Source organism: Paramisgurnus dabryanus, chromosome 20, assembly GCF_030506205.2.
Source record: "Paramisgurnus dabryanus chromosome 20, PD_genome_1.1, whole genome shotgun sequence".
Lineage (NCBI taxonomy): Eukaryota > Metazoa > Chordata > Actinopteri > Cypriniformes > Cobitidae > Paramisgurnus > Paramisgurnus dabryanus.
This window is the reverse complement of record NC_133356.1, coordinates 26,066,569-26,138,657: the sequence shown is the minus strand read 5'-3', so window position 1 is coordinate 26,138,657 and position 72,089 is coordinate 26,066,569. Positions and strand designations below refer to the sequence as shown.

Genomic DNA, 72,089 nt, shown 5'->3' with positions numbered 1-72,089 from the left:
ACACGCCATCTGTTTTTGTTAATGACATAATTAAAGTTTTGTCCATTGTATAATACTTTCGTTTTTATATTTACGTCCGTTACTATGATTACAGGCACCGCGTGCGAATAGCATACTGGTTTGAGGTCGGTTACTCGTTCATACAGGCAGGGTTCTATTTGTGTCGTAATGTGCTGTCTGAACAGCACACTTCCAGACTCACACCTGTAAGCAAATACGGTTGTCACTCCCGAAATTCTGTCGTGTGATCACAGCCATTGAGAACACAAGCACCAGGGAAGCAGTGAGTGTGTGTCTTACCTACACCTGATGTAGCGTGTACATGCCGGGTGATGGAGACCAACATAGCATCTAGGGCTGTCAACGAATATTCTAAATTCGAATATATATTCGAATAGTAAAAAAAAAAGAATTTCAAATATGAAAATTAATAATTCTAATAATTTTTTTTTTTTTTTTAAAGCCCGCGGTAGTAGAGGCGTGGCTGTCTGCTTTGTAAGTGGGCGCACTAATGCGCCTGGTTCAGGGACAGGTCACAGTAGTCACACTGTCTGTCACTGTTAAAAGTTGACGCGTCTTGCATGGAAGATGGCAGAAATTGAAAGTAATTTACGGGACTGACAATCGCATTCTACAACCGCATTTACTCCCGCAAACTGCAGTGACAACCGCGTTTACAGAAACTTTGCATAGTGTGTAGCCTACATAACCGAAATGAACAACTAGTTTATAAAGTGTTTAAACGTGCATCATGGACATGACAGGTCTCTCTTCTGAAGAAATAAATTATTACAAGGGGGAAAAGTCTTCTGTTTGCGCGGTACAGAAAATGACAGAGGCACAAGCGTTTGCTGACTAGTGTTGCCAGATCTTGCACTAAAAAAACAGCGAACAAGAAAAATCCAATAATAAACCAAAATGAATCCAAACGCTTTACCTCAAAGATCAAAATATTGGGACAGGCACCTTCACATTTTAACAACACCAAAAACTTGATCGATTCATGAGCCAAAGCGCTAAAATGGTATGCGAGTACAAAAAAGACGAGGACCTGGCAACACTGCAAGAGCGCGCGCAGCCTCACAAATGCGTACAATACACAATGACATGACGGAGGTTTATTGCAAAACATAATGCTGTTAAATTATTTTCATCAAAGCTGTGAGTGATAAGCATGTGAGACGGCAGACCGTTGCTATGGTTATCTCCGTGTCAATCATCACATTTTCACATTTAAATGCGGTTGTCACTCCTGAAAGTTTGCAGTGTGTACGAGACCACAATTGTGGAACTCCAGCTAAACAGTCACGTCGTCTTAACACTTACTTTGCATTGCCCGCCACAAGCTATTTGTCTGCAACACAACAAGAGGTCATAACGGAGAAATTAATTTCGTTCATTTGTAGGGCTGGGCCGATCCACTTTTTCTATTACCGATACGATTTCGATACCTGTATTCTGAGTATCGACCGATACCGATCCCGATCCAATACTAGTATTTTTCTTGATCCATTTAAAATGGTGTGTGTATAAACACAAAAATTTATATACGCACACATATACCCACAAAACATGTTGCACAAAATCAGGAGAATATCATGTCAAGTGAATTTTTTTTAAAATGAGATACAAGTTAAAAGAATGTAAGTGTTCTTAAATATTTAATAATTGTTTTTGAGTGGACATACGACTGAGCAAATAAATAGTTTAAGTACATTTTTACTTAATTGCATGATTGAATATAGTGTATAATAACATTTATGGTGCTTTTATAATAGTTTGACTTTTCTGTAGCATGACAGTAACAACCACAAGTAACGCACAGTATCGTATTTGGATCGGCTCTGTTTTTCCGATACCCGATCCAGCAAAAAAGGCCCGGATCGACCCGATATCCGATCCAAAGTATTGGATCGGCCCACCCCTATTCATTTGTAAGGACATGAGCCAGATCAGTGTCGTGGATGGAGCAGGCATCAGGGAGTTTTGTCAAGCAATGTAACCGAGGTACCATATCACTTTGATGTCTCTTAATTTACTTGTTTTGTGTATGTAATATTCGTTGTCAAATATGTTTAAACTTAAATAGACTACCTATAGAAGTAGTTATGTCTCTTTATATTAATTTGTCCTGTTATTGAAGTAATGCGTCGTTAAACGTCGTTAACGTCGTTGAAAAAAATGGGCAACCAGATATTCAAATAGTTCGAATATTCGTGGGTTTTTTAGGGAGAATATTCGAACGTCATTTTTGAGCAATTTTGACAGGCCTAATAGCATCCGGTCTCATGAAGGTGGGAGAAGCAGTTATAAGTGGGGATCTCAAAAGCCAGAGGCAATGTGGGGGGAGAAGTGCTGGCTCGTGTCTTCCACTGTCGGTTTGCTGGCATTGGAGAGAAGCTCATCTGGATAGACTGCATCCTAGATGTACATGCCCTGCACAGAGAAACAGATGGCTTAGAGGTGGCAGGGGCACGCAGCACTCTATGTCCTTTCTCAGATAAAACTAATTTGACAGTATGGTTAAGATCAAAAACACTTAGGGTTAAAGTCAAATACTAAAAATGTCTGTAACAGCTAGTTAAAAACAACTTACAGCAAATGATGGTGTGATCTGTTTTGCAAAGACATAAAACATAACAATTGAATATTACAGATTAACATAAATGATGTCCAGTTACACCCACTAAAATGTCTTGAGGTGTCTGTCAGTGAAATACTTACACAGCAGTGCCAATGACCTGTTTACACATAAGAAGAGAGGAAACATATATGAGGGAAATATTAGCTAAGGAAAAAGGCAAGAAATGCATTCAGTCATTTCCAGCCCTTGATGTGGTTAAGCCCCAGGGGTCCAAAAACGCGGGGACGCGTTTTGACGTGTTTTCTCCTTATCATAGCAGAATCAACTTAAAATACTCCATCATTAATAATCAAACACTTACGTGTTTGACATCATTTGAAACTCTGAAGGGTCCTCTTTAATTAGTGTACATTCACAATAACAAGAGATCTTTGTGTTTTTGTCAAATAAAGAAAATAAACAGGGTGCGCATTTAGACATTTACCACTAATGCAAGTGTTGCCAACTATTTTCAATGGAAAGTAGCTAAAGCTTGCTTGGAAAGTCGCTAAATGTCGCTTGATTACGTCATTAGCATAACAGTGACGGCATCACGTCGCATTTGCATTCTTACTACATTGGCTGTTTTTACGTTTCTCTTTCTCTCTGAACTGTCAAAAATATTATTTAATACACATGAATGCCTAAAAATGTTTTCTCGTTTGTTTTATGCTTATGTTCTCATAAAACGAAATGTATGTTGTTTATATGGCCAAACAGTCCAGTTTCAAAACATAAGCTGAAAAATGATGGGAAACGTTGTTTTGGTCTAATAGGGTCAAGCATAATGTATTTCCGTGTATTTTGAGTATTTGTTTTAATAGTGTGTTAATTTTATATTTTTCTATAACTGAATCAATAAAAATAGAACGTCTTGAGAATTTCTGAGATCATTTGAATGCTTCTAGTAATGTGTCGTGTTGGTCTTAAATTTTACTCATAATGGTCTCAAAAGGTCTTAAAAATTTCTTAAATTTACTTGCTGAAACCTGCAAGAACCCTGATTAATTATTAAATAAAAATGTGCCCAAAAGTTAAATAAATACTGTAATGTAGTTAAATGTTAAAAAGCTGTACTTAAATATATTTTCAGATTAATCACATCCTACTTGTTAATTTGCAAAATTAAAAATAGAAGTAAAAATAAGTCACTAAATTTATGTGGAATTTTATGTTCTTGTAACATAAACTAGCGGAAGTAGTCCAGCATATTGAGATTTCACCGGAAATACGTCAAGTGCTGCTGTGCATAGAGTCCATTTATACCTTTAAATAATAATATAAATTAAATGACAAACTGTAGACACACATTTTTCAGTTCAGTTTAAAGTTATAACTCTGTAACGTTGTTTATTGGAAATTGTTCTACCCAGTGCTGGTTTGACATCAGACATCGTCCAGTCATCCGTGGCCGGACCTTTGTTAGATGTCATTCGCGCTGGGAGATCAATTGAGGAAAAGAGGAGTTGTACCCATGCTTTGCCGAAAGGCTTAGATGGTGAGATGAAAAAAGCTGAATTTGTGACTTTCATATTGATATGTTTAAACGCAGTTCTTGTTTATTTCATGCACGATTGCAAATAGACACCAGGGGCCAGCTTCAGAAAGGTGGTTAAGTGAAAACTCTGAGTATGTTAACCCTGAAATGAGGAAAACTTTGGGTTTTCCGTTTTAAAATGGGAGGTAGGCTATTTTAAATCCGAGACAGCGGGGTAGTCAAGCCTGTTTCAGAGGGAGAGGTACCTTATACTTTCCGGGGTAACTTACTCCTAACAGGAGCAGGTTTTATTCTGTTAACTCCGAGTTTCTTGTGGTCTCCTCTTCTTTTTAAATGAGTAGTGATGTTTAACTATCTTGTTAGTTCATTAAGTACATTCATTCATTGCGTACATTTTTATTATGTATACACTGTAAAACATTTTTAGCTATCTTTAAGTTATAATCAATTTGCCAGTGCAAGTAGTTTTATTTATTTTATATATTACACTAAACTTTCAACTAAAAATTTTAAACAGTAAATTAAAATGACTTGTAAAGCAAAAATGATACACTTAGGTGCAGAAGGCCGTCTAAGTCAATGGTTCTCAAACTGGGTCCGGGGGCCCCAGGGGGGCCGCGAGATGGGCCAGGGGGGCCCCAGTTTTATAAAATACATTAATTTATTATATAATTCTGTGAAATTAAACCTAAAAAAATAAGGCAGCACTACTTTGTAAAATGTAATGTTTTGTTTAATTAAAATGTGAAGTTTTAGAACTGTTTTTTTGTCATAAATTTTCTTTGGGGGGGGGCGCGAAGGAATGCACTGTACACAAAGGGGGCCGTACGCTGAAAAAGTTTGAGAACCACTGGTCTAAGTGACTAAAATCTCATGTGCTTTTATAGAGGATCCTGTAGATCAGGGGTGCCCAGCCCTGTTCCTGGAGGGCTACCGTCCTGCAGATTTTGGCTCCAGCCCCAATCAAACACAGCTGAAGCAGCTAATCACAGCTAAACAGACAGGTGTGTTGGAGCTGGGTTAGAACTAAAGTCTGCAGGATGGTAGCCCTCCAGGAGCAGGGTTGGGCACCCCTGCTGTAGATGATGATGTAGCCTTCATTTGTAGGAAGTTACATTTATGTTGCGAGAGGATTTGGAGACCCTGAGTTGATTTTTGTTTTCTTTGCAGTCGTTATAGATATATAAATATCCCTACGTGACTAATATCAGCCTATGTGGCCGTGTTTTACATCTGAACATTTAAATTTTTGCCTTTGCATTTCTTATAAATCCACTCATCATGCTGCTCTAGTGGGTAGTGCTGTGTGCAGTGGTCAGGGCAGACGTACTATCGGCGACCTGAGTTTGCCTAATTTCGTTTTTAGCTGAGCTGCTGTCATCTTCTTTTTGTCCATTCATGAAAATGAATATAAGGTGTAATAACGTGCAGTCCTAAATGTTAGTCATGTTCACAAAAGGCACTTAAAAAAGTAATTGATTTACATTTTATGAGACTTTTTACAGTTTGCATCAATTTTGTATTGTGTAGGGATTCATTTTATAGCATAATATGTAGGGCTGTGCCGGTTTCAGAATTGGTGATGACGGTTATGACGTGAGTCAAATGTGACGGTTCGTAACATAACCGTCGATTATTTGGGGGGGGGGGGGGGGGGGCGTTTTGCTCGTTTAAATGCTCGTGGATTGACGCGAAAGTGTCATTTTACCATAAAATCATGAATGTGATGCCAAGTGTGTTTTAAACAGTGATAACTTTGAGCAATTTAACAGAAAGCAATGAAATATTTAAACAGCACACTGTTGCCAGAAGACTGCGCTGTCACTCTCTGCCCAGCATAAATTAATCCTCTATCTATCATCTATCTTAATAATCTTTAGAGAAACAGATAGAAGTGTAGGTTTGTTTGTAATGTAAATGTATGTTATTGTGTGTATCTTGTAATATGAGTGAAATGTGTTATTTTGTTGTAGGACCCCCTTGAAAAAGAGATGATGCATCTCAAGGGGCTATCCTTAAATAAATAAATAGAAATTAAATTTGTGCCAATCGCTTTTTATGTCTGTAATTGTGTCTATATCTGTCATTACACGGACCAGAACAGCACGAAAACAATGTGGATTAAAAAGCGTATTGAAGAGGTTTTGCTCATAAATGCATGTAAAAGAAAGTAATGTGGACTTGAGATTGTTATACTGTTATTAAACTGCACAGTATGCGCTGCAAACCCAGCCAGTGTGCCACGCGTGGCAAACGCTCTCCGAAGAGCGCTGCTCAGTGCTCAAGCTTGCTATGTGAAACCGGCATTTGAATAAACTAGACACTGATTAGCTACTTGCTCTACGTTTATTTAAAATTAACAGCAAGACAACTAGCAGTAAATGTGCTTTCAGGAGAGTTCGTAGATTAGCATGGGAAGATTTGAACTTGAAAAGCGGAGTGTACTGACGCCTTTCCACGGTTAAAACAACATTCCTTCTTATGGTCATTCATGTTTATTTGATGCTATAAATTAACTAGAAGGAAGAGATGATTTTAAAGGTGAGACTTTGTTTAATATGTTTAATCTCAAAAGTAACCAAAAGTAAACCTGGTCTGTCCTGTATGTCAGCGCGTTCTCAGTGTCTGCTCCGCTCTGTATTTTTCACTGCATGAGAACATGAGAGGGCGTGTAACACAGACTGTTAACAATTGTTTTAAATAGTATTTAAAAATTCTTTATGATAAAAAAATATTTTAATAACACGGTTTTGCCGGTTATAGAGTTCTAATGACGGTGTTCAACTGTAACCGTCGCTCTCACGGTTATATAATGACCGTCACACCCCTAATAATATGGTTATATTAGCACACAAAGACTAAGAGCTGTTATCCAACCTATCAGCATGCATGCAAATGCTTATATTAAATTGATGCACATTAACAGACATTTGTTTAAAATGAAGTGGCAAATTTTAGACACAGAAATGTATGTTCAATTTCTCTCTCTCTCTCTCTCTCTCTCTCTCTCTCTCTCTCTCTCTCTCTCTCTCTCTCTCTCTCTCTCTCTCTCTCTCTCCAGAAAGGTGGTTAAGTGAAATCTCTGAGTATGTTAACCCTGAAATGAGGAAGAAAAACTGGGTTTTCCGTTTCAAAATGGGAGGTATTTTAAAGGAACACACCCACATTTTGGGAATTTAGCTTATTCACCGTATCCCCCAGAGTTGGATAAGTTCCTTTCTCATCTCCATGCGTGCTGGAACTCTGTCTGACGCAGCCCCCGCTAGCTTAGCTTAGCACAAAGACTGGAAGTAAGTGGCTCCAGCTAGCATACAGCTCCCAATAAGTGACAAAATAACGCGAACATTTTCCTATTTATGTGTTGTGATTTGTATAGTCACACTGTGTACAAAATAGAGACACAGTCGATTGAACTGACTCATTTCAGCTTTTCTGTAACTGAAAACTCAGAGTTCAAGTGTTAACTCCGAATCGGTTGAACCTCCTTCATGATACGGGCCCCAGGTTGTGCTCAAGTATCTGTAATGTTTATAATCATATTTCATGTGTCTAAATACATTTTCTCTTACAGTGGTTCTGGATCTGGCCAGTCCTGCAACAAAAGCCAGCATCAGTCTGGACCACACCAAACCAAAAGGGCTAAAGCGCCCCTTTGACTGCATCCGCAGGGACAAAGTGGAGACAGTGCCGGATCCACAGCCTCCAGTCAGTTCGAGCAATCCTTCTTCAAAGAATTCCTCAGATCTGGCCAGTCAGTCGAAGGTGGTTAAAGGTGGTCCAGAAGAACCAACATCACTTGAAGATTACCTCCAGAAAAAAAAAGATGTGGAGCACCATGTGATGCTTCCACACAGGGCAGATCAGGCACATCCTGATGCCAGTCCTGATGCCAGTCTGCCTATTTCCAAGACTCGTGTGAGTCTTGAAGGAACCGACGTGCATGTCGGGCAATCTTATCCGATGCCGGATGTGGCCAAAAATCCAGTGGCTAAAGTGTCCAAAATTCCTGGGCCTGAAAGTGCTGGTCAGCAGAAAACGGGTAAGAAAACAAAATTGACTGTACTCTCTAAAGCAGGGGTGTCAAACATGCGGCACATGATGATTTATACAGTTTTATTAAATATTAAATGCATATTTTAAAAACTGTATTTCTTCTGGTAATGATTTGCTGTCGGTGTTCTAAAAGTGCTAACAACTTAGCAAGCAAACGACAAAATATCCACATTCTTAGTATTTAAGTTACAATGCTTGTCTAATGGATTTAATGTTCCCGATCAGATCTAAGTTAATATAAAAACTACATTTGCTGTTGTTGGCACACTTTGTAGACAAAAAATTAAAAAAAACACCAATGCCTTCTCAAAATAACGACAGAGAACGGAAAGGGAGGCTGCTTAAGGCAGTTCAACATTGCAAACATGGATTCAAAGCTCCATCAAGCCAGCAGGAAAATCATATTGAATATTTAGCAGATTGTCACACTTTAATTCTTGTTATTATATTTCCCATTATTATCACTTGTCTAAGTTGATGCTAGTAATATAACACATAATATTTATAATACTTTGTTAAAACCATAATAATAGTACCACCCCAATAGTGCCATTTTTGGATTGGGCCACTGCCCCATCTAGCATTTTCATTTTCTAAATAACTGTTCTCATTACAAATATATTCCAAAGAACAGTGAATGGTTTATAAATAATTTTGGCATTAAGGCAAAAGAAGTTAAATTAAAGCTTTTCAACCTATAAGGCCAGTGGATTTTAAATTTGTGTGTATAATATGTACAGTATGAGTGTGACCTTATGAAATGTAGTTTTCACAGAGCTGTGTGTTTCTAGTTTTCTTGCTAAACAAATTAATTAATTGGTTTGTTTAGTTAATTTTAACACAATTATCAGCACACTAAGCTTTAAAAAAATTATCCGGCCCGCACTTCGTGGCATTATTTACCATCCGGCCCTCAGCCTAAAATGAGTTTGACACCCCTGCTCTAAAGCAATGTTTTTGTTTTCCATTCCATTGTTTATTATTTCTCTTGTTGACGGACTCTCTGTAAGTTCTCTGTAATTGTTTTGTTTTATTTGTACCTCTGCTTGTAGTTATCGTATTAAGTCTGTCAGGGTGTGTTTGATCCCTTTTCTACTCTGTGAATATGTTACCTCATACATTTTATTATTGTGTGTGTGTTTCAGAATCTTTTAATGCTGATTATAAGCTTCATGATCAGAACGGCATCAATAGCAATGTTGTCACAGGAATCCGCACAGCTGATGGCAAAGAGGTACAGTAGGGCACGCGTACTTATTTCAGCAAACATTGGGCGACCTTAAAAGTTTTGTGCGGTATCAGGGGTTTTACAATGCTGTCTTTCTCTTTGCAGGTCACCATCAAGCGTGTGGAGTTGGATGACAAAGACGTTATTTATTATGTAAGTCACCAAAGCTAAACAAGTCCAGTTAAAACTAGCCATAACATAACTAAGATTAACTAAAATAGATATTAAAGGCTACAAGCACCAAAGAAAGTTGATCTGAAAAGGCCTTGTTGACCTTATTCACAATTATTAAAGCCATGTAAATGCAATACCAATACATTTGTGACCCTGCCTGTGAACACCTAGCTAAAGTCATTTTCAGTGATGTACTGTTTTCTACATATGGCTAAAATCAAACTTTTAAGATCCTATAACAGGGTATATACAGCAATCCTTAAGATAAATTTACTACTTTTTAATACCTTTTTTACTACCTTCAGAATATTTTTTAAAACCAAAACCATCACGACACTGAATTGCAAGTGTTGATCAGCGACCTTTCTATTAATTACACAGATTTTGACATATATAACATACAAAAAAGAATAGACATGGATTAAAGTGAAAAAAATTCTTCTGACTGAAATGTTTTTCAGGCCAAGTCATATTCCATTAACTAACACTTTATGTACGCGAGACCAATGGCATTTTAAGGGGATTTTTTTTGCCATAAATTCCATATTAAAGTCTCCTGTGGCATATATAGGTCGCTGTAGTTTGCAGGGCATTTTAGATTAAGGCGAAACAGCTAAATAACTCACAATATAAAAAGAAAACATGAATATCACCACCTTTAATTAATCTTTTATTAATTATTTATTAATTGTAAATGTATTTATTTTAGCATTTACTAATAATTTACTAAAAACATTACATTTACTAAAAACAGCGCTGATGTGCTATTTTATGTGCAATGTTTCTGGTGTTTACTTTCTCCTAAGACCTAAATGGTCGTGTTTATATGGGGATTTTGCAAAGACGGGATTTTTGAGGCATATGTGTTAGACCAATGAAGAGGCAAAAATATTCACAACACAAGCTCAATGAGAAACGCATGCGCGGCTTGAGTGCTCCTCTGACACAGAAACAGCGGACGCATTTAGCACTGTTGTTTGTGTTTGAATGGCTTAAAATCACTTGTTTTTAAACTGCGGTGCTTAAATGTATGTACAAATGTTAAGCTTTTGTGACCACACGCAAATGCAACTGCAAGAACCGACAGGTGGATGACATCAAAGTCCCGCAAGAGCATTTCGGAAGCAGTCTCCTCTTATGATTCCTCGTCAATTGCTCTCACGGGATTTGGTTCTTGTTCTCTTGGTTCTTGTGGCGCCACATGAAGTTTACCCATGAGGTTTAACAAACCCCTTGTATCAGCCACTGGCTAGATCAGCATAGCATTAAAAAACGTGACGCGGATGATCACGTACATGAGAAATCTATTACCCCCAAAATACAGGTCCCCTAAAGTTATACTGTACAAAGACACGCAAGTTACATGGCTGTTTGATTTTCTTAGCCCACGAACTGAAAGGCTTGCCAATCTTCATCATTTCGCTAAGCCAAGTCAATCTCCATTGGTCTTTTACTCCTTTATCGATCTTCAAAACAACGGAGCCTTCCTGCATTATAAGTTTGACCATGCTAGCTGAAATAAAGTTTTACCTCAGCTTAACGTGATACAGTCAAAAAACCCGGAGTGGATCCGATGCGTAGTGATACAGAACGCTTACAGTGGAGAGTGGAACGTGATTTGGCTCCACTCCAGGCTTTGATCACATCCCAGAGACGAAAGATCTTTGATTATGTGCCAAGATATGCTAAAGCCCATATTTAAACAAACTAACGTGAACGCAGATAGAATTTCAATCAGAATATGACACCTGATAGTCTGAAATATATGAAATATATAAAAATAATACCTAATTTGGAAAAAATAATACCTCTGAGACCAAATTTAACACTTTTAATGGCCTTAAATTTGACAATTTTGATTTATCACTTTTTAATACTTTTTAAAACCCCGCGGACACCCTGTATAATCTCATAACCGGGTTTTACAGACAGGGTCACATTTATCAGAAAGAGGATCTAATACTTTCTTGACCACTTGTTTTCCAGCCTGGATATTGCAAACTGCTCCCTAGAGAGGTGGCGCTGATGCTAAAATTAAGAGAAGCCCCTGAATGCCCACCAGTCATAAAAATGTATGACTGGTATGAGGAACGCACCTGGGTCATGCTTGTCCTCGAGTACCAAAGGGACTGGAAGGACTTGTATTCCTATATCGATAAAAAGGGAATGAAGGAAGACAAAGCTCACCACCTTATGCTTCAATTAGTAAGAGCAGATCAACACTGCTTGAAGCATGAGGTGCTTCACAATGATATCCATTCTGGAAACATCATGGTGGATGAAAGTGGTTTGCACCTGAAGTTAACTTTAGGATGGGTCGTCTAGTCAAAAGCACTGGCTACACATCCAAACCACGTGAAGGTGAGCTGGAGTTTTTTAATAACATAGTGGAGCATGGAAACTTGCTTTTAGTGACATCATGATCATGTGACCTTGTTACAAAATTACTCAACACAATGTTTTGCTTACAGGAGCTAAATGTTGCATTACACCGGAGGCCTTAACGAGGTTGCAATACTTGGCCATGCCAGCAACCGTCTGGGCCTTAGGGGTGGTGCTCTATGAGATGGTGCACGGATTTCCACCCTTGCAACGATTAGGCGTAGTAAGGATTACGGGACGCAATTTAACCATGAGTAAGTAAAAGTCAAAAAGACTGCATTTTGTACATTTGACTCATTTGGCAGACAATTTTATCTAAAGCAACTTACAGTTCATTCAAGGTTTATATTTTTCATCAGTATGTCTGCTCCTCTCCCACAACCTTTTGTGCTGTAGAGTAAACCAATAGAAAAAAGTTTGCCGCATCGTCTGCCTTTTTGTTATATTATTTGTGGTCTGACGAACAACTTACTCTTAATAGGGTTAAGTTTGCTGTATCGTCTTCCTTTCATTATTTTGGTCTGACGAACCACTTACTCTTTATCAATAGAGTTAAGTGTGCCGCATCATCTGCCTTTTCGTTACATTATTTTGGTCTGACGAACCACTTTATTTTAACTACAGGGTTAAGCATCGACCCATCCACTGCCTTTAATTATTTGGTCTGACGAACTAGTTAACTCTACTTACCAGAGTTAAACATTGCTGTATTGACAGCCATTAATTATAAGGTCTGACGAACTTCTTAACTCTTGACTAGTTGTATGGTCGATCGAAAACAAAAGAGCTCCATGGCCAAAAAAACAACTTGGTTTAAACAAATTTGTTAGGAAATATCTTGTTTTGACTATTGCTAGGAAATAACTAGTTTTGACTCCCATAGAAACTCTAGAAACCATCAGGCGACTAAGCTGGTTCCGGTGAAGCTAAACATTTTCCCCCCACCCCATATCTTCATCATGAGGTGACCCCCCCGTCACTAAAAGACGAAGTTCTTCTCATGACTCCATCCCACAGCATTTCGCCTGTCTAAGATTTGGGGAGTATAAGCTAATTTGTATCTAGGTTTACCTAGCAACTTCACTGCTGAGTTTTATTGTTGAATTTTATTGCTGAAGGTGTACCTAGTAGGACAGCATAAGGATCGTCCCATCTTGGTTTTAGGCCTGAATGTTTTAATTTTTATAAATCATTTGCCCTGGCACAATATTATGTTTTCCGTAATTTTTCCAGCATCCTGAACCTGATTTTGCTTTTTTGTACTGCTTCAGTCAAAGCCATACAATATGTAAAAAGAGAATCTGACATTAGATTTAAATTGACTTCTGCAAGGTCTGAAGTTCCTGGCAGCTATGCCATTGAATCCCCAAAAGCCTACAGACTTCCTGACATACCTGGGCTGCGTTCTCCGATAACGTTGTCTCTTAGCGCGCTACGAAGACTCAAAAGGTACACCTTAACTACAGGTATACCTTTCCTACGTGTGTTCTCCGAACTATACCTTAGGATGTTGCTTAAGGTAAACCTTCTTAAGTTCAACCTTAGCGGGTGCTGTCCATGGTGGAGGTGCTGAATAGGTTGATATCGATTGCTCAACAATCAATAATTCACTTCATGTAATAGGTTTCGCTGCGTTCTGAGATAGCGGTGTTCTTTATTAAAGAAACATTTTAGAAATAGTTCAAGTTAAATTAATTAGGAATATCTGGTAAAAATATTTCAAACAACTAAATTCAACCTTCTGGGCTCTATCTTGCACCCAGCGCAATTGACTTTGTCAGTGACGCATGTATCATTCGTATTTTGCGGCGGCGCACAGCGGGGTTTTTCCCTCCACAGATGCACGTCAGCAAACTAGGGAATGAACTTGCGCTCCCTGGGCGGTTCAGCGCAAAAAGGAGGCGTGTTGCGGCGCAAACCATCTCTCATGCTATTTTGCAGTTTCAAAAAACAATTGCGCTACTAACCAAAAAAAACTAGTCTAAAGTCAGTGGCGCGTTGCGCGTGGTTCATTATGCTATTTTAAGGGCGCATGCTTGACCATAATGTATAGCGTGCACAACGCGCATACACTTTGCTTATCTAATCTACACAGATGCAACAGTTATTTTTGCAAATCATAAATTGTTACACTTAAAAATATTAATACACGAGATAAGGGGAATCATAGTGGTGAGCATTGTGGTGATATTTTTTATTTATTCTCATGCAAATAACGATTAAAATATTTTCATAACTTTGTTGTGTGGCTGTATTACGTTTATTTTATGTAAATAATAATTAAAATGTTTTCATAAGAAACCTTAATGTATATGAACTTGATTTGTAAGAGTACTTTGGGGTTGGACCTTGCTTGCGTTTCTTGGGTCCGATTTCAAAGCCCCCAAACCCTTTCAGCGGTGAGGGTGGACGCAGCGATGTCCTCTGCTGGCGTCAAGTCCTGAGGCAGATCCACCTCCCGTTACACGGCGTGCCCGATTTATTCTGGCAAGCGTGGGATTCCCTCGTACAAGGACGTCGGTCTCCTCGGCTGTGAACCGCTCCTGGCGTGCGCCTGGTAAATCGGTCATAATAATAGCAACCCGCCATGGAACTTGCGCCCTTGCGTTTAAAGGGAATGTTGGCTAGCGTTCTGATTGGTTTATTTGACGTTACGCCCAAACCACACCTATGCATAATGAACCTACTTCAGACCAACCCCTTATTGATTTGCGCCCGGCGCAAGAGTTATTTCTCACGCCGGGAAAATAGCAACAGCGCCCAAGATCCGCCCACAAACTCACTTGCGCGTTGCGCTTCGCACTTGCGTTTCAGATCGTTAAAATAGAGCCCTCTATATTTTATATCAAACCCGTGCAAAACCCGCAACTTTATTTCCAAACGTATCATGTTTTTAAACTGCTCCAAATTCATCCGCTATGCCTTCACTTGAAAGGATCATTTATATTAGGGGTTCCCAATAAGTGCGTTGCACAGGGGAATAAGGTGGGTCGTGGAGGTACTTGTCTGTGCATTACACTTAAAATATAAAGTACAAACTGCTGTTGTTCATTAGTTCACGCGTTTATTGTGCTTGGACAGTGGATGTGCAAGCAGCGTCGTTACAATGCGGATAAAGCTTAATGGACGCATTTCTGGAGCCTGTCTGTCTACCTCAAATTTAACATATAATATATATATATATATAAATACTTTTGATTTTAGCTTTGATTAGTTTTAATGTGGAAATTGTGTTGAGCTGAGGAGACTATACAAGCAGTAATGAAGTGTGCAGTTTATTTTGAATGTTTATAAAGAATATGGCATGCAGTTGCCTCAAAGTTATAAAACATTAAAAAAACTTCGATGCAAAGTCGAATTAGCATTAATAATCCTAATTAGTTTTTTTTTTTGTAATTTTACCCGATTTATTTATGCAGCTAAAATACTTGCCGGAAGACTAAGATTTAACGGATATGAAATGCACAAATGAAATAGTAGGATTCGCTGTATAGCTGCCAGTTTCACCAACTCCATCACCAAAAATATATTTTTTAAATAGTTTCTTAAGCCTGTAGCATTTAATAGTTCGCAGCTGATGTCCCTTTGGAAAACATCATTACAAATCTACAACCATCAGTGTAATGATGTCTAATTATGTGAATGTTTTATTCTTTAAATATAAAAAATATTTGCCTACTTAAACACGTAGTGTATTGCAACTTTTTATTTTTATTTTATTTTTAGTTATATAGTTATATATAATGTTTCATTTCATCTGGAATGATGTCTCGAACCAGCATATTAGCCATAAAGGCAGCAAAGCCTATCTTTGTGGGGAAAACCTTTACACCAAACGAGAAAATGATCAGTTATAATTGTAATATCTTGATACCCTCGCACTTAGGTAAGGTTATAAAGTCACACTGCAATTCACAAAATGCTGCCAACCTGCACAGCTCCCCACGCAAAACAAAAAATAAAAAATAAAATATAAATGTTAGGTTTTGTTACTAGCCAATTCATATGCTTTTTGTGATCTTGCCTTTCATTTCCCTTTTGTCCACAAACATCATTGTAACAATCAAATTGGAATTTTTAAGTGGCAAATTATCCAAGAACACTTAGGGCCCTATTTTAACGATCTGAAACACAAGTGCGAAGCGCAACGCGCAAGTGAGTTTGTGGGCGGATCTTGGGCGCTATTGCTATTTTCCCGGCGTGAGAAATAACTCTTGCGCCGGGCGCAAATCAATAAGGGGTTGGTCTGAAGTAGGTTCATTATTCATAGGTGTGGTTTGGGCGTAACGTCAAATAAACCAATCAGAACGCTATCCAACATTCCCTTTAAACGCAAGGGCGCAAATTCCATGGCGGGTTGCTATTATTATGACGGATTTACCAGGCGCACGCCAGGAGCGGTTCACAGCCAAGGAGACCGACGTTCTTGTAAGAGCAGTCAAAGACAGAGAAGTTGTTTTGTATGGGGATACGAGAAACCCGCCCAAATCAGCGTAGGCTAAACAGGCGTGAGAGGAAATAGCCACAGTCTCATCAGCTGACATATCGTTGCGCCAAGCGCTACAATGATGTCAGGAGACGGGGGAATCCCAAGCTTGCCAGCATAAATTTGGAGCACGCCGTGTAACGGGAGGTGGATCTGCCTCAGGACCTGACGCCAGCAGAGGACATCGCTGCGTCCACCCTCACCGCTGAAAGGGTTTGGGGGCTTTGAAATCGGACCCAAGAAATGCAAGCAAGGTCCAACCCCAAATTACTCTTACAAATCAAGTTCATATACATTAAGGTTTCTTATGAAAACATTTTAATTATTATTTACATAAAATAAACGTAATACAGCCACACAATAAACTTATGAAAATATTTTAATCGTTATTTGCATGAGAATTTTTTAATGCAGCCACACAATAAATAAAAACTATCACCACAATGCTCACCACTATGATTCCCCTTATCTTGTGTATTAATATTTTTTAGTTTAACAATTTATGATTTGCAAAAATAACTGTTGCATCTGTGTAGATTAAGCAAAGTGTGTGCACGTTGTGCACGCTATACATTATGGTCAAGCATGCGCCCTTAAAATAGCATAATGAACAACGCGCAACGCGCCACTGACTTTAAACTTTTTTTTTCTGGTCAGTGGCGCAATTGTTTTTTGAAATTGCAAAATAGCATCAGGGATGGTTTGCGCTGGAACACGCCTCTTTTTTTGCGCTGAACCGCCCAGGGAGCACAAGTTCATTCCCTAGTTTGCCGACGTGCGTCTGTGGAGGGAAAAACCCGCTGTGCGCCGGAGCAAAATACGAATGATACATGCGTCACTGACAAAGTCAATTGCGCTGGGTGCAAGATAGGGCCCTTAATGTTTGTATAATATCTACACAATCACAGTCATGGCTGTTTGGAATTGCTTCATTTCACTATTTCACATTTTTACTTTCTTTACCACACATATACTTCTCATCTCCTTCTAAATCCTCCTTAGCACAACCACTACTACAATTTCCCATCTTTAGAAACAAAAATTCAACAATTTCTTTCTTTTTTTTAGGGATGCACCGAAATGAAAATTCTTGGCCGAAACCGAAAATGAGGAAACCAAGGCCGAAAAACCGAAACACCGAAATAAATTATTATGCCAATTATTAGTACAAATGCATTTATGGCTATCACTGTGTACTAACTTTACTAGGGGTGTGTGACAGATCACAAAACTCACGGTTCAGATTAACATTACAGTTTTTGAGGCACGGATCGGATTATTTTTCAGATCAGCAAAAAGGGGGTGGGGAAAATCTAATAACAAATAAAGAAATTACAAACATTTATAAAAAAGAACAAAGCTGCACATTAATAAGGGCTAACATTAGCATTAGGTACAGAAATCGAATAAAATGAGTCATAACACTGTCTTTATTGTATAAATTAAATATATTATTATTTTTAGAGCTATTTGTCTCTTTGTTAGACTTAAGTAGGTTAATTGAGGTTACTGTCTCTTTAAATAAGCAGAGACTGGTTTATGACTTTAATCTATACATACACTTAAGACATAAACAAATGTTTTTATTAGAAAAAGAATACTTTGGAGATAATTTTGTTTATATGTGCCCTGTCAATAACAGAAAGATTTTACGTTCGCTTGTTTGAGTCTCACTCGTCTGTGCAATATTGAGGGCACTTAAACGCGCGCGCACACATAGAACGAAGGCGAATCCCAAACAGCGCAGCATAAAAATGTTACGTTGTTTTTCATTGCTTTATTCGGCACATGTATGGTAATGAACTATACAGTATAAGACACATTTGCGCGACTCTCTCAAAAGTTTACACATCAAGAGTTCAGATCTTTGAAGGGCGTACTCATTGTGATGATCAGATGCAGGTCGCGTTTTCTGTTTGCGTCATCACAACATTTCAGCCGTATTGTTTCGGTGATAAAAGTCTTTCGGCCGAAAGCCGAAAATGCTCTTTTGGGCCATTTTCGGCCGAAAATTTTCAGTGGCCGAATATTCGGTGTATCCCTACTTTTTTTCTATTTCTTCAACTTTTCTTTCCCCGAGGAATTCTAAACCCCACCTCCTGTTTGTTTACACAGTGTGCTTACTTCAGCGTTCAACTGATTGGTTGTTTTGAACCTTCAGGGTTTCTATCCCTGTCGCTGTTTCAGTACACCAGGTAAATTCACAGTATATATATATATATATATATATATATATATATATATATATATATATATATATATATATATATATATATATATATATATATATATAGAGGTTTAGGTTCAGATTTTTTTTACGTCTTTTATTATATGAATACAGGGTTTATACAGAAATCCTTAAGTTAAATTTACTACTTTTTACTACCTTTTTTACTACCTTCAGAATATTTTTTAAAACCATCACGACACTGAATTGCAAGAGTTAATCAGCGACCTTTCTATTATTTACACAGATTTTGACATATATAACATACAAAAAAGAATTAAAGTGAAAAAAATTCTTCTGACTGAAATATTTTTCAGGCCAAGTCATATTCCTTTACCTAACACTTTATGTAGGCGAGACCAATAGCATTTTAAGGGGAGATTTTTTTTGCCATAAATTCCATATTGAAGTCTCATGTGGCATATAGGTAGCTGTAGTTTGCAGGGCATTTCAGATTAAGGCGAAACAGCTAAATAACTCACTATACTGTATAAAAAGAAAACATGAATATCACCACCTTTAATGAATCTTTGATTAATTATTTATTAATTGAAAATGTATTTATTTTAGCATTTACTAATCATTTTTTAATCAAAGTTGAAACTGATAACATTAGTGAATGCACCATGAACCACCATCAATTACTGTAATGACATAAACAAGAATTAATTAATGATTATATACTCTATATTTTTCATTGTTTGTTTATGTTATATAATGCACTTACTAATGTGAACAAATACAACTTTTTCATATCATATTATTCAGTAAACATAAACAAATAATCCAGGGTCTCTTCTGTTCACACAACAGCTTACAGTTACAGCTCTAATACAGTAACGTTATGTATGAATATAAACCCTGAACGAGTAACTCGAGTCAAACTCGTGTAGAATTCGCACAGGATGTCTGTAACCATAGTGACAGTTGATAATTGAATGACTGTACCTTTATAAACAAATTATTATGTTACAATAGAGGCAGCGCTGATGTGCTAGTTTATGCGCAATGTTTCTGCTGTTTACTTTCTTCTAAGACCTAAATGGTCGTGTTTATATGAGGATATTTGCAAAGACGGGATTTTTGAGGCATATGTGTTATTTAAGGCCAATAAAGCGGCAAAAATACGTTCAACACAAGCTCAATGAGAAACGAATGCGCGGCTAGCGTGCTCTTCTGACACAGAAACAGCGGACGCACTGTTGTTTGTGTTTGAATGGCTTAAAATCACTTGTTTTTAAACGGCTGTGCTTAAATATATGTTACGTTTTTGTGACCACACGCAAATGCAACTGCAAGAACCGACAGGTGGATGACATCAAAGTCCCACGAGAGCATTTCGGAAGCAGTCTCCTCTTATGATTCCTCGTCATTCGCTCTCAAGGGATTTGGATGTCATCTGCCTTTTGGTTGTTGTGGCGCCACATGAAGTTTACCCACGAGTTAAACAAACCCGTTGTACCAGCCACTGGCTATATCAGCATAGCATTAAAAAGCGTGCCGCGGATGATCAGTAACGTGAGAAATCATTTACCCCCAAAATACAGGACCCCTTACGTTAGTCATACTGTGCAAAGACACGCAATTACCTGGTTGGTTTTCTTAGCCCACGAACTGAAAGGCTTGCCAATCTTCATCATTTCGCTAAGCCAAGTCAATCGTCTTTTACACCTTTATCGATCTTCAAAACATCGGAGCCTTCCTGCATTATAAGTTTGACCATGCTAGCTGAAATAAAGTTTTACCTCAGCTTAACGTGATACAGTCAGATGGATCCGGTCCGTAGTGATTACAGAACGCTTACAGCGGAGAGAGGAACGTGATTCGGCTCCACTCCAGGCTTTGATCACATCCCAGAGACGAAAGATCTTTGATTATTTGCCCAGATATGCAGGTGATTTGAACTAATTTCCAGGCATCATAACGTTACAAAAAGCAATCGAAAATTTACTACCTCGACAGATGACGCTTACTACTTTTTACTGGCCTTAATTTGGCATAATTTAATTTACTACCTTTTACTACCTTTTACAACCCCGCGGAAACCCTGTTTACATTGTGCAAGCATCAATTACACCTTAGCTCTGAAATGATTGACAGATTACATGGCCATTGCTGAAGGGTTTAAGCACGTGTGAGATTAAACGTTTAGTGTGCCACTAGAGCCTCTTGAGGACATAAAACCTCACAATCTCTCAATAAAGTTTTTTTTTTACTTCCTATAAACAAGCTTTAATGAAACTATATTTCTTATTAGTATAACAGCGCTATTCATTCCTACCAGTAAAATAAAGTCAACATAAAAATCACACCATAATAAAGGTGGAAATGGGATGTCGAAGAACTTTAAGTATTAAACTTGAGTTCTTAACTCATCCTATTAGTTATACAGATAAAAAGATACCATACTTTTTGGGGCTTGTTGAGGAGAGATTACACTTTTAAAGTGTTCTGCCTTACATCATAACTCATGAATGACAAACGGTTAAAAAACCTAGACATACACTGAATTAGAGATAGGGACCAGGACATCAGAGACCAGAGTTGGACCACTGTGACATAGGACAGTAAGCAACCAGTAAGCTCTCAGCGCGTAGCTTACTATAAACTCATCAAATACTTTTGCTGATAATCTGCATATATACATACATATACATACAGAATACACACACACACACACACTTATTGTGATTTAAACAACATACCAGGATGTTATTTTAATGCTTAAACACTTTACTTTCATCTCAGTGACTGTAAAAAAAGACGCTTAAATAAAATCGGTTTTGTCTCTTTAAGTGTATTGTTTTTATTTAAAGTCAAATGCAAACATTCTGTGACATCATCACCTTACAGGACAGCTGCTGTTTTTCAGTAAAAACTTGCAGATAGTTTGGTGCTCTGTAATTTCAGTTCAACTTTTCAGAAATCGGACAAATAATGGAAGGACAACGTGTTGATAGTGATGTGTTTGAGGTAGCGATCAATTCTATTGAAACGCTATTGAAAACCATGAAGAAATCCACATCTGAACACGCTGTTCAGGTAGGACAGGTGGAGAAACAGGAGATCGGTGTGCTCACCAGACCTCTAGTCACAAAGTTGTGGTCGGTCCCAGGGCATTACGCTGGTGATAAACCAACACGAGCCAGAGATCAAGCTATGATCCAAGACCTGAAGATACGTGAAATGCCACTGGTTACAAAACTCCAACCAACAAAAGACAAAAAGGTAAACTGAATCTCTGACCAGATTCTTGATTAAATAATAAACTATAAATTAAATTAATGTTTTGTTACTTTGTAGTTCTTCTTATATTTGTTTTTGCTTTTAATGTGAGTATATCTGTATATTTTTGACAGAAACGCTTTCAAGCTTTTATGCGTGAGCTGAGACAAAGGACGCAGGTGCAACCAAGACAAAGTACCCCATGGGCCTTTGAAATGGATGAAGAGCGATCAATTCTATTGAAACGCTATTGAAAACCATGAAGAAATCCACATCTGAACACGCTGTTCAGGTAGGACAGGTGGAGAAACAGGAGATCGGTGTGCTCACCAGACCTCTAGTCACAAAGTTGTGGTCGGTCCCAGGGCATTACGCTGGTGATAAACCAACACGAGCCAGAGATCAAGCTATGATCCAAGACCTGAAGATACGTGAAATGCCACTGGTTACAAAACTCCAACCAACAAAAGACAAAAAGGTAAACTGAATCTCTGACCAGATTCTTGATTAAATAATAAACTATAAATTAAATTAATGTTTTGTTACTTTGTAGTTCTTCTTATATTTGTTTTTGCTTTTAATGTGAGTATATCTGTATATTTTTGACAGAAACGCTTTCAAGCTTTTATGCGTGAGCTGAGACAAAGGACGCAGGTGCAACCAAGACAAAGTACCCCATGGGCCTTTGAAATGGATGAAGAGCGATCAATTCTATTGAAACGCTATTGAAAACCATGAAGAAATCCACATCTGAACACGCTGTTCAGGTAGGACAGGTGGAGAAACAGGAGATCGGTGTGCTCACCAGACCTCTAGTCACAAAGTTGTGGTCGGTCCCAGGGCATTACGCTGGTGATAAACCAACACGAGCCAGAGATCAAGCTATGATCCAAGACCTGAAGATACGTGAAATGCCACTGGTTACAAAACTCCAACCAACAAAAGACAAAAAGGTAAACTGAATCTCTGACCAGATTCTTGATTAAATAATAAACTATAAATTAAATTAATGTTTTGTTACTTTGTAGTTCTTCTTATATTTGTTTTTGCTTTTAATGTGAGTATATCTGTATATTTTTGACAGAAACGCTTTCAAGCTTTTATGCGTGAGCTGAGACAAAGGACGCAGGTGCAACCAAGACAAAGTACCCCATGGGCCTTTGAAATGGATGAAGAGCGATCAATTCTATTGAAACGCTATTGAAAACCATGAAGAAATCCACATCTGAACACGCTGTTCAGGTAGGACAGGTGGAGAAACAGGAGATCGGTGTGCTCACCAGACCTCTAGTCACAAAGTTGTGGTCGGTCCCAGGGCATTACGCTGGTGATAAACCAACACGAGCCAGAGATCAAGCTATGATCCAAGACCTGAAGATACGTGAAATGCCACTGGTTACAAAACTCCGACCAACAAAAGACAAAAAGGTAAACTGAATCTCTGACCAGATTCTTGATTAAATAATAAACTATAAATTAAATTAATGTTTTGTTACTTTGTAGTTCTTCTTGTATTTGTTTTTGCTTTTAATGTGAGTATATCTGTATATTTTTGACAGAAACGCTTTCAAGCTTTTATGCGTGAGCTGAGACAAAGGACGCAGGTGCAACCAAGACAAAGTACCCCATGGGCCTTTGAAATGGATGAAGAGCTCCTGAAAGAGCAGTCAGATCAGAAGAGATCCAGACACTAAAAGTGTTATTTCTTTGCATTGTAAATAGTTCCAAAGTGTGTATTTTATATAAGTTTTATTTTTTTGTGCATTTTAAATATATTCGTATGTGCTTTGTTAAAAATAAACTTTTCCTAGTTTTACAAACTTTTGCCGATCAGAATTCATTGACATTATTTTTGGGCTGCAGTTAGACCTAACTGAATTAAAAATATTTTTTTTATACATTATACATTATGGTCCTTTTAGGCAGCATTATGTCTTTTAATTGTACACTTTTTAATGTAATCAATAAATACAAGGTAATATGCTCCATTCTCCTGGGGCCGGTTGCACAAGTCCTTCGTCAGCCTTGGCTACATCCGACATTTAAAAATGTAAAATATTTACGTCTGTTGCACCATCTGAAACTACGACCAGACGCAGCTACGCTCGGCGTACCGCTGTGATAAATTTGACATCATTTGGGTTTACTATGGTAAAAAACATACACTTACTGCCACCAGCTAATAGATGACATATAGCTTCATGGCTTTCCTCATGTTTACCAGTGCGCTCTCCCTCAAGATGCGCGAGTCACGTGCAGACCCATCAAACACATTAATGAAAGCCTTTACTGTTTGCACAAAAGGTATAATACCCAGTCAACACGTGAGATCACACGAGATCACAGTGAATTCACACCATTCTCATTCTGTGATAATTCACAGTGTGGGCTATATTTGAGCTTATTGTGAATTCAGAAAGTTGAGTTTAGGGGTGCACGATTCAGAAAATTTCACGATTCGATCCGATTCCGATTATTAGGCTCAAGATTCGATTCAAAATCGATTTTCGATTCAAAAACGATTCTTGATTTTAAAAAACTATTCACAGTATGTAAATGTAGTTTACTTCTTCCTATGTGACAATGTAGGAGATATACAATTTTAAAGAAAAAAAACACAACAAATTAAATGTAGTTTGATATTACTTTATGTCTTTATGCAAAAATAAAAACTGATAAGAAGCAATTAGATGAACCCTTTTATCAAACTCTATTAAATATAAATAATATAATATGAATGATAGACAGTGCAGGTCTATAGATTATAAATGTGACTGGTGTTATAATGGTTATTATGTCTATTAGATAGAGCAGAAGCAAGGAAAGTCCCTCTCTATTTCTGTCTTGCCAATTAAAAAAAAGCTAAATCCACTCATTATTTCAGATTCAAAAGTCTACTTGCTGTCCCAGTGACAGGGGACTTTACATTACAGCTTTGCGTTTTGTAAATCTTGAGTCAGCTTGAGCTTTGCTCGTTCAGTGCAATAGATTTTGGAAAAGATATGGTTTATTAATAATGTTAGAAAAGAGCCAGTTATCGCCATAGAAACCACAGGCACGCTGAAACTGCACGCGAGCTTTAGCACGGTAGCGCTCACGGTCATTCTCCGATCGACTCGGGTTTTACTCACTAATCAGACTCGGGACCCGAAGTAATTTAACTTTGACTGACCCGGACCTGGCTGACCATTTCAAATACAAACCCGGAACCATACGGTCCGCGGGTGCTCCGTGAAGTCCTCTAATGGTAAAACTCTGCTCAAGTTCAGAAACATGAAGGATAATGTGACACGAGCTTGTTCGCGTCGCATCCCAATTCATTGCGAAACAGAGAGCACGTGAACGGACACCGAGCTCATCATGTCGCACACAAAATGTCATTATTAAAGAGTGTCATCATCACAGAAAAACAAAAAAGACTAAATTTGACGCCAGAAATACTTGGGCACTTGTTAATATAACTAAGCACAGCACCCAAGTAAAGTCAATGTGTGGGAAACACTGTGACAAGAGTGTGCAGGCGTCAGAGTGAATACGACGCGGCGTCATCTATGGGAATACTGAGATAAACTCATTTCAGGACAATAGTAAAACGGCATTACAAAAAAAAATTTGAATCGATTTTTGGAATTCTATGAATCGATTCAGAATCGGCAAAGCTTGAATCGCGATTCAAATGTGAATCGATTTTTTTGCACACCCCTAGTTGAGTTCATGGTATGAGCACACTTTGAGTGTACCATAACCTCACATCGTGACCATAGTATGAGTGATTGTTGGGGTGTTGCAGTGATAATTGCCATGTGCGTTTTTGTGTGTGTTCATGACTTGCAGTGGATGGTTTCACTACTCAGTGGAGGGGTTAAATGCAGAGACAATCATGTCTCCTTCACTTTTTTATTGTTTGTATCTTATTTGCAATTAAACACTGACGTCTCTGCGACATGTTTCCAATTAGCAACCGCTAGAATATTAGTTCTCTGAGCGACAACCGGTACTTTTCTTACCATGTGCTTTATGGGTAGTATGAGCTCCCAGTGAGTGTGCAGTGACCTCATATGGTGACCTTAATATATGAGCAAACCGTGAGTGCGCTTTGTGGTTACAATTTTAGCTCACTATAGCACACACATTGTGACAACATTTTGAGGATCTTGTAAGCTCATGGTGACTTCACTGAGAGATCAATGTGTTGACTGGGTAGTTTGCAGACTCATTATAACAGGTCAAGTTTCAAACAAAATTAAATGAAAGCTTTTAATAAGTTCTCTACACTGTCTTTTTAAGTATTTATGTATCTTATTATATAATTCATTGGCGGTCTCTGTACCATGCATGAAAGCACATTGCTCGCGTATCTAGACGTGCCCATGTCTCGTCACATTTCATTATTTCTATTTTTGCCATAGAAAAAAAGTCAATACTTTATACTTACACCTACCCTTGACGTAAGTTTAAATCTCAGATGGTGCAACAGGTGTAAATTCTATGTCCGACGTAAAGCGCATTTTACGTCCAGAGTAGTCTTACAACTGGGTTTACGCCCAGCTGGTGCTATTTCAATTTGAGTACTTCATAGGTCTAAAAAACAAGTTTGTATCCAAACCGTTTATGAGCCCCATTCACTTCCATTTCCTTCACTGAGAGAGAACTTTCTGTTTTTATTCATCCAAAACTGGATTCTTTCTCGAAGATATGAGTGCACGTTATTGAGTGTGAGAATCTACCAGCAAAATCGGCGTCTATGGTACATGGTAAAATCATTGTAACTTATATGATATGATACTCATTTACAAATCAGAAGTAATCTTAGCGCATCTTGCGTCAAGTTATGGAAGGATCCCTCTAGATCGTCGACTTAATAGGATTAAACTAATTCAATAGTTCAACTTTTCACATACACCCCGACCAGTTAACCTTAGGGGTCAGACGTCTTGACTCTTCGTTTAAAACAATCGTCAAAAAGTGGGTGGAAGGGGATCCGTCGACTGCAGACTTGTTATGGATAGGTTAATTAATACGATCATCCCCGCTTTCTATTTGGTGGATGGACCCAGTGCTATGATTTGACATATGTTTTTCTGTTGCTTGTTTTGAGTATAGTTTAGAGCAGGGCTAGTCAACTGGCGGCCCGCGGGCCAAGTGCGGCCCGCCAATCATTTTTATCCAGCCCGTCGGTCATCTTTGGCCGCTTCTAAATCGGAAGGCTGCAGCCTCCAAAGGCTACATTATCAAGTTTAAGTTAACTGAGCATTAAATTCACTAATTATAAGCATATTACAACAATTTACGATTAACTAAGAATAACAATCAACTTTATAACTGTTAAAATTCTGAAATAAGACTTAATGACGTATGCAGCCTGGAAATGCGACCTCCGGAGGCTACAGCCTTCGGATTGAGAAACGGACATTGTCTGATTTAAATTCAGCGTGGTTACTTTTACCTTTCCACTGTACATGACAAATGACATCCGAAAACACAGAAAGGGAATCAGAAAGGGGTTTCGTGGGGTGCCAACCATCTGCGGGTGCGTAATTATCCGATCGAACTCGAGCTTTGGATGCATTAAAGAAAATAAACTTATACGAATACACCGCATGATGTGACACGCCAACCGGAAGTGATGTATTTCAGTGCGTTCCAATCAAAACTTTGAGCAAAGTAAAAATTAGTAACTCTTTTTTGTTTCACTTTATCAGTAACACTTGAATACTTTAAAAACGACTGATTAATTTGAAGTAAATTATTAAGTATAAATATATATTCGTAGATTTAAGGTTCTTGCGCTGGATTGAGTTTCTCTCCCAAGACAGATTTACGCTTAAACTGCAATTTCATTATGACTGCCACTAGGGGGTGAGCTCCCGACAGTTATATCTGTATGTAATGTACAATGGAAAGGCGATTCATTAGGAGAAGACTGGCTATATGTTGTGAATACTTGACATTAGGGGTGTGCCATATCATACCGTTCACAATAATACCATTTGCGCCTTTCGTTTACACGCAAATAGAGACTTCGCCTCTGAAACAGATTATTTCTAAAAACTTCCGCCAGAGTGGAGATATTTAAAAAATCTTCGTATGCACGGCTGCATGTAAACTGAGATAAACGGATGTTTAGGCAGCCATCTTCACAGTATGCACCAGAGCTTTCACCTATGTCAAAAGTATGACATTAAATCGTTGCTGTTTTCAGGATTCTGATTGGCTTACGTGGGCTTGAGCTTCTCGTTACACCATATATACACGGGTACGTGTCAATGAACACTTTTCTGAAAACTGACATGTGTGCACAAAGTTATTTTTGAAACCGGAGAGGTTGAAATGTCTGTTTATGAAAATAGCCGTCCATGTGTAAACTTAGTCTAAATTTCTGCGGCAGCATTCCAAGGCATGAAGGCATCAAGGCATGTCCGAATCCAATGTTAGGTTTACTTTCTGACTCCTGAGATAGTGTCCCACAATTCTATGCTTGTGTGCGCATGCGGAATGTGATTGGTGGAGCCTGGTCGAGTTCGAAAGAATAAAATGGCGGCCAAGAAAGTGGCTGGAGCACAAATTTAGTGTAAATAAATGTATATTTTCACTTTTTTACACATTTTAATTGCATTTCTAGTGAGAAATTTGTATTGTAGTTTTCAAATGTGATTAGTTATCACAAAGGCGCTCTCTGTTTATATTTAAAAAAGGCTGCCTTCAAAGTGTGTCCGAAAGCGTTTCTCTTAGCTGCCTTTATGCCTCCGAAGTCATTGCCTCATGAGGCAGCGAGGCAACAAGTCAGCTGCCTAAGTTTTCGGACGCAGCCTCTGTAGGACACTGGCCCTGCAGGAACTGAGTTTAACACCCCTAATCTAAAATGTTTGAACAGAGAGCACAAACATGGGAGCAAATAATCAATGCTAATGTCAAGCCCAGTGCACTGAATGAGCAATCATTATATTAAGTTGTAATTTAATCCTGTAAATAATGTTGAATTTTCAGCATCATTACTCCAGTCTTCAGTGTCACATAATCTATCCGAGTTCATTCTAATATGCTGATTTGCTGCTCAAGAAACATTTCCAATCATTATCAAAGTTGATTGTCGTGTTAAAGAAATATTTTAGTGCTACCTTGTTACTGACACCAGTGGCCGTTATAGAAACTGCAGCCTCGGTGAGCACACTCGTACGAGCACGACCACAACAACCAGAGTTGCCGTAGAAACCACAGACTGTTCATTGAGATTACCCAGCATGTTAACAGATGTAAGAAAAGTTACAGTACTGTAAGGTTTTTGTTTGACAGACCATATTTTAGTAAAATGTTGCAGTGCTACTTTATATTTTCAACAGAAGTCTACTTCTAAAAGTTTTGTAACACTACACTGTAAAAAACACTCCCGACTCGCGACCTTTTTCATCACCATGCGTGCTGGAACTCTGTCTGACGCAGCCCCGCTAGCTTAGCACAAAGACTGGAAGTAAGTGGGTCCAGCTAGCATACAGCTCCCAAAATAACGCGAACATTTTTCTATTTATGTGTTGTGATTTGTATAGTCACACTGTGTACAAAATAGAGACACAGTCGATTGAACTGACTCATTTCAGCTGTTCTGTAACCGAAAACTTAAAGAGTTAACTCTGAATCGGTTGAACCTCCTTCATGATACGGGCCCCAGGTTGTGCTCAAGTATCTGTAATGTTTATAATCTATTTCATGTGTCTAAATGCATTTTCTCTTACAGTGGTTCTGGATCTGGCCAGTCCTGCAACAAAAGCCAGCATCAGTCTGGACCACACCAAACCAAAAGCACTAAAGCGACCCTTTGACTGCATCCGGAGGGGCAAAGTGGAGACAGTGCCGGATCCACAGCCTCCAGTCAGTTAGAGCAATCCTTCTTCAAAGGATTTCTCAGATCTGGCCAGTCAGTCGAAGGTGGTTAAATGTGGTCCAGAAGAACCAACATCACTTGAAGATTACCTCCGGAAAAAAAAAGATGTGGAGCACCATGTGATGCTTCCACACAGGGCAGATCAGGCACATCCTGATGCCACGGATAAAGCCAGTCAGCCTATTTCCAAGACTCATGTGAGTCTTGAAGGAACCGATGTGCATGTCGGGCAATCTAAATATCCGATGCGGCCAAAAATCCAGTGGCTAAAGTGTCCAAAATTCCTGGGCCTGAAAGTGCTGCTCAGCAGTGACAGAAAAAAAACGGGTAAACCAAGCCCCAAATGTCTTCTGCCAAAAGGTCCTGGTAAGAAAACAAAATTGACTGTACTCTCTAAAGCAATGTTTTTGTTTTCCATTTCATTGTTTATTATTTCTCTTGTTTACGGACTCTCTGTAAGTTCTCTGTAATTGTTTTGTTTTATTTGTACCTCTGCCTGTAGTTATCGTATTAAGTCTGTCAGGGTGTGTTTGATCCCTTTTCTACTCTGTGAATATGTAACCTCATACATTTTATTATTGTGTGTGTGTTTCAGAATCTTTTAATGCTGATTATAAGCTTCATGATCAAGATGGCATCAATAGCAATGTTGTCACAGGAATCCGCACAGCTGATGGCAAAGAGGTACAGTAGGGCACGCGTACTTATTTCAGCAAACATTGGGCGACCTTAAAAGTTTTGTGCGGTATCAGGGGTTTTACAATGTTTTATCAATGCTGTCTTTCTTTTTGCAGGTCACCATCAAGACGTTATTCATTATGTAAGTCACCAAAGCTAAACATGTCCAGTTAAAACTAGCCATAACATAACTAAGATTAACTAAAATAGATATTAAAGGCTACAAGCACTAGGGCTGGGTATCGATTCAGATGTTCCAGATCGATTCAATTTCAATTCACAAGCCATCAAAATCGATTCGATTTCGGTTCTCGATTCAATTTTCGATTCGGGTTCTCGGGTCGGTTTTTATACTCGATTCTTGATTCAACTCAATAAAAATAGATTTAATACAAATACTATATTAATAAAAAGAACAGTGAACAGAAGTTTACAAGTGGGAAATTAATTAAAAGATATTAAAAGCCACAACACTATCGTTGTCGTCTTGTTTGCGAAATCTAAAATGCTTCCATACCTCTTACTTTTTATGTGAAGGTGGCATCAACGTCGATGAAGCACCTAAAACCGCCATTTTAAGAACTGAATCAAAGAATGACAGGCTCCTTGGTAACATTGCTCAAGGCAAAATAAAAAGTGTGACATCTAGTGAAGAAGACTAGTAATTTGATTAACGTTAAAGGAATATTCCATTTTCTTAAAAGAAAAATCGAGATAATTTACTCACCACCATGCCATACAAAATGTTGATGTCTTTCTTTGTTCAGTCGAGAAGAAATTATGTTTTTTGAGGAAAACATTGCAGGATTTTTCTCATTTTAATGGACTTTAATAGACACCAACAATTAACACTTAACTCAACACGTAACAGTTTTTTTCAACGGAGTTTCAAAGGACTCTGAATGATCCCAAACGAGGCATAAGGGTCTTATCTAGCAAAACGATTGTCATTTTTGACAATAAAAATAACAAATATACACGTTTAAAGCACAACTTCTCGTTTAGATCCGGTCGTGATGCGTCAGCTGACCCTACGCAATACGTCATGACGTCAAGAGGTCACAGAGGACGAACGCGAAACTCCGCCCCAGTGTTAACAAGTGTTGAGAAAGAGGACCGTTCCTACGTTGTTGTATGTCAACTGATACTAATTAATGTCTTTGTGTCAGTTTATTGTTTACAATGGTCCGCAAATGTGCGTTTTATATATGTAACACGTGACCTCCCTACGTCACTACGCATTTACGTTAGGTCGCGCTGGACTGGATTTAGACGAGAAGTTGTGCTTTAAAAGTGTATATTTGTTATTTTTTTGTCAAAAATGACAATCGTTTTGCTAGATAAGACCCTTATGCCTCGTTTGGGATCGTTTAGAGTCCTTTGAAACTCCGTTGAAAAAAACTGTTAAGTGTTGAGTTAAGTATTAAATGTTGGGCTCTATTAAAGTCCATTAAAATGAGAAAAATCCTGCAATGTTTTCCTCAAAAAACATAATTTCTTCTCGAATGAACAAAGAAAGACATCAACATTTTGGATGACATGGTGGTGAGTAAATTATCTGGATTTTCTTTTAAGAAAATTGAATATTCCTTTAATCTTACGTTCAATGTATGCAAAAAAAATATGAAAAAAAAAAATTTATTCTGCTCTCTGGATATTGCAAACCGCTCCCTACAGAGGTGGCGCTGATGCTAAAATTAAGAGAAGCCCCTGAATGCCCTTATGTCATAAAAATGTATGACTGGTACGAGGAACGCACCTGGGTCATGCTTGTCCTCGAGTACCAAAGGGACTGGAAGGACTTGTATTCCTATATCGATAAAAAGGGAATGAAGGAAGACAAAGCTCACCACCTTATGCTTCAATTAGTAAGAGCAGATCAACACTGCTTGAAGCATGAGGTGCTTCACAATGATATCCATTCTGGAAACATCATGGTGGATCAAAGTGGTTTGCACCTGAAGTTAACAAACTTTAGGTGGGTCGTCTAGTCAAAAGCACTGGCTACACATCCAAACCACGTGAAGGTGAGCTGGAGTTTTTTAATAACATAGTGGAGCATGGAAACTTGCTTTTAGTGACATCATGATCATGTGACCTTGTTACTTCTCAACACAATGTTTTGCTTACAGGAGCTAAATGTTGCATTACACCGGAGGCCTTAACGAGGTTGCAATACTTGGCCATGCCAGCAACCGTCTGGGCCTTAGGTGTGGTGCTCTATGAGATGGTGCACGGATTTCCACCCTTGCAACGATAAGGCGTAGTAAGGATTACGGGACGCAATTTAACCATGAGTAAGTAAAAGACAAGAAGATTGCATTTTGTACATTTGACTCATTTGGCAGACAATTTTATCTAAAGCAACTTACAGTTCATTCAAGGTTTATATTTTTTATCAGTATGTCTGCTCCTCTCCCACAACCTTTTGTGCTGTAGAGTAAACCAATAGAAAAAAGTTTGCCGCATCGTCTGCCTTTTTGTTATATTATTTGTGGTCTGACGAACAACTTACTCTTAATAGGGTTAAGTTTGCCGTATCGTCTGCCTTTCATTATTTTGGTCTGACGAACCACTTTATTTTAACTACGGGGTAAGCATCGACCCATCCACTGCCTTTAATTATTTGGTCTGACGAACTAGTTAACTCTACTTACCAGAGTTAAACATTGCTGTACTGACTGCCATTAATTATAAGGTCTGACGAACTTCTTAACTCTTGACTAGTTGTATGGTCGATCGAAAACAAAAGAGCTCCATGGCCAAAAAAACAACTTGGTTTAAACAAATTTGTTAGGAAATATCTTGTTTTGACTATTGCTAGGAAATAACTAGTTTAACTCCCATAGAAACTATAGAAACCATCAGGCGACTAAGCTGGTTCCGGTGAAGCTAAACATTTTCCCCCCACCCCATATCTTCATCATGAGGTGACCCCCCTGTCACTAAAAGACAAAGTTCTTCTCATGACTCCATCCCACAGCATTTTGCCTGTCTAAGATTTGGGGAGTATAAGCTAATTTGTATCTAGGTTTACCTAGCAACTTCACTAGTTCACTGCTGAGTTTATTGTTGAATTTTATTGCTGAAGGTGTACCTAGTAGGACAGCATAAGGATCGTCCCATCTTGGTTTTAGGCCTGAGTGTTTTAATTTTTTATAAATCGTTTGCCCTGGCACAATATTATGTTGTCCGTAATTTTTCCAGCATCCTGAACCTGATTTTGCTTTTTTGTACTGCTTCAGTCAAAGCCATACAATATGTAAAAAGAGAATCTGACATTAGATTTAAATTTACTTCTGCAAGGTCTGAAGTTCCTGGCAGCTATGCCATTGAATCCCCAAATAGCCTACAGACTTCCTGACATACCTGGGCTGCGTTCTCCGATAACGTTGTCTCTTAGCGCGCTACGAAGACTCAAAAGGTACACCTTAACTACAGGTATACCTTTCCTACGTGTGTTCTCCGAACTATACCTTAGGATGTTGCTTAAGGTAAACCTTCTTAAGTTCAACCTTAGCGGGTGCTGTCCATGGTGGAGGTGCTGAATAGGTTGATATCGATTGCTCGACAATCAATTATTCACTTCATGTAATAGGTTTCGCTGCGTTCTGAGATAGCGGTGTTCTTTATTAAAGAAACATTTTAGAAATAGTTCAAGTTAAATGAATTAGGAATATCTGGTAAAAATATTTCAAACAACTAAATTCAACCTTCTATATTTTATATCAAACCCGTGCAAAACCCGCAACTTTATTTCCAAACGTATCATGTTTTTAAACTGCTCCAATTCATCCGCTATGCCTTCACTTGAAAGGATCATTTATATTAGGGGTTCACAATAAGTGCGTTGCACAAGGGAATAAGGTGGGTCGTGGAGGTACTTGTCTGTGCATTACACTTAAAATATATAAAAACAAACTGTTGTTGTTCATTGGTTCACGCGTTTATTGTGCTTGGACAGTGGATGCGCAAGCAGCGTCGTTACAATGCGGATAAAGCTTAATGGACGCATTTCTGGAACCTGTCTGTCTACCTCAAATATAACATATAATATATATATATAAATACTTTAGATTTTAGCTTTGATTAGTTTTAATGTGGAAATTGTGTTAAGCTGAGGAGACTATACAAGCAGTAATCAAGTGCGCAGTTTATTTTGAATGTATATAAAGAATATGGCATGCAGTTGCCTCAAAGTTATAAAACATTAAAAAAACTTCGATGCAAAGTCGAATTAACATTAATAATCCTAATGAGTTTGTTTTTGTAATTTTACCCGATTTATTTATGCAGCTAAAATACTTGCCGGTAGACTAAGATTTAACGGATATGAAATGCACAAATGAAATAGTAGGATTCGCTGTATAGCTGCCAGTTTCACCAACTCCATCACCAAAAATATATTTTTAAATAGTTTCTTAAGCCTGTAGCATTTAATAGTTCGCAGCTGATGTCCCTTTGGAAAACATAATTAAAAATCTACAACCATCAGTGTAATGATGTCTAATTATGTGAATGTTTTATTCTTTAAATATAAAAAATATTTGCCTACTTAAACACGGAGTGTATTGCAACTTTTTATTTTTATTTATTTTTATTTTATTTTTAGTTATTTAGTTATATATAATGTTTCATTTCATCTGGAATGATGTCTCGAACCAGCATATTAGCCATAAAGGCAGCAAAGCCTTTCTTTGTGGGGAAAACCTTTACACCAAACGAGAAAATGATCAGTTATAATTGTAATATCTTGATAACCCTCGCACTTAGGTAAGGTTATAAAGTCACACTGCAATTCACAAAACAGCCCTGAGGTGTTCTGCTTAGAAATGATAGAATTTGGGGGTGCCGAATTGTGTTTTTGAGAAGTTACGCATCCGCAAACAATTTATTTTGAATGTTTCCTAAAACCCCTCTCCCACCAATTTGCATTAAAATGTAAACACATTTGAAAAACTCCAAGCGTACGACACTGTGTATCTTTTTGACCAAAAAAGGAAAAGACTTTTGGATTTACGAATCAGTGTTAAAATGACTATTTTCCATCCATTCTCATTTCTCCTTTCTGGAGCATTGAATTTGAAAATCAGCTATGTCGGTGAGCTGTGAGTAGTTTGTCACCATGGATGACACATTTGAGCAGTAAGAGTTTCTGCCGTTCTTGCGGCCGCAACCGTAGCTGCCTGGTCAGCAAGGGTTTTCCCTTTAATTTCATCAGAATCTCCCTTCAGGTGGGCTTTTACCGCAACCTGTTACGGGACATCTCAGGAAACCTCTCTGCTGCCAACCTGCACAGCTCCCCAGGCAAAACAAAAAATAAAAAATAAAATATAAATGTTAGGTTTTGTTTCTAGCCAATTCATATGCTTTTTGTGATTTTGCCTTTCATTTCCCTTTTGTCCACAAACATCATTGTAACAATCAAATTGGAATTTTTAAGTGGCAAATTATCCAAGAACACTTAATGTTTGTATATAATCTACACAATCACAGTCATGGCTGTTTGGAATTGCTTCATTTCACTATTTCACATTTTTACTTTCTTTACCACACATATACTTCTCATCTCCTTCTAAATCCTCCTTAGCACAACCACTACTACAATTTCCCATCTTTAATAATAATAATAATAATTCCTTACATTTATATAGCGCTTTTCTCAGTACTCAAAGCGCTTTACATATGAACGGGGGAATCTCCTCAACCACCACCAATGTGCAGCATCCACCTGGATGATGCGACGGCAGCCATATTGCGCCAGAACGCCCACCACACCAGCTTATTAGTGGAGAGGAGACCGAGTGATATAGCCAATTAGTATGAGGGATGATTAGTAGGCCAATGGGCAAGTTTGGCCAGGATGCTGGGGCACACCTTTACTCTTTTCGAAGGACATCCTGGGATTTTTAATGACCGCAGAGAGTCAGGACCTCGGTTTAACATCTCATCCGAAGGACGGTGCTTTTTTGACAGTATAGTGTCCCCATCACTATACTGGGGTGTTATGACCCACACAAACCACAGGGTGAGCACCCCCTGCCGGTCTCACTAACACCTCTACCAGCAGCAACCTGGTTTTCCCAGGTGGTCTCCCATCCAAGTACTGACCAGGCTCAGCCCTGCTTAGCTTCAGTGGGCAAGCTGTCTTGGGCTACAGGGTGATATGGCTGCTGGCCTAGACTAATCAAAGCTTTCTTTAGAAACAAAAATTCAACAATTTCTTTCTTTTTTTTAGGGATGCACCGAAATGAAAATTCTTGGCCGAAACCGAAAACCGAAAATGAGGAAACCAAGGCCGAAATTACAAACATTTATAAAAAAGAACAAAGCTGCACATTAATAAGGGCTAACATTAGCATTAGGTACAGAAATCGAATTAAATGAGTCATAACACTGTCTTTATTGTATAAATTAAATATATTATTATTTTTAGAGCTATTTGTCTCTTTGTTAGACTTAAGTAGGTTAATTGAGGTTACTGTCTCTTTAAATAAGCAGAGACTGGTTTATGACTTTAATTTATACATACACTTAAGACATAAACAAATGTTTTTATTAGAAAAAGAATACTTTGGAGATAATTTTGTTTATATGTGCCCTGTCAATAACAGAAAGATTTTACGTTCGCTTGTTTGCGTCTCACTCGTGTGTGCAATATTGAGGGCACTTAAACGGGCGCGCACACATAGAACGAAGGCGAATCCCAAACAGCGCAGCATAAAAATGTTACGTTGTTTTTCATTGCTTTATTCGGCACATGTATGTTAATGGACTATACAGTATAAGACACATTTGCGTGACTCTCTCAAAAGTTTACACATCAAGAGTTCTGATCTTTAAAGGGCGTACTCACTGTGATGATCACGTCTGGACCGGACACAACCGCATGTGCCTCTGTGCGTACTTTAGCGCCTTTTTGCGGTTAAATACATCCACGCCGCATACATGTTGCTTCAGACAAGCATGTGCAGGTCGCGGTTTCTGTTTGCGTCATCACAACATTTCGGCCGTATTGTTTTGATGATAAAAGTCTTTCGGCCGAAAGCCGAAAATGCTCTTTTGGGCCATTTTCGGCCGAAAATTTTCAGTGGCCGAATATTCGGTGCATCCCTACTTTTTTTCTATTTCTTCAACTTTTCTTTCCCCGGGGAATTCTAAACCCCACCTCCTGTTTGTTAACACAGTGTGCTTACTTCAGCGTTCAACTGATTGGTTGTTTTGAACCTTCAGGGTTTCTCTCCCTGTCGCTGTTTCAGTACACCAGGTAAATTCACAGTATATATATATATATATATATATATATATATATATATATATATAGGTTTAGGTTTAGATTTTTTTTACGTCTTTTATTATATGAATATTAAGTTGTAATTTAATCCTGTAAATAATGTTGAATTTTCAGCATCATTACTCCAGTCTTCAGTGTCACATAATCTATCTGAGTTCATTCTAATATGCTGATTTGCTGCTCAAGAAACATTTCCAATCATTATTAAAGTTGATTGTCGTGTTAAAGAAATATTTTAGTGCTACCTTGTTACTGACACCAGTGGCCGTTATAGAAACTGCAGCCTCGGTGAGCACACTCGTACGAGCACGACCACAACAACCAGAGTTGCCGTAGCAACCATAGACAGTTCATTGAGATTACCCAGCATGTTTTCAGATGTAAGAAAAGTTACAGTACTGTAATGTTATTGTTTGACAGACCATATTTTAGTAAAATGTCGCAGTGCTACTTTATATTTTCAACAGAAGTCTACTTCTAAAAGTTTTGTAACACTACACTGTAAAAAACACTCCCGACTAGTGCTGAAGCGACCTTTTTCATCTCCATGCGTGCTGGAACTCTGTCTGACGCGGCCCCGCAAGCTTAGCACAAAGACTGGAAGTAAGTGGCTCCAGCTAGCATACAGCTCCCAAAATAACGCGAACATTTTCCTATTTATGTGTTGTGATTTGTATAGTCACACTGTGTACAAAATAGAGACACAGTCGATTGAACTGACTCATTTCAGCTGTTCTGTAACCGAAAACTTAAGAGTTAACTCTGAATCGGTTGAACCTCCTTCATGATACGGGCCCCAGGTTGTGCTCAAGTATCTGTAATGTTTATAATCTATTTCATGTGTCTAAATGCATTTTCTCTTACAGTGGTTCTGGATCTGGCCAGTCCTGCAACAAAAGCCAGCATCAGTCTGGACCACACCAAACCAAAAGCACTAAAGCGACCCTTTGACTGCATCCGGAGGGGCAAAGTGGAGACAGTGCCGGATCCACAGCCTCCAGTCAGTTTGAGCAATCCTTCTTCAAAGGATTCCTCAGATCTGGCCAGTCAGTCGAAGGTGGTTAAATGTGGTCCAGAAGAACCAACATCACTTGAAGATTACCTCCGGAAAAAAAAAGATGTGGAGCACCATGTGATGCTTCCACACAGGGCAGATCAGGCACATCCTGATGCCACGGATAAAGCCAGTCTGCCTATTTCCAAGACTCATGTGAGTCTTGAAGGAACCGACGTGCATGTCGGGCAATCTAAATATCCGATGCTGGATGTGGCCAAAAATCCAGCGGCTAAAGTGTCTAAAATTCCTGGGCCTGAAAGTGCTGGTCAGCAGAGACAGAAAAAAAAACGGGTAAACCAAGCCCCTAAATGTCTTCTGCCAAAAGGTCCTGGTAAGAAAACAAAATTGACTGTACTCTCTAAAGCAATGTTTTTGTTTTCCATTTCATTGTTTATTATTTCTCTTGTTTACGGACTCTCTGTAAGTTCTCTGTAATTGTTTTGTTTTATTTGTACCTCTGCCTGTAGTTATCGTATTAAGTCTGTCAGCGTGTGTTTGATCCCTTTTCTACTCTGTGAATATGTAACCTCATACATTTTATTATTTTGTGTGTGTTTCAGAATCTTTCAATGCTGATTATAAGCTTCATGATCAGGACGGCATCAATAGCAATGTTGTCACAGGAATCCGCACAGCTGATGGCAAAGAGGTACAGTAGGGCACGCGTACTTATTTCAGCAAACATTGGGCAAACCTTAAAAGTTTTGTGCGGTATCAGGGGTTTTACAATGTTTTTACAATGCTGTCTTTCTTTTTGCAGGTCACCATCAAGACGTTATTCATTATGTAAGTCACCAAAGCTAAACAAGTCCAGTTAAAACTAGCCATAACATAACTAAGATGAACTAAAATAGATATTAAAGGCTACAAGCACTAGGGCTGGGTATCGATTCAGATGTTCCAGATCGATTCAATTTCGATTCACAAGCATTCAAATCGATTCGATTTCGATTCAATTTTCGATTCGGGTTCTCGGGACGGTTTTTATACTCGATTCTCGATTCAACTCAATAAAAATAGATTTAATACAAATACTATATTAATAAAAAGAACAGTGAACAGAAGTTTACAAGTGGGAAATTAATTAAAAGATATTAAAAGCCACAACACTATCGTTGTCGTCTTGTTTGCGAAATCTAAAATGCTTCCATACCTCTTACTTTTATGTGAAGGTGGCATCAACGTCGATGAAGCACCTAAAACCGCCATTTTAAGAACTGAATGAAAGAATGACAGGCTCCTTGGTAACATCGCTCAAGGCAAAAAAAGTGTGACATCTAGTGAAGAAAATCCGGTCGTAATGCGCCAACGTGACCCCACGCAATAGTCATGACGTCAAGAGGTCACAGAGGACGAACGCGAAACTCCGCCCCAGTGTTTACAAGTGTTGAGAACGAGGACCGTTCCTACATTGTTGTATGTCAACTGATACTAATTAATGTCTTTGTGTCAGTTTTTTGTTTACAATGGTCCGCAAATGAGCGTTTTATATATGTAACACGTGACGTCACTACGCATTTACATTAGGTCGCGCTGGACCGGATTTAGACGAGAAGTTGTGCTTTAAAAGTGTTTTGTTAGATAAGACCCTTATGCCTCGTTTGGGATCGTTTAGAGTCCTTTGAAACTCTGTTGTAAAAAACTGTTAAGTGTTGAGTTAAGTATTAAATGTTGGGCTCTATTAAAGTCCATTAAAATGAGAAAAATCCTGCACTATTTTCCTCAAAAAACATAATTTCTTCTCGAATGAACAAAGAAAGACATCAACATTTTGGATGACATGGTGGTGAGTAAATTATCTGGATTTTTCTTTTAAGAAAATGGAATATTCCTTTAATCTTACGTTCAATGTGTGCAAAAAAAATATGGAAAAAAAAAACAATTCGACCACGTAAAAAAAGATCAATCGAAAAATCTATTTTTTTGCCCAGCCCTAACAAGCACCAAAGAAAGTTGTTCTGGAAATGCCTTGTTGACCTTATTCACAATTATTAAAGCCATGTCAGGGCTCGACATTAAGGCTTGTTCGCTTGTCCGGGACAAGTGGATGTTTTGTAGGACAAGTGTAAGGGAAAATTAGTTGTCCGACTGGACAAGTCAAATTTAAAAAAATGTTACTTAACGTTGTGCCGTTAACGACAGAGCAGAAAGTGCAGCGCAAACACCGAGCGGAATATTGAACAGAGAGCACGGCGCACCGACATACACACACACACACACACACACACACACACTTGTTTACATGTTACTGTTATTGTAACTAAACAAGCTGCGCGCGCATTAAACCTGATGCACGAACACAGAGGGGAGGGAGTCGCGGGACGACATGGAGTGGAGTGGAGATTGATGTTTCTTCAGGCTCCGGCGTGAATATATAAATGACAGGCACTAATCAACCGCGTTTTCTTCACTGTGTGTCAAAAAAGCAGATTTAAGTCCATATGTTTTCTCTTCTAAAGTTCGGTAAAAACACATAATGGGCTTAAAATCTTGTTTAAGAATCTGTTTTATAACGAGAATCTCTCTTTAGTGTGCCTATGTGTGTGTGCGCTGCACGACAGCCGGTTTGAATCTGACAGAGTTCGTCACTGTACATTAAAAATCCCACACAAACATTACAGCGTAAATGCTAGGTTTAATATTGATTTTATATATAACAGATAATCTAGATAAATTTATCCTAATAAGTTTTTTAAAACATGGTAATGTTTTAATGTTTTGCTTTAGTGTTTTAATGTCAGACAATCATTGAAATGTGGGAAAAATGAAGAGAAAGGCAGCAGATATAGCATCCTTCTTCAGAAAGAGTAGCAAGAAGCAGCCAAACGAATCTTAGTAAAATACATTTCAGTGGCCTAAATTCACATGATTTTCTGGTCTCTATAGTTTTTTCAGCAATGGGAGATATAAATCCTGGTTTCAAAGTACATTTCAAAAGTTTTATTTGATTAAATAGTTTAAAAATACATGAGGTTGAATTATGACTAAAAATTGTATGTTAATCTTAATTCCTTTTAATTAAAATTAAAGTATTGTAGCACTTGTATGTTATACATCATTGTGATTAACGCACCTATAATACTTAAAAGTATTTTAAGGTTGGATGATAGAGATTTTATGTGCCACCCCAGAGTAACTGCTGGCCCCTGCCTGGCCACCCCTATGAAAAATCCCTTGCTCCGCCACTGATTAGGAAAACACAAAAAATACATTATATTATTCATCTTTACTGACTTTTGTGCATGGACAAGTGAAACATAAATTTACTTGTCCGAAGGACAAGTTCCTCAAAAAGTTAATGTCAAGCCCTGCATGTAAATGCAATACCAATACATTTGTGACCCTGCCTGTGAACACCTAGCTAAAGTTATTTTCAGTGATGTACTGTTTTGTACATATGACTAAAATCAAACTTTTAAGATCCTATAATCTCATAACTGGGTTTTACAGACAGGGTCACATTTATCAGAAAGAGGATCTAAAGGGCGATTTATAGTCGTGCGTAGGTCCTACGGCGTAGCTACGGCGTAGGCGATCCGTAGCCTGTGCGTAGCTCTGCGTAGCCTGACGCGCACCTCACAAAATTTCTAACAGCGCGTCGGCTCTACGCGGACCGTAAGCGCTGTGATTGGTCCACCAAAACCCCTCCCATTAGGTAAAAAAACTGCGTCATAGGTATTTCCGTTTGAGACGGTGAAAACAAAGATGAGCCAAGTTGAGGAGTGATTTAACTCAAACTGCAACATAAGTCGCTGTTTATTTACTTACATCATTGCTGGTCTTCTCAAATTATACACAACAAGTTGCTATTTTTTCTTCGTTTGTGGGTTAACTTGCTTAGCTTCTTCTTCTGTGACGACTTCTGCTGCTACTGTGGTTACACGCGTGATTACTGCCAACCAGCGGTTTCGCGTGTCTTTGCACGTCGACGCGGAGGGCGACGCACAAGTATAAATGAAAACCGACGCGGAACCTACGCCGTCGCTGCTACGCCGTAGGACCTACGCACGACTATAAATCGCCCTTAATACTTTCTTGACCACTTGTTTTCCAGCCTGGATATTGCAAACCGCTCCCTACAGAGGTGGCGCTGATGCTAAAATTAAGAGAAGCCCCTGAATGCCCTTATGTCATAAAAATGTATGACTGGTACGAGGAACGCACCTGGGTCATGCTTGTCCTCGAGTACCAAAGGGACTGGAAGGACTTGTATTCCTATATCGATAAAAAGGGAATAAAGGAAGACAAAGCTCACCACCTTATGCTTCAATTAGTAAGAGCAGATCAACACTGCTTGAAGCATGAGGTGCTTCACAATGATATCCATTCTGGAAACATCATGGTGGATGAAAGTGGTTTGCACCTGAAGTTAACAAACTTTAGGATGGGTCGTCTAGTCAAAAGCACTGGCTACACATCCAAACCACGTGAAGGTGAGCTGGAGTTTTTTAATAACATAGTGAAGCATGGAAACTTGCTTTTAGTGACATCATGATCATGTGACCTTGTTACAAAATTACTCAACACAATGTTTTGCTTACAGGAGCTAAATGTTGCATTCCACCTGAGGCCTTAACGAGGTTGCAATACTTGGCCATGCCAGCAACCGTCTGGGCCTTAGGTGTGGTGCTCTATGAGATGGTGCACGGATTTCCACCCTTGCAACGATTAGGCGTAGTAAGGATTACGGGACGCAATTTAACCATGAGTAAGTAAAAGACAAGAAGATTGCATTTTGTACAATTTACTCATTTGGTATTTTAGACATTTTTATTTAAAGCAACTTACAGTGTATTCAAGGTTCATATTTTTCCTTAGTATGTCTGCTCCTCTCCCACAACCTTTTGTGCTGTTAACACAATTCACTACAAACTGAGGAGCCTGAGGAACACTATCTGATACAAGAACTATATAGACAGATAGAAAGGCTTACCAGCTCTTTTCTAAAACTTACAGATGCCCGTGATCTGATTCGACGGTGCCTGTACATGAATCCAGATCAACAACTAACAATCGATCAGATTTTAGCACACGACTAGTTTAAATGCATCATAACACAGGTTCCGGGGACCCGAGCGGTTGCGAATTATCTTGTGCCAAAAGGTTCTGGTAAGACAGCACAATTTACTGTATTTTTTCAAAGCAAATCGTATTGTAGAGACATCAGACAATGATTTCTTGTATGTCGTTCATCTCTGAGTTTGTTTTCTATTTCATTGTATTCTATTTCATTTATTGTGTGTTTCAGAATCTTTTAATGCTGAATACGAGTATAAAACGAGTAAAGATTATTTTCTTGGGAAAGGTGCCTATGGCAGGGTCTATAGAGGAACCCGTAAAGCTGATGGCAAATTGGTACGGCACCCATACTTATTTCTACAGACATTGTGCAAACCTTAAACATGTTGCGCTTTTCAATGTTTCATGTTGTCTTTCTCTTTGCAGGTCGCCATCAAGCGTGTGAGGCTACGTGAGGAAGAAAGATGTATTTGTTATGCAAGTCATCAAAACTAAGGCTTTCCAGGCTTTCAGCATGGATATTCCAGACCACTTGTTACAGAGGTGGCCTTAATGTTGAAGTTAAAAGAAGCTCCTGAATGCCCCTATGTTATAAGAATGATTGACTGGTATGAGGAACGCAACTACCTCATGTTTGTTCTGGAGTACCTAGACGAATGGATGCCCTTGCGTAATTATATCTCTACACCTGGAAAACTGCCGGAAGTAAAAGCACGCAGGCTTAAGCTTCAGTTAGTGAAAGCAGTTGAACATTGCATAAAGCACGGGGTGTTTCACAATGACATCCATTTTGGAAACATCTTGGTGGACAGTGAAGGTGTACAACTGAAGTTAATTGACTTTGGGATTGGCCGTCTAATCAATGACGCTGCATACAAATCCCAAGGACATAAAGGTGAGCTGGAGATTTTAGTGACATCATGATCATGTGACCCTGTTACTTCGAAACACAATGTTTTGCTTACAGGAGCACCTGAGAAATATTCTGAGTTCATACACAGGGTAAAGCCAAAAAAGGTCTTGGACTTAGGTTCTGTGGTATATAGGATGCTGCACGGAAAAAAGCCCCTTCTTTGGACCCCAATTATGGACCCCACTTTAACCAAGAGTAAGTGAAAGACAAAGAGATTACATTTTGTACATTTGACTCATTTGGCAGACATTTTTATCTAAAGCAACTTACAGTTCATTCAAGGTTTATATTTTTCATCAGTATGTCTGCTCCTCTCCCACAACATTTTGTGCTGTAGAGTAAACCAATAGAGTAAAGTGTGCCGCATCGTCTGCCTTTTCGTTACATTATTTTGGTCTGACGAATCACTTTATTTTAACTACAGGGTTAAGCATCGACTGCCTTTAATTATTTGGTCTGACGAACTAGTTACCTCTACTTACCAGAGTTAAACATTGCTGTATTGACTGCCATTAATTATAAGGTCTGACAAACTTCTTAACTCTTGACTAGTTGTATGGTCGATCGAAAACAAAAGAGCTCCATGGCCAAAAAAACAACTTGGTTTAAACAAATTTGTTAGGAAATATCTTGTTTTGACTATTGCTAGGAAATAACTAGTTTTGACTCCCATAGAAACTCTAGAAACCATCAGGCGACTAAGCTGGTTCCGGTGAAGCTAAACATTTGCCCCCCACCCCATATCTTCATCATGAGGGGACCCCCCCGTCACTAAAAGACGAAGTTCTTCTCATGACTCCATCCCACAGCATTTCGCCTGTCTAAGATTTGGGGAGTATAAGCTAATTTGTATCTAGGTTTACCTAGCAACTTCACTGCTGAGTTTTATTGCTGAAGTTTATTGCTGAATTTTATTACTGAAGGTGTACCTAGTAGGACAGCATAAGGATCGTCCCATCTTGGTTTTAGGCCTGGGCGTTTTAATTTTTTATAAATCATTTGCCCTGCCCCTGGCACAATATTATGTTGTCCGTAATTTTTCCAGCATCCTGAACCTGATTTTGCTTTTTTTGTACTGCCTCAGTCAAAGCCATACAATATGTAAAAATAGAATCTGACATTAGATGTAAATTTACTTCTGCAAGGTCTGAAGTTCCTGGCAGCTATGCCATTGAATCCCCAAAAGCCTACAGACTTCCTGACATACCTGACCAGTAAAGTATTTACCCTGATCAAAATCAATTATGTTTCATTTCATCTAGAACAGGGGTTCTCAAAGTTTACATTCAAAGGTCCAAATCTGAATTCCCATAATTTTCATAGGTCCGGAAAAACTTTATTTAAATCATTTGTTTATATAACAAATCAACACAAATAGTTTGGGAAAAACATAAGTGTATTTTGCATTTAAAGTAAAAAATAAAAAATTCAAAAAACACAAGAAATATGCCAAAAGTAACCAGGGGCAAAATACAGAGCAACCTAATTAGAGAAATGTCACAGTTTGTTCTCCATCATATGCATAAACCATGGCAAAAAAAAGTGTGGTTGGTAGACAGAGACACTGTTAAGCACAATCTACATAAGTGTGTGGGCTAATTTGAGGTAGACTATTGTGTTGTAAAAAAAAAAAGCTACAGTATCCTAATTCATCTCTCAATAAAATTACTCTCTGCTCATCAGTGAAGAACTGTTGTACTTCATACGAATGCGTGTATATTTAATTCATACAGTAAAGACTGTGAAGTGTTTTATTTTAATTACTTTAAACAGACATAAACCTTTTTATAGGCATATTACATTTCTCTTTGCAAGAAGAAATATTTGTTGTGCTTATTTATTCGATTCTCTATTAAAACAATAATATACCTAATTTACTGTTAGTTTCATTTCTACAATGGTGCAAACTCTGCTAGATTATAGATAAAAGATTCCCATTCCACTGCCATTCTGTGATCGGCACTGATCGGCGATCGGCAGATCATGATCTTGGTGATCGGTAATCGCTGATCGGCCCCAAAAATGCTGATCGGAGCATCTCTATTAATAAATATAGGTCCGATAAAGCCCACGCAGAGCTGCTGAGATTGCATTGGCCCGAGGGCATTTACTATAAGATGCCAACGTCTAGGACATCTTCCCAATTAGCAAACGCTCCTTGAGCGACATCTTGCCGATGGAACTTAGAAAATTGGGACGACGTCTGCCAGATGTATGTGTGCTGTCTGGGTAATGGTGCCCAAAAAAAGAATAAACTTCTATATAAAGTTGAACATAAAAAATATATATATAAATTTGAACATCAAGTTATTCTAAAGCACAGGCGCCATCTTGTGTTGAGACGCGAGGGTTAATTTGACACGCGCCTCTCAGTGAGTTTTATCTTCTTCTTTCTGCTCTTTATTTATTTGTTTTTATTGATGCTCAAAACAATATACAAGTACGAAATAATGACAAGAAAACAGAAAGATAGAAAGGGGGAAATATAAATTAAATGTGTTGACCAATTAGAAGAATATCTTATGTAAACAAAGAGATGACGCTCATTACACAGCGAACAACCAATGCGCGCAACCATGGAACTTATTGTGTTGTCACACATCTATATAAAAGCGGGCACGGTGGCCACTCACTTGAAGGATCTGAACAAGTTCACTTTGGTTGATTCTGAACTGAGCTGTACAGATTATTAAGTGAATCTGCGAACTCAAAAAAGTAAGAAACTGAGGCTGTTGACGCACTGTGACAGACAGAAAGTTTCTTTAGACCGCTAATCTATTGGGACTGAGTCTAAGCAATTTGTTTACAGCCTTCTTTACTTTTGACATCATGTCAGTCACTAAACACAGTGATGGACGAAATGTCGAAAGAGTGGATTTTGACCTGTCAGGCGCTGTTTTGACATCTAACAACACGGTCCAGACCACCGGACCTCTGTTAGACGTTGTGCATCCTGCCGGTAGCTCAAATAAGGATAGAGGAGATATTGACCTCACGTGAAGAGCCCCAAAGCTCAACAGGTACCGTTAGATGAAAATGAAAGTGCGGTGCCCAGCTATTGTGGTAACGATGTCAAATCACTAGCCAGTTTGGCAGGTTATTTGCTGCCAAAGTTTAAGTTAAGCAGTCTGTGCAGATTGAGCGCACACACTAATATCGTAGCACTGTTTCGGTTTAAGAGAAGCGTGCAAGCCCCGCATCTGCTTCTCATTGAGCTTGTGAGTATTTTGCCGCTGTATTAACGTTAGCCTTATATGCACACATGTGTCAAAATACCCATCTTTGCAAGTATCCTCATAAACACAACATATAGTCTTAAGAGAAAGTTAACAGCTAAAAGAGACTGGCTCTGTTGGTACTATTATTCACGCAACAACTCCTTGGCATTTTGACTTACAGAAACCTATACTACCGTTTAGTTTAAAGTAGTAAATCTAACATTATTTTTTATATTGTATTTGCAGTGTTTGTCAATGAGGAGGAGGAAATTGTTCTATCCAGTGGTGGTTTGACATCAGACATCGTCCAGTCATCCGTGGCCGGACCTTTGTTAGATGTCATTCGCGCTGGGAGATCAAGTGGAGGAGAAGGAGGAAAAGAGGAGTTTCCCCCTACCCATGCTTTGACGAAAGGCTCAGATGGTAAGATGAAGAAAGCTGAATTTGTGACTTTCATATTGATACGTTTAAACGCAGTTCTTGTTTATTTCATGCACGATTGCAAATAGACACCAGGGGCCAGTTTCAGAAAGGTGGTTAAGTGAAAACTCTGAGTATGTTAACCCTGAAATGAGGAAAACTTTGGGTTTCCCATTTCAAAATGGGAGGTTGGCTATTTTAAACCTGAGACAGCGGGGTAGTCAAGCCTGTTTCAGAGGGAGAGGTAACGTCTCGGTTACGGATGTAACCCTCGTTCCCTGAAGGAGGGAACGGAGACGTCACGTCGTGACCGACGAATTGGGAACTCGCTTAGAGAGACCAATCTGCTTCGAATACTACTAAAACGCCAATGAACTTGGCATTGAGATATTTGCATAATGCTGGCGCCGCCCCGCCAGGTGCGTATATAAGCAGCAGGTGCAAATAGGGAAATTAGCTTCTTATTCGCTGAGAAAGCCGGAAAGTGTGACCGGCCGTAACAGCAGGTGGCAGCACCTGTGGCGACGGGACGTGACGTCTCCGTTCCCTCCTTCAGGGAACGAGGGTTACATCCGTAACCGAGACGTTCCCTTTCAGTCGGTCACTACGACGTCATGTCGTGACCGACGAATTGGGAATCCCTATCAAAACGCCACTAGGGGCTGACCTCTTCCAGTGACTGCGTAAAAGCCCTCCGGTTCCACTTAAGGAGGAGGAGGTAGGTTTTAAGGCAGAAGGCCGGGCACTAGATGTTCCTTTAACCCCACAGAAGTGCCAGCGACTGGGAAGCGCCCTACCTGAGCGGGATAGGAACGCTGCGGAAGCCACCACCCGTCTTAAGGGCTAATGGTGGGCGAAAGTCAACCGTAGTTGAGGAAATAAGACAGCCGTGGCTGTGTAAGCAAAGCAGTGCTCTGCTAAGGGAAACGTGGGCTAGTAGGATTAACCCCACGGAAAAATACTCACAATGGAACCCGGTGGGACACAATGTGGAGCCCGAGCCAGACACGTAGGTTCGCGAGGATACAGCTAGTGAAAGGCTGACAGCCAATGCTCCGCAACAAAGGCTGCCAAGGCAGCGGAGGAAGAACAATTCAAACCATTACGCATTTTTGTTCTGAAGGCCTTCCATACTGACACAGTTATGAAGCATCAGTTGGAGGCTGCAAGCCGACCTGCGAGACTGTTCTCCGTGCTCCCCCTGGTGAGGAAAGAACACGAGAGGATACAGGCTCGATACGAACACTGTAGAATTTAATGAACGTATTAGGTGTCGCCCAACCAGCAGCTCTGCAGATGTCTGTTAGCGAGGAACCACGAGCGAGAGCCCAAGATGAGGCAACACTCCGTGTGGAGTGCGCTCTCAAATTAAAGGGGCAAGGAATACCCTGAAGGGTATAAGCCAGGGCGATAGTATCAACTATCCAATGAGACATCCTCTGCTTAGTGACAGCTTTCCCTTTCTGCTGGCCACCATAACAAACAAAGAGCTGGTCTGAGGTCCTGAGGCTTTGCGTGCGGACCACGTAGAATCGCAGTGCGCGTACGGGGCACAACAAAGCCATGGTTGGGTCTGCCTCCTCCGGGGGCAGCGCTTGCAAGCTCACCACCTGATCTCTGAAGGAGTGGTGGGAACTTTGGGCACGTAGCCTGGTCTGGGCCTCAATGTTACACTCGAGGCAGCAGGACCAAACTGAAGGCACGAATCGTCAACAGAGAATGCATATAAATCCCCTACTCTCTTCACTGAGGCCAAAGCTAGCAGGGTCAGAGCTTTCATTGATAAAAGCTTCAGACTCGCAGACTGCAAAGGCTCGAACGGGGGGGCCTGAAGGGCTTTCAGCACCATGGACAGGTCCCAAGGAGGAATAGAAGGAGGGCGCGAGGGGTTTAGCCTGCGAGCGCCTCTTATAGTGTAATAACCAAATCATGCTGGCCAACTGATCTGCCATTGATAAGTGAGTGAGTGACGAGCAGAAATAGCGGCGATATCAACTTTAATGGCGAAGGGACAGCCTACCATCTAACCTATGTTGAAGATATAAAGCACAATGTTAATGGGGCATTCTCTGGGGTCCTCGCGTTGCAAAGAGCACCAGGTGACGAAAAAGGTTTCATTAAGCGCGTAAGCCCGTCTTGTGGACGGTGCTCGAACCGCGTCGATGGTGTTAGATACCGTTTGCGATAAATCACCTAAACCTTGCGCGCGCTCAACGACCATACATGGAGATCCCACGGGTCGGGGCGCGAGTGCCAATGTGCCCCTTCCTAAGAAAGAAAGTCCTTCCTCAGGGGAATCCGCCAGGGAGGGCTGTCGCGAGGAGCATTAACTATGAAAAACCAATTCCCAGTCGTCCAGTACGGACGATTAATAAAAAGGCTCTCCTCGTCCTGCCTGACTTTGCACAGTGTCTGTGCGATTAAGCTCACTGGAAGGAATGTGTATTTGCGCATCCCCCGAGGCCAGCTGTGTGCCAATGCGTCCACGCCGAGGCTGCCCTCGGTTAGTGAATAAAATAGGCGACAGTGGGTATCGTCCGGCGACGCAAACAGGTCTGTCTGCGCACGACCGAACTTCTTCCAAATTAGCTGGACCGTCTGGGGGTGGAGTCGCCATTCGCCGGGGCGCGCAGCTCGAGAAGCGCGTCCGCTGCTGTATTGAGCGAGCCCGGAATGTGAATGGCACGAAGGGACCTCAGATGCTTCTGACTCCAAAGGAGGAGATGACGAGCGAGATGCGACAGGTGACGAGAGCGCAAAACCGCCTTAACGGTAAATAACGCAACAGTCGCAATGTTGTCGGTGTCGGCTAGTACATCCTTCCCTCGCATCTCCACAGCGGAGCGTACAAGTCCCAGATATACAGCGCACCGCTCGCGGCAGTTGGGGTGCTATGCACACCCCTGAGACTGCAAGCCCGTCATACGTGGCGATCATCCCGTGCTAAGGGCATACATGCTACAGAATGCCAGGAGACCTTTCAGGGGCGCATTGTCTATCGGAAATGCCGGGTCTACCACGGGGAAGTTGGAATGACACGCAGGTGTAATGTTTACACGGTGTATGCCGGTGCGCCACGCTCTCCTCGAGACTCGATCGTAAGCCAACGCTGAAGCGGTCTCATATGAAGCAGCTCGGGCGGTGTCACAGCCGCAGCATGCTGTCATATGTCCAGGAGCTTCTGAAATTGTTTCAGAGGGACCGCGTACTTCCCTCGAATTAAACCGAGGCAAGTCAGAACTGACTGGTTGCGCGCTCTTGTAAAACACGCCATTTAGTCGATCGAGTCTAGTTTCCATACTGAGAAAAAGGATCCTCTGCACGGGGCAAAGTACTCTTTCCCAGTCGACCTGAAGACATAAACGAGCGAGATGCCGAAGCATTAACTCTGTGTTCGCGCAAGTCTGCCAAGAACGGGCTATTATAAGTCGACGTACATAAAAGCAGAATGCGAACAACCCTCTCTCTGATATTTTAAAGCCGTGACTAGCACATGGAGACACGGAGAGAGAGAGACAGCTCGAATGATGTACTTAGTATTAATATGCCCACCCCACGACGCAGAGCGAAAAACGGTCTAAAGCGAGGGGAGATGGACACATAAAGTACACGTCTTACAGGTCTAAGGCTGCAAACGATCTGAATATTGAAATACGAGCCTCGGCGTTATCGTCCAAAAGAACACCTTTGTAGAGCCGGTGCGTAAATCAAATCGATCGTAACCCGCCGCGTATTTTGGGTACTATGAGATAAAGGCTGGAAAAACCCTATCATCATATCATCTCGGTAAGAGGGACCGGCTCGATACATCCTTCGCCAACAGGACATCGAACTTTGCACGCAGTACATGTGCATCGGGCGCTTTCACCACAGTGAAACGAAAGCCCGAGAATTTTGGGGTGTGCCGGATCTTGTAACCGAGGCGGATTGTGCGTAAAACCCAACGAAACGAGCTGGGAACTGAAGCCAAGCACCCATGCACCGTACGAGGAGAATTAACGACACTACCGAAGTACCCGCGGTGGGGCAGCGAAGCGAGACAGGTGGGACTGCCGGTGCGTCTGCTGTGACAGCATAAGTATCTACAGTATGTGTGTGTGACACTGACCTGAGCCCGCTGAGGGTGACGGTCGTCTGGTCTCCTCAGCGGAGAGCACAGACTCCGAGGAGGGTGCTGGTGGTCCCGTCTCCTCAGCGGAGAGCTGGAACTCCTCAGGACACCCGCTGGCGATCAGTGGCAGCCCGGAGCTCCGAAAGGACAGGCGAGTCGTGTCCTCCCTCGTGCAGATCCCTCAAGGCCTTCGCTTGATGAACCTGCAGCAACGCCATTGCGTGCAGGGCTGAAGCCGCCTCTCCACATGCCTGGTGGGCAGCGCCCGTTAAACCGGAGGACTGTCTGCAGGCACGAGAGGGGAGGGTTGGGCGGTCCTTCCAAGAGGGAGCGTGAGCCGGACACAGTTGCATCGCGACAGCACGCTCCACGGGAGGGATCCCCGTGTAACCCTTAGCGGCTCCGCTGGTGAGGGAGGTGAGGGGGGAGGGCTGAAACGGCCGTAATCTCATGGAAAACGGCGACTTCCAGGTTCTAGTCAGCTCCTCGTGCACCTCGGGGAAGAAAGGCACCGGTGGAGAGGGTTGTGACACCCGGGCAGCTCCAAAGAACCAATCATCCAGGCGGGACGGCTCGGGCTGAGGGGGGGGAACCCACTCTAACCCTACGGTCTCCGCCGCTCGAGCGAGCACGGCCACCATCTCTGGATCGAACTCCGGCGTCCCAACCCGACCAGAGGGAGGAAGGGCGTCGGGGTCCACGTCAGGGGGAGGAGGCCCACCCTCGGATGCTGCGGCGTCGGTGGACCCGGAGGGAGGCACAATGGATTCTAGAGACATCGTAGAACACGACGCTGAAGTCTCCATAGGCACATCAACCGGCTGTGGATGAGGAGGCTGAGAGCATGAGGACGAATCCCCCGACCGGCTCAGCACAGTGATGCGGAGGTCGTCCTTTGAGAGCTTTACAGCCGCACCGTGGCGGCGTTCAGCACTCGCATGACGAGGGTTGCGCTTTTCCCGGAGGAAAGACAACCGTCTCCGCAAATCCACAAGGGACATGCTCTCGCAGTGAGAACACTTACCCCCAGCGAACGCTGCCTCTGCGTGCTCGATGCCCAAACACGAAAGACAACGCTCGTGACCATCCTTCGGACCCATGTTTTTGCCGCACCCAAGATCGCACGGACGAAAAGCCATCCTGAAAAGGACGCTGATGTCCGGATATACGAGAGAGTGGCTGCCTTTAACAAGGCACAAAGCTCTCTCGTATCACTCTTTTAGGGAAATTCACTCAGATGCTCAGTTGATGAGCGCACAGGAAGGCAACGCACACACTAAACTCAAAAACAACAAACAGATGTAGAGCCGTGGAATAAGCGAAGCGTCCGCTGTGGTACTGCTAGTACAACCAACTTCAGCAATCAGATCCCAACAGAGTAGAGTAGCTTCTCAGTAGCAGATACTGCAGGCTTTCGAAGCGAATAAAAGCTAATTTCCCTATTTGCACCTGCTGCTTATATACGCACCTGGCGGGGCGGCGCCAGCATTATGCAAATATCTCAATGCCAAGTTCATTGGCGTTTTAGTAGTATTCGAAGCAGATTGGTCTCTCTAAGCGAGTTCCCAATTCGTCGGTCACGACGTGACGTCGTAGTGACCGACTGAAAGGGAACTTATACTTTCCGTGTAGGAGCTCTGTGTAATGGGTAACATGTTTAATACTGATGACAGCAAAGCAACTGGTGTGTTTCAATGACATTCTGGACTTCTGATAGGATTTGATGAGTTTCAGCTTTAAAGCTGTGCAAGAGGTTGACCCAAAATATTTTTAAAAGAGCGTCTGAACTTTAAATGATGCAAGTCTATGAGTTTGACACCCTATACCCCTTGTTGCACATGTCATTATGCACAATTGATCAAACTTTGAAGGAATTTAAAAGAATCAAGCTCCTTGAATAATTCTAGGCATAAGATAGGCTACCCAAAAAGACTCAATTAAAACCTCTTCAACCCTGAGGACCCTGTCCCGGGTCCAAAATTTCGTATTTTGACTTAATATAAAATATTCTTTTAATCTTTAATGGTCCGTCATGGACCCCAGTAACACATATGAGATACTGTTTGAAAGCTTAGAGTCTCTACTTTCTGCAGATATGCATCACTTTGACATATCTTTTACTGTAAGAAAGTTATTTACACTTACTTTACACTATCACCCCCCCATATTTTTTTATATCATTAAATATTTCATATTTTTCAAATATGACAAACATGGGCAAGTCTTATATCAAATGAAAGCTCTCATTCTCAGGAATAAGGCTAAAGCGTTATTTTTGTTCTATTATCAACACATATCCAACAATCACTGAATGAATAAAAAGGTAAAAAATGGTCTTTTGTAAATTTATGTGAAACTTGAGCGTGAGCTGCCTCAGATAGCACAGATAGCCACAAATGATACACCATCTTTTATTTTAGGTCCTACTCTAAACAATGAGTCCATTCACAGCATTTTCTTTGGTTGTGTGCATATATAATCCCTTGCTATTTATTATATGTGCAAAACAAAAAAATAATATTTATATGAAAAATGTATTTTCACACCCTTTAGTAAAATGAAAATAACTTTTGAATGCGACATGCTAAAGAGTTCATTTTTTTGGGGGGGGGGTGTTTACTGTCTGCCGCTGCTAACAACCAGAACTGTCTGCAGTCTGCTAGAGCACCCAGAACCAGAGTTATACACTATCAAAGACAGTGTTTACAACATAAAAAAGAAAATTTGGTGTTTCATCATATGAAAAACAACATAAATAACAATATTTGTCACAAACAGCAGCTTTTTATGTAACTTCAAAGGGTTTTCTTTAAAATGATATAAAGAAATTGCATTTATTCCACTGTATGTGGTTACGGGGACACTTCAAATGTTTTTAGGCAGAAATTGTATACAAAAAGGGTATTATTCCTCCCTTCAGTTGGAGTAAAATTACTTTTGCATAGATTAAGATAGAGAAAAAATTCCTTTTTCCTCTGTAAGCTGACAATTGCTAGAATCAAACAAAACTGTCTGCAGGGAGCTGAGATACCCAGGGCCAGAGTTATATACTTTCAAATAAAAACTTTAGAAAAAAAACATCAAAAAATGCCTATTTATTTTCTGTTTATTAGAGGACTGATATCACATACAACCATGTTTAGCACTTTCAACAGTGTTTTATGGGTTTCCTGTAAAATGATACCAAACTTTTATATGTAAACCTCTGCATGTGGGCATGCGAAGCTTTTGAAATTGGGTAGGCCAAATCCAAGCGAAAATCCCCAAAATAGCTTCAAGGTGGAAGAAGTTAACAAGAAAAGGTACAACACACAGTACTGTATCATCAACATGTCTTATAAATTAGCCATAGAGATTCCCTATGCTGGTCAGCAGCTAGTAAATAATCACTATTTGTGTAATTAAAATACATTATTTTATTAAACTATACAATGAGTTATATCCAGTGTTATCCAGTTAACATACTGTAATTAGATGAGTGACATACATACTTTAGTCTTCTATTAAATTTTCTCAACGTGGGCACCATTCTTACCCCCCTCTCTCTCTCTATCTCTCTCTCTCTCTCTTCAAAGACGTGCTTAAAGGGGAAAGCGCGTGTTTTCGCGTCATTCGCAAATACAGAAATATGACAGCATACATTGTTACTTTTACACAGAGTTACTACAAACCACGTGCGCGGCGCGGGCATATAGAGAGGGAGAGAATGCGCGTGTGTGTGTGGGAAAGTCATGATAAACTCGGTCAGTCGTCTTCTCTGTCAGTAACATACCGTGACTGTTGAGGTTTATGCAAAAAAGAAAGTATAAGAAGGAACGGACTTTGAAAACACCGTCACCTTTTCAGTTATGTGAGAGAGAGGCGCGCGCTGCAAATAACATGACAGAGAGCGCGCGCAGTACTAAATTAAGCAGAACAGTAAAATGTCGCACTCCATTGGATAATTGTAAATGCACAAACACATGCTGAAAATACATGCCATTGTGGAAATAAGATAAATATAATATTACTTGAGGGTTATAGTTTGTTTAATAAAATAACAAATTGTTCTCTGGCGCTATAAAGAAAATCAAATCAAATTTACTTGACCTTCAAGGGGGGCGGGTCGAGCCATTAGGAGGGCGGGGCGCCCCCTTTATGTAGGGGAAACACTGCTCAAGTATCTGTAATGTTTATAATCTATTTCATGTGTCTAAATGCATTTTCTCTTACAGTGGTTCTGGATCTGGCCAGTCCTGCAACAAAAGCCAGCATCAGTCTGGACCACACCAAACCAAAAGGGCTAAAGCGCCCCTTTGACTGCATCCGGAGGGGCAAAGTGGAGACAGTGCCGGATCCACAGCCTCCAGTCAGTTCCCCCTCTTCCCAATCATTTCCAGTCTCAAAGCAGTACTTACGCAGACTTGATTTTAATGTCTAATGCCAACGTTCTAATGCGCCCTGCGATTCAGGGTGATAGGCACTCGAAACCAAGTGAGACACTCCTAGAGCTTTCAACACATTACGGAACACGCAAGATAAAAAATTCGACCCCTGATCTGTTTGAACAGTTTTTGGGAGACCAAAAGTCGTAAAAAACTTTGTAAGGGCTTTTGTCACAGACCTAGCATTTATGCTTCTTAAAGGAATCGCTTCTGGGAACCGAGTAGCCACGCACATGATTGTCAATAAATATTGACAACCAGACCTAGCGCGTGGAAGTGGACCCACACAATCCACTAAAACGCGCTCAAATGGCTCTCCTTCAGCAGGGATAGGACAGAGAGGAGCAGGCGGCACTACCTGATTAGGTTTCCCTCCTACCTGGCAGATATGGCATGTTTTGCAATATTTAATAACATCAGCCTTTAAACCTGGCCAGAAAAAATGCTGGAGCACTCGATTATAGGTTTTATTAATTCCGAGGTGGCCAAACCAAGGATGATCGTGAGCTAAGTTTAATACCTGTTGTCGAAATTGCGAGGGTAGCACAACTTGATGCACTACATTCCAATCATCTGTCTGTTCAGCAGTCGGCGTACTGCTCCATTTGCGCATTAGTACTGCGTAGCGCCAATAAAAGTTTTGCTTACCCGGTGACAGTATCCCTTCAGCGCTCGCACTACATTTTTGTAACGTCGGATCATTTTTCTGCGCATCAATCAGGGCTTTGTGTGAAATTGACGCATCCGTTACGAAATCAAGAGAAACAGGTGAACTTTGCTGCATTTTAGGTGCCGGTAAAACTTCTGGCAATGTTTCATTTCTGAGAATATCTGAAAAAACAGAGTTACAAAGGTTAGTGTTTTCCTGAACATCACGTTTTGCTTGTGCTCGGGTCGTAACAGCACTTATTGAAAACACATCAGGTAACATTTCAGTGAGCACATCAGACTGCATATCTCCGCACGGAGCATCAGTTACCTTTACCATCGGCATAACCTTACCACCCGCAATGTCATTACCCATTATAAAATTGATACCCTTCACAGGTAGCGATGGGCGGACCGCAACTTCAAAGCACCCAGACGCCAATTCAGAAGTCACCCATATACGATGAAGAGGAACAGTTACAAACCCCATCTCTATGCCCTGCACAATTGTGCTAGTTTTACACGCAGAACCTCCAAAAAAATCTAAAATGTTTGACAGTATAAAGGACTGTCACGCAGAATTCGCACTGGTTTACGGCTTTCGACACCATCCAAAGACACAAATCCGTCAAACACAAAAGGCTGAAAACAGGGATCAGGCGTAGAAGTAGCGCAGGACGAAGAGACAGTTTTCACCAGAACTGTACCACGAGGTTGAACAGGCATTGAATCCTGCCACTCGTTTTTTCGTTTTAAACTGTGACAATCGGCCATCAAATGTCCCAGCTTGTGACAATAACTGCATTCTTTACGTGACTTTGTAGTCGGACTGCTAGGAACCCACTTGCTTTTAACATCAGATACGCTCTCATTTGGTGCTGAACCCCCAAAATCATTAGAACGCTTAACAAACACAGTTTTGTGCATCAGCGCATATTCGTCTGCTAATACAGCAGCTTGCTGCACCGTACTGACTTTTTGTGCATTTAAATACAAAGCAGTACGCTCTGGGACACAGTTCTTAAATTCCTCAATTAAAATCAGCTCTCGCAGAGAGGTATAATCCGTAACCTTACACGCTTTTATCCAGCGATCAAACAACATTCCTTTCTCACGAGCAAACTCGACATACGTTTGAGACGCAGATTTTTTCGTAGTACGAAAACGTTGTCGGTAATGCTCGGGAACCAATTCATAACCTCTCAAAATCCCATTTTTCACCGCATCGTACTGGACGCTCTCTTCCAAAGAAAGGGACGCACACACATCTTGCGCCTTAACTGTTAATTTACACTGTAACATCAAGGCCCAAACTTCAGTTGGCCACTTCAGAGCACTTCGCAATACGTTCAAACGCTTGAAAGTAAGCTTCAACTTCCTTCTCACGAAAAGGTGGAACTATTGCAATATTTTTAGCTACGTCGAAATGTTGAGACGACTGAACAGACTCGGATACGTTACCTGAAGAAACAAAATCATTAGAAACACTATTCGAATTTGACGGACCAGCAACTGCGTCAGAGCCATCTTGCAAACTAATAGATGTTTTAGGAATCAATTGCTTAGGGAGACTTTGAGCAGCCTGCAACTCCACCTGCCGAAGTCGCACTTTTGTATCAGCATCTATTCGATACATTTCAATTTGACGTTTTAAATCATCTTGTCTTGCCTGAGCACGATCCTGAGTCTCTAATTGCAGACGAGCTAAACGAACTTTTAAACGTAAATCTGAAACAGCTCCAGGCGAAGCCTCTGTAGAAAGAGAACTTGGTTCGAATTTAGGCATTGAAAACGGTGGAACTATACCATCAGCGACTGGAGTAGATTGATCACCGATCGGTACTCGTGAAGGACTTTCTGTAGCAGATCCCATAGGACCAGCTGCTTCCACAGGAACAGCCTCTTAAGGAAAAACCCCTTTTTGAACCAACGCAAACATAATCCCTGCTGAAAAAACCAGCAAGACCAGCATATGTTGTGTTTTGGTGCTGGTCTTGCTAGTGAACACCAGCTAAACCAGCATCAAACCAGCATCAGCACCAGCATTAGCACCAGCTAAACCAGCACCAAACCACCATTAGCACTAGCTAAACCAGCATTAGCACCAGCATCCCATGCTGGTCATACCAGCCCATGTTGTGTTTTGGTGCTGGTATGTTGTGACCACCAGCTAAACCAGCATAGACCAGCATAATTCCCATGCTGGTCCATGCTGGTTTGATGCAGTTTTTTTCAGCAGGGATACTAGATTTTATCTTCGCTTTACGCTGTGTTTTAGTAACAGAAATCTCATAGTGTTGAGCTATCAGAAATAAATCGTTTTTCCGACATGCCCCTAACCCCTCAACACTAGGCTGATCTATGAATTTGTTCAAATCAAAAGTTGCCATATTTACTCGAACGGTGAGGAGACAAATAAGGAAAATCCACACACACTCCGGACCTACCTACCTAACCAGAAGTCTACATCCTACAGCTAGTCTTTAGAGGGTACCGATTAAGAGATTGCTCTCCCCCCCGGAGTACCTCCAAACAAAACAAACTAAAAAAAAAACAAAAAAAACAGTAAACCGTAGCCAGAGCTGGCGCTAAGCACAGTCCTGTTGGCTTACTCTGACTTACCGGAAAATGTGTAGGACAGACCAGATTTGCTCCACACCAAACAAATCAAGTTAATTAATTACCGGCAGCTGATTAAACTCTCGGGAAACAATGCTTACAAAAAGAATCTCGGTCGAGCCCCCAATTTATGTTACAAACCCCTCAAAATTGCTCGTAAGGGTAGTGGGGTTCACGCAACATAAAAAAGGACACGCGAGTCAAAGCACCATTTAAATATTTATTAAATGCCATTGCACTCACGTGCCACGGGCAACTACTAGTAAGGGTTGCGGACGAAAGACTTTCACAAACAATTTAACAAAAACCAAAAACAGAACAGCCAAAGATTAAATAAATACACAGTTTTTCAGCATCAGTGAAATCTCAGGACGCACACGGAGCTTTTTTCAAAGCAGCGGGACAAATAAAGCTTCCCCTCAAGTGTGTGCCACGCTCACGTAGAGTAAAAGACAGTGGCAGTGGCGACCGGGCGACTGGAGTTCAGATGGAAACAGCATAGGGAACTCAACCTTCTCACACATTCACCCTCTCCATTTATCTCCACCCCAAACTTCATCATGAGCCGCAGGTGCACGAGGGCGGAGCTTCTCCTCGGTAAAAGGATAAACCAAATCAATACAACATACCACACAAAATAATAATACATACAAAACACGGCCGTAACAGTTCGAGCAATCCTTCTTCAAAGGATTCCTCAGATCTGGCCAGTCAGTCGAAGGTGGTTAAAGGTGGTCCAGAAGAACCAACATCACTTGAAGATTACCATCTGGAAAAAAAAAGATGTGGAACACCATGTGATGCTTCCACACAGGGCAGATCAGGCACATCCTGATGCCACGGATAAAGCCAGTCTGCCTATTTCCAAGACTCGTGTGAGTCTTGAAGAAAACGACGTGCATGTCGGGCAATCTAAGGTTGTTTTCACATATGTTGGTGCGCACCGTGGTGCGGCCTCGGAGCGCACCAAAATACATTGTATCATTTTTCAGTTAGTGCGGTCCGTGTTCACATATATATATTTTTTACTTTATTCGAAATGCCGCACCGTACACCATGTGACAACGGTCAGCGCTGTCATTGGTCTCTGACAGCTCTTACCGTCTCATGACCACCCCCACGTTTCCACGACAACCAGCTTGACAGGGAGAGCGCAGCTATCAAGATGTGGAGATAAACGATGCACGTCTTTGCGAAGTTTCTTTGCTTTAACGCGAAATTAGGTAGCTGTTCTATTAAAGCCTTTCTCACGGAGCCGTTTGCTAAAAGCCCGTAATGTCACTATTTGTGTGTGGAGGACAGCTATGCATTTATAAAATCATCAGCTCAAACGTAAAGGAGACAGCGAATCTCTATGCAACGGACCAGGATTGGCTTGTTTGTTGTTAACCCACAATATAACACCCGGCTCACGTCACAACGAAAGCCCAGTGGCTCAAACATGTGGAGAACTTCCTGTATTTGGTTCGGCCCGAGGTCCAGCAGTGTTCACACCACAGGTGGGTCGCCCCAGAGTTCGGCAACAGCCGCTCCGAGACCACCTGTTTAGAGCGGTCTCGGAGCGGTCGTTTAGTGCGCACCCGAGTGCGGCTGTTGTGTTCACACTGACCCAAACGCACCGTACTCGGAGCGACACGTCATTTGGGTCGACCTAAACAGTGTATATGTGAAAACACCCTAAATATCCGATGCCGGATGTGGCCAAAAATCCAGCGGCTAAAGTGTCCAAAATTCCTGGGCCTGAAAGTGCTGGTCAGCAGAGACAGAAAAAGACGGGTAAACCAAGCCCCAAATGTCTTCTGCCAAAAGGTCCTGGTAAGAAAACAAAATTGACTGTACTCTCTAAAGCAATGTTTTTGTTTTCCATTTCATTGTTTATTATTTCTCTTGTTGACGGACTCTCTGTAAGTTCTCTGTAATTGTTTTATTTTATTTGTACCTCTGCCTGTAGTTATCGTATTAAGTCTGTCAGCGTGTTTTTGATCCCTTTTCTACTCTGTGAATATGTTACCTCATACATTTTATTATTTTGTGTGTGTTTCAGAATCTTTTAATGCTGATTATAAGCTTCATGATCAGGACGGCATCAATAGCAATGTTGTCACAGGAATCCGCACAGCTGATGGCAAAGAGGTACAGTAGGGCACGCGTACTTATTTCAGCAAACATTGGGCGACCTTAAAAGTTTTGTGCGGTATTAAGCGTGTGGAGTTGGATGACAGAAGTTATTCATTATGTAAGTCACCAAAGCTAAACAAGTCCAGTTAAAACTAGCCATACCATAACTAAGATTAACTAAATTAGATATTAATGGCTACAAGCACCAAAGAAAGTTGATCTGGAAAGGCCTTGTTGACCTTATTCACAATTATTAAAGCCATGTCAGGGCTCAACATTAAGGCTTGTTGGCTTGTCCGGGACAAGTGGATTTTTAGTAAGAGAAAATTAGTTGTCCGACTGGACAAGTCAAATTTCAAAAAATTTTAGTTAACGTTGTGCGGTTAACGACAGAGCAGAACGTGCAGCACAAACACCGAGCGGAATATTGAACAGAGAGGGCGGCGCGCCGACATACACACACATAGGGTTGGGAACCGATAACCGGTTTTTAAAAGGAACCGGAACCGCACGTAATTCTTAAGTTTCGGTTCTAAAAGCGGTTCTGATGCGAGGCACGTGCAAAGCGCTTATGTCTCTTACCTCATGAATATTAATTACGTTGAGCCACTGTTTATAGTCACTCGCGCAACCAAATTAACGCAGCTTACCACAGAAAAACACTCGGGCTGCTGAGGTAAGCTTTGTATACTTCGTGTTAAACATGTCTAAAAGTCAAAAGTGTGGATTCTAGGGCTGTTGACTTCACAAACTATGAAAAATATAAAGTACAGTCTCACCCAGCGAGATGTCTTCAAGTTTGCGTGAAAGCAAACGGACATAAGACTCCAGAGTTAATGCGCTATAAACCGATATCAGTGATGACCCGCTGGCTTGGGGGCGGAACAATGAGGTAAGATATTCTTGGTCAAGGTTGCGAAAAAGTATCAATCTGCACTACCAGTATAGCAACATGCGTTTTCAGCACTGTGCAGACATTATAACCTCAAAAAGGTTCCTCACTTATACCGTGTGTTGTTTCACGGATGAAAGTGATAAAATAAACACGCACATAGCCGCGCCGATCCCATGGTCGCTCCTGGGCTCGAGCATCACCGACCGAAATGGCCATGCACATTATGCTCCATTGCTTCACATTTCGCATCTAAACCCACGCGGAAAACGTGATTGCGCCACTTTTCTCAAAAGCGCGTGGACGCTCCAAAGCGTCTGTCGTTGCTAAGTAACCTAAGCATTGCTTGATGTTATGACGAGCAGCCTCCGGCGAAAAGAAGTCAGCGCATATGAACACGCATGTTTGTTAAGAAACGTATATCTGATCCTCATTTACATTTTTATATTTCAAAATATATGTATGCATTATATATAAGCCTATACACATGCACATACAAAAATTATTACTTGTACAGCAGCCTTTTCAGGATATATGACAAAACACTTGCTCCAGCATATAAATCTCAAATCATATGTTTGAGAACTACTGCTGCTATCATGTTCACTTCAACAGGTAGGATCTTACGAGGACTACAACAGGAAAAAATGATATAGGCCTAGTGACTGAAAAAGTGAAAATATTAATCATTTTACATTTAAAATATTTTATCAGTAATTAATAAACACAAATTGAATTGTTTAAGTATTGTGCATTATTTTTTATTATATGGAACCGGAATCAGAACCGGAATCGTTAGGCAGAACTGGAACTGGAATCGGAACCGGAAAATTTCTAACGATTCCCAACACTACACACACACACACACTCGTTTACATGTTACTGTTATTGTAACTAAACAAGCTGCGTCCGCATTAAACCTGATGCACGAACACAGAGGGGAGGGAGCCGCGGGATGACATGGAGTGGAGTGGAGATTGATGTTTCTTCAGGCTCCGGCGTGAATATATAAATGACAGGCACTAAATCAACCGCGTTTTCTTCACTGTGTGTCAAAAAAGCCGATTTAAGTCCATATTTTTTCTCTTCTAAAGTTCGGTAAAAACACATAATGGGCTTAAAATCGGTTTTATAACGAGAATCTCTTTTTAGTGTGTCTATGTGTGTGTGCGCTGCACGACAGCCGGTTTGAATCTGACAGAGTTCGTCACTGTACATTAAAAATCCCACACAAACATTACAGCGTAAATGCTAGGTTTAATATTGATTTTATATATAACAGATAATCTAGATAAATTTATCCTAATAAGTTTTTTAAAACATGGTAATGTTTTAATGTTTTGCTTTAGTGTTTTAATGTCAGACAATCATTGAAATGTGGGAAAAATGAAGAGAAAGGCAGCAGATATAGCATCCTTCTTCAGAAAGAGTAGCAAGAAGCAGCCAAACGAATCTTAGTAAAATACATTTCAGTGGCCTAAATTCACATGATTTTCTGGTCTCTATAGTTTTTTCAGCAATGGGAGATATAAATCCTGGTTTCAAAGTAAATTTCAAAAGTTTTATTTGATTAAATAGTTTAAAAAAACATGAGGTTGAATTATGACTAAAAATTGTATGTTAATCTTAATTCATTTTAATTAAAATTAAAGTATTGTAGCACTTGTATGTCATACATCATTGTGATTAACGCACCTATAATATTTAAAAGTATTTTAAGGTTGGATGATAGAGATTTTATTTGCCACCCCAGAGTAACTGCTGGCCCCTGCCTGGCCACCCCTATGAAAAATCCCTTGCTCCGCCACTGATTAGCAAAACACAAAAAATACATTATATTATTCATCTTTACTGACTTTTGTGCATGGACAAGTGAGACATAAATTTACTTGTCAGAAGGACAAGTTCCTCAAAAAGTTAATGTCAAGCCCTGCATGTAAATGCAATACCAATACATTTGTGACCCTGCCTGTGAACACCTAGCTAAAGTCATTTTCAGTGATGTACTGTTTTCTACATATGGCTAAAATCAAACTTTTAAGATCCTATAATCTCATAACCGGGTTTTACAGACAGGGTCACATTTATCAGAAAGAGGATCTAATACTTTCTTGACCACTTGTTTTCCAAAGATATCATTGGAGCACCCTGTGTAGGACGGCAAGGCCTTGGTATGTCCCACTTTCATACATGGGGGAAAGCCAATTCAGTGGAAAGAAAAGCCATGATCCAGGCAGAAGTAAAGGATTTAGAGGAAGAGCGAAGAAGGGCAAAGGCAGTGGAACTTGGATCCCAGGGTGCCTGGACTCGGTGGGATCTCCCTAAGCGGAAAGTGTCATGGAATGATCTCTGGAGGCTGGAGCTATACCGAATATCCTTTTTACTGAGGGCCGTTTATGACACCCTACCTTCCCCTGTGAACCTCCACAGATGGGGGTTAAGGGATGACCCTCTGTGCAAGCTCTGCAGGAAGAAAGGAACAATGGCCCATGTCTTGACAGGTTGCAGCACAGCACTTGCTCAGGGCAGATACAGATGGCGCCATGACAAAGTCCTAACAGTCCTTGCCGATATTTTGGAGCAGGAGCCACTACTAGCAACTTACAGTGTATTCAAGGTTCATATTTTTCATCAGTATGTCTGCTCCTCTCCCTCAACCTTTTGTGCTGTTAACACAATTCACTACAAACTGAGGAGCCTGAGGAACACTATCTGATACAAGAACTATATAGACAGATAGAAAAGCTTACCAGCTCTTTTCTAAAACTTACAGATGCCCGTGATCTGATTCGACGGTGCCTGTACATGAATCCAGATCAACAACTAACAATCAATCAGATTTTAGCACACGACTGGTTTAAATGCATCATAACATAGGTTCCGGCGACCCCAGCGGTTGCGAATTATCTTGTGCCAAAAGGTTCTGGTAAGACAGCACAATTTACTGTATTTTTTAAAAGCAAATCTTATTGTAGACACATCAGACAATGATTTCTTGTATGTCGTTCATCTCTGAGTTTGTTTTCTATTTCATTGTTTTCTATTTCATTTATTGTGTGTTTCAGAATCTTTTAATGCTGAATACGAGTATAAAACGAGTAAAGATTATTTTCTTGGGAAAGGTGCCTATGGCAGGGTCTATAGAGGAACCCGTAAAGCTGACGGCAAATTGGTACGGCACCCATACTTATTTCTACAGACATTGTGCAAACCTTAAACATGTTGCGCTTTTCAATGTTTCATGTTGTCTTTCTCTTTGCAGGTCGCCATCAAGCGTGTGAGGCTACGTGAGGAAGAAAGATGTATTTGTTATGCAAGTCATCAAAACTAAGGCTTTCCAGGCTTTCAGCATGGATATTCCAGACCACTTGTTACAGAGGTGGCCTTAATGTTGAAGTTAAAAGAAGCTCCTGAATGCCCCTATGTTATAAGAATGATTGACTGATATGAGGAACGCAATTACCTCATGTTTGTTCTGGAGTACCTAGACGAATGGATGCCCTTGCGTAATTATATCTCTACACCTGGAAAACTGCCGGAAGATAAAGCACGCAGGCTTAAGCTTCAGTTAGTGAAAGCAGTTGAACATTGCATAAAGCACGGGGTGTTTCACAATGACACCCATTTTGGAAACATCTTGGTGGACAGTGAAGGTGTACAACTGAAGTTAATTGACTTTGGGATTGGCCGTCTAATCAATGACGCTGCATACAAATCCAAAGGACATAAAGGTGAGCTGGAGATTTTAGATAACTTAGTGGAACATGGAAACTTGCTTTTAGTGACATCATGATCATGTGACCCTGTTACTTCTCAACACAATGTTTTGCTTACAGGAGCACCTGAGAAATATTCTGAGTTCATACACAGGGTAAAGCCAAAAAACGTCTTGGACTTAGGTTCTGTGCTATATACAGAGGTGTAAAGTACTTGAGTAATTTTACTTGATTACTGTACTTAAGTATTATTTTTGGGGATTTTTACTTTACTTGAGTACAATTAAAAATCAGTACTTTTACTTTTACTTAATTACATTTTTTAAAGAAAAAAAGTACTTTTTACTCCTTACAATTTTATTTACAGTCAAAAAGTACTTCTATTTTAGAGATCTATTTTTGCTTGCTCTGTCAAACCAATGAATTGCGCTGATGGTCAGTTTAATTGAATTTATTCTGGAGCCTTTGGACCACACTAAGGAACTGGCCAACAGTTCATCTAATGATGAAGATTTTTTGTTTCTTTGAAACCGACAACAGATGAAGTGTGACACGTTTCCTGCTGTTTGCAGCCTCTCTATCAAGACTAATACCTTGTTCACACTGTCAGTCCAAATTTTTGTGCATATCTAATTTGACAGACTCACTGTCCACATTGTGTTTCACAACTGTTCAGATCCGATCTGTTCATCCTGTAGCCGTTTTCCGGATGATCTGCACTGTTCCTATGGCAATGACGTCGCACTGGCATGACAATCTGCCTCGACGTCTGACGTGTTTTATGTGACGTGACAGCATGACGTAACCGAAAAGCTACACAAATGCGATCAGGACGGTAAGACTGAAATGGATTTTAAACCACCTCTGGATGTAGCCTTGAAACGGATTAGAAAAACAGATTTCATGTGGTTTTTAGCCGTTCACCATTCTAAATGTGATTGGATTCCTATTGGATATGCACCAAAATGGGATTTGGACTTACAGTGTGAAAAAGGTCTAATACACCTTATCCTGCATCGGCTGGATAGAGCTTGAAATTTAAGTTAAGTTCGAGGTTTTACAATTTTGAGTAGCATGTTGCATACTAAAATTCATTGTCACGGATTTCTGCATTTTTCTGTGTCTGTACCACAGACTTTCTTTTCCGTGTCAGTTTCACGTATTGGTTACTCAATTGTTTTTCCTATTTTCTTACCAATTTCCCGTGGGTTTGGGTTTAGAACGACTTTCTGTAACATAAAATGACATCCAAACCCAGCTCCTAACCCTAACGTCAGGCGACAATTGTTTAAAAGTATGGAAAAAATAGTATAAACAAATAGTTAAAGTGACATCCTAACCCAAACCCCAAATCTAACCCCAAATCTAACCCCAAACCCACGTGAAAATGGTTTAAAAATAGGAAAAACAATTGAGTAATCAATACGTGAAACTGACACGTAAAAGAAAGTCCATGGGACAGACAGGGAAAAATGCGGAGATCCGTGACAATGACACGGATAAATGAGCAAAAAATTCTGTGACTATACCACTGAACTTTGTGAGATGATGTTGGAAATTATGTAGTAGTCTTATAGTTTGATAATGAAATACAATTAAATACAAACAGTTGTAAAGGATGAAACCTTTTATGTGGTTCATTCACTTCATGTTTTTAGAGAAAGCTTAAACATGAATCTCTCGTTTTCCTTTTTCCGGTTACTTTTACTTTTTTAATACTCAAGTACAATTTTAATGTGGTACTTTTTACTTTTACTCAAGTATAATTCTGGCCAGATACTTTTACTTTTAATTGAGTAAAATTTACACTCAGTACTTGTACTTTCACTTGAGTAAAATTTTTGAGTACTTTTTACACCTCTGGCTATATAAGATGCTGCACGGAAAAAAGCCCCTTCTTTGGACCCCAATTATGGACCCCACTTTAACCAAGAGTAAGTGAAAGACAAAAAGACTGCATTCTGTACATTTGACTCATTTGGCAGACATTTTTATCTAAAGCAACTTACAGTTCATTCAAGGTTTATATTTTTCATCAGTATGTCTGCTCCTCTCCCACAACCTTTTGTGCTGTAGAGTAAACCAATAGAGTAAAGTTTGCCGCATCGTCTGCCTTTTTGTTATATTATTTTTGGTCTGACGAACAACTTACTCTTAATAGGGTTAAGTTTGCCGTATCGTCTGCCTTTCATTATTTTGGCCTTACGAACCACTTACTCTTTATCAATAGAGTAAAGTGTGCCGCATCGTCTGCCTTTTTGTTACATTATTTTGGTCTGACGAACCACTTAATTTTAACTACAGGGTTAAGCATCGACGCATCCACTGCCTTTAATTATTTGGTCTGACGAACTAGTTAACTCTACTTACCAGAGTTAAACATTGCTGTATTGACTGCCATTAATTATAAGGTCTGACGAACTTCTTAACTCTTGACTAGTTGTATGGTCGATCGAAAACAAAAGAGCTCCATGGCCAAAAAAACAACTTGGTTTAAACAAATATCTTGTTTTGACTATTGCTAGGAAATAACTAGTTTTGACTCCCATAGAAACTCTAGAAACCATCAGGCGACTAAGCTGGTTCCGGTGAAGCTAAACATTTTCCCCCCACCCCATATCTTCATCATGAGGTGACCCCCCTGTCACTAAAAGACAAAGTTCTTCTCATGACTCCATCCCACAGCATTTCGCCTGTCTAAGATTTGGGGAGTATAAGCTAATTTGTATCTAGGTTTACCTAGCAACTTCACTAGTTCACTGCTGAGTTTATTGTTGAATTTTATTGCTGTAGGTGTACCTAGAAGGACAGCATAAGGATTGTCCCATCTTGGTTTTAGGCCTGAGTGTTTTAATTTTTTATAAATCTTTTGCCCTGGCACAATATTATGTTTTCCGTAATTTTTCCAGCATCCTGAACCTAAATTTTTCTTTTTTGTACTGCTTCAGTCAAAGCCATACAATATGTAAAAAGAGAATCTGACATTAGATTTAAATTTACTTCTGCAAGGTCTGAAGTTCCTGGCAGCTATGCCATTGAATCCCCAAAAGCCTACAGACTTCCTGACATACCTGGGCTGCGTTCTCCGATAACGTTGTCTCTTAGCGCGCTACGAAGACTCAAAAGGTACACCTTAACTACAGGTATACCTTTCCTACGTGTGTTCTCCGAACTATACCTTAGGATGTTGCTTAAGGTAAACCTTCTTAAGTTCAACCTTAGCGGGTGCTGTCCATGGTGGAGGTGCTGAATAGGTTGATATCGATTGCTCGACAATCAATTATTCAATTCATGTAATAGGTTTCGCTGCGTTCTGAGATAGCGGTGTTCTTTATTATAGAAACATTTTAGAAATAGTTCAAGTTAAATTAATTAGGAATATCTGGTAAAAATATTTCAAACAACTAAATTCAACCTTCTATATTTTATATCAAACTCGTGCAAAACCCACAACTTTATTTCCAAACGTATCATGTTTTTAAACTGCTCCAATTCATCCGCTATGCCTTCACTTGAAAGGATCATTTATATTAGGGGTTCCCAATAAGTGCGTTGCACAAGGGAATAAGGTGGGTCGTGGAGGTACTTGTCTGTGCATTACACTTAAAATATATAAAAACAAACTGTTGTTGTTCATTGGTTCACGCGTTTATTGTGCTTGGACAGTGGATGCGCAAGCAGCGTCGTTACAATGCGGATAAAGCTTAATGGACGCATTTCTGGAGCCTGTCTGTCTACCTCAAATATAACATATAATATATATATATATATAAATACTTTAGATTTTAGCTTTGATTAGTTTTAATGTGGAAATTGTGTTGAGCTGAGGAGACTATACAAGCAGTAATCAAGTGCGCAGTTTATTTTGAATGTTTATAAAGAATATGGCATGCAGTTGCCTCAAAGTTATAAAACATTAAAAAACTTCGATGCAAAGTCGAATTAACCGATTCGCAGCTGATGTCCCTTTGGAAAACATAATTAAAAATCTACAACCATCAGTGTAATGATGTCTAATTATGTGAATGTTTTATTCTTTAAATATAAAAAATATTTGCCTACTTAAACACGTAGTGTATTGCAACTTTTTATTTTTATTTTATTTTTAGTTATATATAATGTTTCATTTCATCTGGAATGATGTCTCGAACCAGCATATTAGCCATAAAGGCAGCAAAGCCTTTCTTTGTGGGGAAAACCTTTACACCAAACGAGAAAATGATCAGTTATAATTGTAATATCTTGATAACCCTCGCACTTAGGCAAGGTTATAAAGTCACACTGCAATTCACAAAACAGCCCTGAGGTGTTCTGCTTAGAACTGATAGAATTTGGGGGTGCCGAATTGTGTTTTTGAGAAGTTACGCATCCGCAAACAATTTATTTTGAATGTTTCCTAAAACCCCTCTCCCACCAATTTGCATTAAAATGTAAACACATTTGAAAAACGCCCAAGCGTACGACACTGTGTATCTTTTTGACCAAATAAGGAAAAGACTTTTGGATTTACGAATCGGTGTAAAATTAAAATTAAAATGACTATTTTCCATCCATTCTCATTTCTCCTTTCGGGAGCATTGAATTTGAAAATCAGCTATGTCGGTGAGCTGTGAGTAATTTGTCACCATAGATGACACATTTTGAGCAGTAACTGTGCATTCAGACCGCCACCGGCGAGAGCGTCAAGGTGGCCGGAAGTCATTCATTTTCAAGCTCCGGCGAACAGCGGCGCGGCGCTTCATGTACAGCGTGAGCGTCGAGGAGAGTTGAAATCAGCTCAACTTTATGGTAATGAGATATGACGCGGTTCGGCGGCAACCAATCAGAAGGCGGAAATGTTCACCTGCAACCAATCGGAAGGCGGAAACCTCCCCCTGAGAGGAGTTCAGAGAATGCATTCGAGCGTCAGAGCGTCCACTACAACTTTTCTTTAGCGTCGTTGTCAGGGCAGCCAGAGCTTTTATTGACGCTCTCGCCGGTGGCGGTCTGAATGCACAGTAAGAGTTTCTGCCGTTCTTGCGGCCGCAACCATAGCTGCCTGGTCAGCAAGGGTTTTCCCTTTAATTTCACCAGAATCTCCCTTCAGGTGGGCTTTTACCGCAACCTGTTACGGGACATCTCAGGAAACCTCTCTGCTGCAAACCTGCACAGCTCCCCAGGCAAAACAAAAAATAAAATATAAATGTT

General features: G+C 40.1%; 1 protein-coding gene, 1 long non-coding RNA gene and 1 pseudogene across 2 annotated transcripts; 2 read left to right on the top strand and 1 right to left on the bottom strand.

Moving 5' to 3' along the window:
- Positions 1-21,587: 21,587 nt before the first annotated feature.
- On the top strand, positions 21,588-23,318 carry LOC135787645 (uncharacterized). The gene is made up of 4 exons (XR_010547143.2): positions 21,588-21,899; positions 22,031-22,374; positions 22,506-22,849; positions 22,981-23,318. It is a non-coding gene; the product is annotated as an uncharacterized lncRNA (long non-coding RNA).
- Positions 23,319-36,514: 13,196 nt separating this feature from the next.
- On the bottom strand, positions 36,515-36,631 carry LOC135787699 (5S ribosomal RNA; annotated as a pseudogene).
- A 6,293-nt stretch (positions 36,632-42,924) lies between these two features.
- Positions 42,925-56,825, top strand: LOC135787644 (serine/threonine-protein kinase pim-2-like). The gene is made up of 6 exons (XM_065297568.2): positions 42,925-43,237; positions 43,348-43,512; positions 44,053-44,159; positions 44,250-44,718; positions 44,791-44,931; positions 56,700-56,825. Exons 1-4 carry the CDS (start codon positions 42,943-42,945, stop codon positions 44,316-44,318), a joined length of 636 nt encoding a protein of 211 aa, XP_065153640.1. The 5' UTR covers positions 42,925-42,942; the 3' UTR covers positions 44,319-44,718; positions 44,791-44,931; positions 56,700-56,825.
- The last annotated feature ends 15,264 nt before the right edge of the window (positions 56,826-72,089 follow it).

What these genes read in the sequence shown, in the direction of transcription:
- LOC135787644 (XM_065297568.2), top strand. Translation starts at nt 42,943, where the DNA reads ATGTATGACTGGTACGAGGAACGCACCTGGGTCATGCTTGTCCTCGAG. An exon ending in GGGACGCAATTTAACCATGA is followed by an intron (nt 43,513 to 44,052) that starts GTAAGTAAAAGA and finishes TGTGTGTTTCAG; the next exon opens with AATCTTTTAATGCTGAATAC. An exon ending in GTAAAGCTGATGGCAAATTG is followed by an intron (nt 44,160 to 44,249) that starts GTACGGCACCCA and finishes TTCTCTTTGCAG; the next exon opens with GTCGCCATCAAGCGTGTGAG.